The sequence below is a fragment of the Cnephaeus nilssonii genome (assembly GCF_951640355.1).
Source record: "Cnephaeus nilssonii genome assembly, chromosome: 12".
Classification (NCBI taxonomy): domain Eukaryota; kingdom Metazoa; phylum Chordata; class Mammalia; order Chiroptera; family Vespertilionidae; genus Cnephaeus; species Cnephaeus nilssonii.
The window spans coordinates 12690418-12762506 of NC_137083.1; the positions used below are offsets into that span (position 1 = coordinate 12690418).

Here is a 72089-nt window from a genome sequence, read left to right on the forward strand (position 1 = left end):
GAGCCTGGACACAAACAGCCGGAGACACCGGGGCAGGGGTGAGATAGGGACTGGGCAAGCCATCAACATCTTTTAGGGTCTCATCTGCGCCATTTCACATCTTGAATTCAATTGGCTGGGACGTTTCCACCTTGCTCTAGAAAGTTGGGCAAACTGGCCTCTGAACCCCAAATGGTATAGATCACCGAGGAGAAAACAGTCATTTCCACAGACCGCCTGGGACTTCCATCATTCCTTTTGAGAGTCCTGAAAACCTGGATTTATCTACTGTGTCGCTTTTCTCTTTAAGCTGTGCCCTGGTGTTCCATTAATTAACCAGTCTCTTATTAAACCCAATCGCGCTTCACCCTCCTTCTTGTGATCCTGCTGTGAAGTCCTAATGCTGAACTGGGTGCCACCTCCTAGTTTCCATGACAACCAGCTATAATCACCCAGGTAAAAGTTGTGCCTTCACTATAGGCTCCTGGGAGAGAGAAGAAGGGTGATGAGAGAGACAAGCTCTTATTCAAATACAAACACTCTCAACAATAGCTTCACAAGTCACTCTGTGAAGTAAATCGATTCACACAACTACTTCTTTAGTGAGGTTGCCTTCCACACCCCCACCCCGCTCCTGCTTCCTTAAATCTTTCTAAGCAGTGTTTTCTATTTACCTCCTTATATCAACTCGCCTTTTAGAGGTCTGCTTCTGATGAAGAAAAGAGAATTATGATATGCTAGTCCTCTTGACATTCTATTTAATTTAAAGTTAATTTCCCTTCCTAACTTGTTCATATCTTTTTACTATAAGCCTCCTCCTTCCCCCAAGTAAAATACATGCAACACACACACACACACACACACACACACACACACACACACACACACAAAGTGTGTACATATACACCATGAAGCTCATATCCTTTCTTTGACCACATCAAATATTTAGTTCCTAGGGCTGTAGTCAAGTAGCCACACCAAGGCCCTGGCATGTGATTTTACTCTTAACATCCAAGGTGAGGGCTGGTCTGGAATCTGAGGATGATTCTTGCCTTCCCAGATTCCTGCACACAAACTTGCCTTTTGCTATTTTCTGAAGTGCTGCTGCTGAAGCCAAAGACCCCCCACAGTCCTACTGGACTCTGCAACAGGGATCCATAACCACGCACTGCACCACCAACTCATCTCCCCCACTCTCAGCAACACATGTGACCCAGGCCCATTAAAGTGGGGCATTCTGGGAAGGGGACCCCTGCTAGGAAAACACAGCAAACTGCTCAGTCTCACATCCAGATTGCTGCTTCCCTTGGCTGAGTCGTGGTTTGGGGGGAAGTTGTCTGTCAGTTAGTATTCAGCGTCACAGTCTGAGGGTCACATTCTTCAGTCTTTAGCTCCAACCTGTCCCTGGAGAGTGGTAAGTCCACTTCCCAGGTGGCAATGCACAGACACCCCATACTCTCACCCTCTTTATCATCCTCATCTTCAATCTACTCTTTCTCTGGACACTATTTCTGAGTGGCTACACAACAGTGACCAGGAGACGGTTTTAGGGATAGGACAATTGCGAAGTCACAGGCAGGAAGACATCATCTGTGGTCAGTGTCACCTTTGGCCACCACCTACACATTATGAGTCATTATGGGACTTGAATAATCAGATTTCAGAATGCAGTATGAGCAGCTCCTACTTTGTCTTGTTAGAAGTGCTTGCTGGCTCCTGAAACGATGTGATAGGTGCCTTTGTGAAAGTGTGTCTGAGCTGCCTTCCCCATTAGGCACAATAGGCACAGTACCCAGGGCCCACAGTATTCTGGGGGAAAGGCTGTGAAAATACTTTAATTTCTTTTATAGTCAGAAAAATATACAATCCAGCTTGGATTATATTAATCTTTAAACCAATGTAATCATAAATGTTATATTTGGTGGGGGGTTGTTTTTGTTTATTGTTTTGCTTTGTTTTTGAAGAAGGGGCCTTTGTAGGCAAAAGTAGCTAGATCCCATGAAAGTCATTAACTCAGCCGAGTCTGTCACTTCCAGGTATAAGCCCTCTCCAAATAGCAGATCGCACATGGAGATGATGGCTTTAGATGCTAATAACACAGCATGCATGTGACAGTAGTTTATAGAACCAGCAGTCAGACCTGAGTATAAAACTATTTTTCTCTCTAAACTGCGTATAGTGTGTGTGTGTGTGTGTGTGTGTGTGTGTGTGTGTGTGTGTTGCTGAGTCTTCTATAAACCCAATTCCCATATCCTTGCCCTTGGTCAAGTAGCTTTTTTCTCGAAACTTTCTGAAAAATTAAGAATTGTCCCTTATTTCCTGAGACACTCAGGAAACCAAGTTGGTCAGTCCTCATTACGAAACAGCTCATGTTCCCAGCTCCTTGGAAAGGCTGGAAGATGCTTTTGAAAGCTGGCTCTTTCAGCCAAGAACGTTAATCATGCTGATTCTGCTGTCAACTGAGGTTACACCATCTGATCTTCCATTTCCCTTGTCATAATCATTTATGCTCTACCCCTTGACATGAGACATAAGTCCTTTTTATTATATTACACATTAAATACACCAGAACACACCAAAAACTCTGTTATCCAGTAAAATATAATATAAAGTGGGTCCATCTTGATCCCCTCTTACTAGTAAAAGCACCCAGATACTGAAGGGTGTAAAGGCCAGCTTAACCTGAAGGGCAAGTGAGGAGGCATGAATCCCAGAAAGGCTATCATAAAGCTGCAAGAGAGGAAAAAGGAATCCGTTTTTTGCAGAGGGTAAGTTCTGGGAGGTTGGGTCAGTTTAGTAGATGAAAGAAAGGAATACAACAAAAACTGGAAAATTTCCACATGCCAGGCCCTATGCTAGGGTCTTTACCAGGTTATCTTCTTTGAGCCTCATCATCTTCCTGTTATCTTTATTTTGCAGGTGGAGAAACCAGCTTTCAGAGCGCTGAGTGACTTGCCCATCACACAGCTATTCATTAGTAGAAACAGATTTAGATCCAAGTGTGTGTGAGACCAGGACCCATGCCCCTCTCACCATGCCTGGAGTCAGCGAATGCTTTCTGGGTTCGATATCAACTACTCAGTGTCACCGTTACAACACGAAAGCAGCCACAGACAATGTGCAAGCACACAGGCATGGCTGTGTTCCTGTAAAACTTTATGCACAGAGTAGGCATCAGCTGCCCGTGGCCCATGCACTGTAGTGTGCCGACGTCTGCTTTACTCTCTGGGCCTCACCCCTGGCTGCCATGGGAATCACTGGGAAGCCTTCAGAACTCATGATGCACAGGACTAATCCCGTATGCAGTAAATGAGTATCATGTTTAAAGCAACCTTCCCAGGTGATTCCCACAAGCAGCCACCATGGAGAAGCCCATCTCTACAGTCTGTTCACAAATAAAAGCAGTCAAGTTAGACACACACACACACACACACACCCCAAAGAAAATTTACAGGCCATCCTCTCTATCCATCCAAATCCAATTCTTCCTTCAGTCACCAACCCCCTCAATTATGTTTTCTTTGTCTTGATCAGAAAAATTGAACCACCCTTACCTGAACTCCTACAAGACTGTGTTACAGAATTAGTCCAAATGCAAAATATTTTGTATCATTGTCTCAATGGTGATTGAAATTTTCTACAGTTACTTAAAGTTCTCTGTGGGTAAACCTTGTCTCCTCAAACAGCCTGTAAACCAGGTTTTTGTGTTGTGTTGTTTTTGTGCATTTTGTTTTGTTTTGTTTTGCTTTACTCACAACATCTAGCACAGGACTAGTTTCAGCCTTCTTGAGAGGGTCAGGAATGAAAATGTTGGGAATTTAAAAATGGATTTGTATATTGTTTGGTATGATTCAGTAATTTTAAAAAATCTTCTCCATTATTTCCTAATCTTCTCCTTCAAATTCCCCATCTTAGTTAATAACCATCCTTCAATCTTGGGACCTGAGCTTGACCTCTCTCCTTTCTCTTCTACCACACAGAAATCAGATAGCATAAACTGGTAGTTCTGCTGTTAGTATAAGCACAAAATCTGATCATCATTTACCACCTGCACTGCTTCTGTCCTGGTCCAAGTTATCATCTCTCACTTGGATTATTGCCAAATCCTCTTAACTGGTTTCCCTGATTCTGCCCTGGCTCCATGCTCTGCCTTTTCTCAACACAGCATTCAGAGTGATCCTATTTGAGAAGTTTAACTGCTTAAAATGTCCCAATGGCTTAATTTTTTAATCCTCACCAATGATAAATTCATTGAATTTTTAGAGAGAGGGGAAGGGTGGGAGACAGAGAAAAAAACCCAACATTGATGTGAAAGAGAAACATCAATTGGTTGCCTCCTGCTCCTGCCCTGTCTGGGGATCAAACCTGCAACCTAGGTGTGTGCCCTGACTGGGAATTGAACCTGAAACCTTTCTATGTATGGGACAATGCCCCAACCCACTGAGCCACACCGGCCAGGGCTCCAGTGGCTTTTCATTCACTCAAAGTAAAAACCAAAGGCATGCCATTATCTCTCTGCCCTCAGCTTCTAACACTCTCCCCACTGTTCACCCAATTTCAGCTCCTCTGGCCTCCTTGCTAAACCTTGAATAAACCAGGCATGTGCCCATCTCAGGGCCTTTGCACGTGCTGTTTCTTTTTGCCTGAGCTCTAATCCCTTTGACACCTATATAGTCACCTCTCGCTGATGTCAAGTCTTTGCTCAGAGTCACCCAGTGAAATCCTCGCATACGTTGAACCTCCCTGTCTCCTCTGATACACTCTATACCTCTCTCTTGCTTTGTGTTTCTCCACAATGCTTCCCACCTCTGAGTTACTATATAATTTCTTATTTGCTTTGTGTATTGACTATCTCTCCTAACTAGAATGTAATCTCCATGAAGGCAGGATCTTTGCCTTTTTGTTTACCTGTATCTCTAGTACCTAAAACAATGCTTCGAACATAGTGAAGGACATTTGTCACTGAGTAAAGGACAGACTACCATTCTGATAGGCAATTTCCTAAAAGCACATATGTTGGTGTGATGGGAACCTGTGGTTTTGGTCCATGAGGCACCATTCACCTCTCTTAGGGTAACAGACGCCTTCTATTCTCTAAGATACCATGTTATTTGAGTAGAGCAATTTCTTCGCCCACCCCAGCTCCAAGGGTGGGCACATGATTCTGGCCTTGGGCAGTTCTTGGCTATAGTTACTAGAGTTGCTGGCTTAGCACTGAGCATGTCTAACTCAGGCCAATCCAGATACTGCTGTGACCTCTCTGCTGAGAGCTTGGGGAAGGTTATTTTTCCATTGAGTTTGCTATGTTGGCAGAATAAGGGTCTGGGGCTATCTCAGACCATAGGGCAAGAGCCTATTCAAAAGATCCAGAGAGAAATGAACCTTGAGATTATTCTTTGAATGCCAGACTCACATATTCCTAAAACAAAATCTGCCCTGGTGTGTCAGATATGTTACTAAATAAATGCCTGTTATTATTTAAGTTTGCGTTTCTGTTATTTAACACTAAAATAGTACTGAAAAATAAATCTGGTATGAAAAGACTCAATCTTATTGCTAAAAATTTTTTACACTTTTTTAAAAAATATTTTTTTTTATTGATTTCAGAGAAGAAGGGAGAGGAAGAGAGAGAGAGATAGAAACATCAATGATGAGAGAGAATCATTGATTGGCTGCCTCCTGCACACCCCCTACTGTGCAGGCAACCCTGGCATGTGCCCTTGACTGAAATCAAACTCGGGGCCCTTCAGTCCACAGGCCAACGCTCTATCCATTGAGCCAAACCAGCTAGGGCATTTTTAAACTTTTTCAAAGATTGATTTCTTTGAGAAAACTGAAGTAATAAAATGAAGATTGAATACTTACAGAATTTATGAAATGCTAATACACAGCCTGCTTTTATTGTTTGGTGGGAAATGGTGTCTACTTTAAAAAAAATAATTAACTAATGAGCATATTTAGCATTATTAATTTTAAAATTTAGCTTTAAATTAATAAATTAATGCATGATCTAAGTTAGATTCTGGAACACTAAATTATGAGGAAAGATAGGAGGGGCCTCCTGATGCTAGTTTGATTGCAAAATAAACAGCAGAAAGGACTTATACTTTATATATCACTCATCTTAGTATCCCCTTGCTTAGTGCTGGCCACATGGTTGATATTCAGGAAATTTAGTAAATCAAAGAACAATTGAATTATTGAGAAAGTAAATTGTTCTTAGCATTTTATTGGGTCACAGACTTAAATGAAAGCTGTTCCCTCAGAAAAAAATGCTCACCCATGCATTACACACACACACACACACACACACACACACACACACACACACACACTTTGCGTAAAATCTCTAGGTCCTTAAAGTGCTTATAAACATGCAAGGTGTCCATGACTCCTAAGTTAAGAACTGCTTTGAATAGTGCCACTGGCTTATATATGGCCCAGCCAGTATTTCCATCTAGAATTTCAATATTGAAAAGGTGATAAACACGATTGAAAATGGACTATTTAGGCAGGTTGCTGGATTGGCAATTTAGTGGCTAAATAGCTTGGAGTTAGAAGTAGATTGCCTTTGCTGATAAATATATATATATATAAATATATATGACTTCAGGTAATTTAATTAGCCTCATTGAGCTTGCCTCAAATAATAATCCAATCTCCCTCATATGTTTGTGGCAATGACTAAATTAATACTGCATGTAGAGTAATTAGCATAGTTCCTGCTATATAGCAAGCATTTAGTAAATGTTAGCTGCTAATGGTGCTAAAACCATTTACAAAGGTAATATTTTAAACACAGTGAACTCATTTTGTCTACCATAGCTCAAGTGGGAATGTTGCCAGCCAACAGTGAGGTAACTATGGGATCTCTTGTAGCTTCTTTGGGTTTTAGCATTTGTGATATGAAGTTATACTTTCCATACATTGTAAAAAGTTGATTCCTATAGGACACTGCCTACAGGATAGCAATGGCAATTCTTCAACCATCAGGATTTTATACAAGTAAAACCCTTTGGACCAGCCAAAGGTTCTAAGCTAAAAGTCAACCAGTAGCCTGTGAAAGACCCAGACAGGATTGCCTTCTACCCAATCCTAGGCTTCCTCTTTTGTGACTGTCAAGAGACTCGTGTGCTGATAATAAAACTGGTTATATTAATTTTTCAAACCATAGGGACTTTTTCATTTGCTTCGGCAAATATCCCAATAAAAAAGTACTTTTATGGCATTAGAAGAAGTATTTAAAAATTTATGGAAAATGCAATGAGGTAACTTCAACTTCTTCACTGGCCAATTAAGAAGCATCATTAATTATTTGTTCTGCCCTGCCCTTCTTCTCCACCACTGATCCACTCAACAGTATTTATAGAGGATCTGCTATGTGCTGGGCGCTGTTCCAGGTTGGGAGAGTCAAAAAATACCTGCACCCAGAATGAAGAGTGTTATAACAGACTCCTCAATCCTCCCCTTTGCAACCCCATCAGTACCTGAAGATTTTGCCTGTGTCAAGGCTCACCATTAAAGTTGAGTGAAGATGAACCATTCCTCATTCTCTCCATCTTAAGTGGTCTTGCTCTGAATCAAGAGTCTCAATCTCAAATGCCTTCTGTAGCCACAGAGATAGCCTAAAAGTGAAGGAGGCTGGATTAGGAAAACAGGAGATTTCGATCTCTAGAAGCTCCTCTAGCAATATTCAGATCTGCTGTTTAAAACATCGTGCTTGCCAATGCGAACTCGTTTATCAGCCACTAGTTTCTAAACACTGCTCTTAACAAAACCCCAAAGGGAAAGAGATTAAATTAGGTGTCAGAAAAATTTTTCTATCAAGGATCAGAACTTAAATATTTTCAACTTTGTAAGCCATACAGCCTCTGTCACAAATGGTCAATCCTGCCATGTAGCGTGAAAGCAGCCATAGACATGCATAAACCAATGAGCATGGCTGTGTTCCAAAGGGATTTAGCCCATTGGCCACAATTTGCAACCCCTGGGCTAAATTATACCCCACCATCTCCTTTCTCAGAGAAATAAAGGAAGTGGGTCATACTCATCTTCCTATCCTTAACACTAAGCAATGGCAAATGCTTCAGGAAATGTTGGTAGATCCAAGGACTTCAGTAGAAGGTGTGCTTTTTTCACCCTTTTTTTATTGATGTAAAATTGGTATATAACATTATATAAGTTTCAAGTGTTTAACCTGTAATTTGTCATCTGCATACACTACAAAGTGATCATCACCAAAAATATAATTATCATCCATCACCATTAGGTTGACTCTCTTCACCTATTTTGCCCACCCTCCAATCCCCTTCCCTTCTGGTTAACTATCAGTCTGTTTTCTGCATCTACGTTTTGTTTTTTTTTTGTCTTATTTGCTCTTTTGTTTTTATTTTTATTTTTTAGATTCTATATTTGAGTGAAATGATACAGTATTTGTCTCTCTCTGACTTATTTAACTTGGCACAATAATCTCCAGGTCAATCTATGTTGTCCCAAATGACAAGATTTTACTCTTTTGTGTGTGTGTGTGGCTGAGTTACATTCCATTGTGTATATACACCGTGTACTCTTTATCTATTCACCCATTGATGCACACTTAGGTTGTTTCTATATCTTGACTATCCTCTCTAATAAAATGGTAATATGCAAATTAACCATCACTCCGCTACATAAGCCACGCCCACCAGCCAAGCCACACCCACCAGCCAATCAGGGCGAGTATGCAAATTAACCCCAATCCAAGATGGCTACAGCCACAGAGATCAAGGTTTCCCAGGTAACAGAGGAAGCCAAGCTTTCCATAGCCGTTGCAGGCCTAAGCCTCCACTCAAGCTACAAAGTTTCAATTATAGAAGGTAAACAAATTCAAACAAATGGCGGCAGAATGGAGCTTGAGAGAGCAGGCCAGGGTTGCCGGCGGCAACAGGGGAAGCAAAGCTTTCCGCACACCCTGGCCGGGCTCACCCGCTTAAGGCTACAAAGTTTCAATTGTAGAAGGTGAATTAACTGCCACAGAAATGGCTGCCACCCCGGAGGGAACAGCAGGCTTGGCTCCACTCCAGGCTACAAAGTTTCAATTGTAGAAGGAAAATAAATTCCACATACCAGGGCCTCCTCTCGGGTCGCCAGGGTGCGAGGCTGGCCTGCAAACCACCATAGGCCCCTCGCTCAGGTCGCCCCACGCCCCAAGGGAACCCCAACCTAATCCAGGACATCCTTCAGGGCAAACCAGCTGGCCCCCACCCCTGTACCAGGCCTCTATCCTATCTAATAAGAGTAATATGCAGATTGACCATCACTGCAACACACAATATAGCTGCCTCCATGTGGTCAAAGATCCTGCCCCCATGTGGACACAAGATGGCCACTACAAGATGGCCAGCAGGAGAGGGCAGTTGGGAGGCACCCGGCCTGCAAGGGAGGGCAGTTGTGAGGGACCAGGCCTGCAAGGGAGGGCAGTTGGAGGTGATCAACCCTGCAGGGCAGGGCAGTTAGGGGTGACCAGGCTGGCAGAGGAGGGAAGTTGGGGGCAAACAGGCTGGCAGGGAAGCAGTTAAGCATCAACCAGGCTGGCAGCGGAGTGGTTAGGGGGTGATCAGGTTGGCAGGCAGAAGCAGTTAGGGGCAATCAGGAAGGCAGGCAGGCAAGCAGTTGGGAGCCAGCAGTCCTGGATTGTGAGAGGGATGTCCGACTGCCCGTTTAGGCCCGATCCCAGGGATCGGGCCTAAACGGGCAGTCGGACATCCCTCTAGGAGTCCCAGATTGGAAAGGGTACAGGCTGGGCTGAGGGACAACCCCCCGCCGTGCACGAATTTCGTGCACCGGGCTTCTAGTTATAAATAATGCTGCAATGAACATAGGGGTGCATATATATTTTGAATTAATACTTTACATTCTTCAGGGAAATACTCAGAAGTGGGAGAGCTGGGTCCTATAGTAATTCTATTCTTAATTTTTTGAAGAATCTCCACAGTTTTCCATAGTGGCTGCACCAGTTTTTAATACCACCAACAGTGTATGAGTGTTCCCTTTTCTCCACATCCTGTCCAATATTTGTGTTTTTTAAATAATGTGTGTTTTTAAACAACATTGTGTGTTTTTAAATAATGGCCTTTCTAACAGATGTAAGATGATATCTCATTGTGGTTTTGATTTGCATTTCCCTGATGATTAGTGATGCTGCACTCCTTTTCATATGCCTGGTGGCCAACTATATGTCTTCTTTGGAAAAGTGTCTATTTAGAGCCTCTACCTATTTTTAAATTGTGTCTGTTCTTACGTTGTTGAGTTGTGTGAGTTTTTAGTATATTTTGGGTATTAACTCCTTATGAGATGTAGGATTTACAAATATCTTCTCCCCTCACTAGGCTGCATTTCTGTTTTGTTGATGATTTCCTTTGCTGTGCAGAGCTTTTTAGTTTGGTGCAGTCTCATCTGTTTTTGTTTGTTTGTTGTTTTTCCCCATTTTGTTTCCCTTGCCTCTGGAGTCATATAAAAAATACATCATTTAGACCAATGTCAAGGAGTTTACCACCTAAGTTTTCTTCTAGGTTATGGTTTCAGGTCTTACATTCAAGTCTTTAAGCCATTTTGAGTTCATTTTAATGTGTGGTGTAAGATAATGGTCTAGTTTTATTATTTTGCATATGGCAGTACAGTTTTCCCAACACAACTTATTAAAAAGACTGGTCTTCCTCCATTCTATGTTCTTGGCTATTTCATCATAAATTAAATGTCCATATATGTGTGGGTTTATTTCTGGGCTGTCAATCCTGGTTTATTGAGGTGTATCTGTTTTTATGTCAATACCATGCTCTTTTGATTACTATAGCTCTATAGCTTAGTAGTATAATTTGAAATCAGGGAGCATGATACCTCCAGCTTTGTTCTTCTATCTCTAGATTGTTTTAGCTATTTGGAGTATTTTGTGGTTCCATACAAATTTTAGAATTATTTATTCTAGCAGGTGCATTCTTCATGATCAACTGGTGCTCAGAACTCAAACCTCCTCTCCCAGACGAGGGCTGACAATGGAAGTCTATAACCTCTTCTCTCTGAGCGAAGTCCAGGGTTGGACTTGATGAGCCCTGAAGTTCCTTCTAAGCTGGAAAAACATGTAGAGATGACAGAAGGCAGAAAAATAAACTCTCTGGAGTGTATCCTGTATCCTAGCTCTCAGCTGCAAGTTTAAACAGATGAGGAGACGCCGAGTATGTAACTGTTTTGCACAACGTATTGGACCGAGTTCTTCCACTGACTTGGAATGGCCTCAGGCTGGAACATGATTTTGCCTCCTGCTGAAACCATCATCAATCTGCCTTGGCTAAAAAGTGCTACGCCATGCCCTGCGCAAGAGTTTAACCAGCTTAAACTCTGAGCTGCTCTCCAAGTAGAGTGTAAAATGAATCTCTGAGCAAAGTGCCCATCACTGCCTCCCACTTCTGCCAGATAAAGTAAGCAGCTGCTCCACCAACCAGGTGAGTTCCTAAAGCCAGTTATAGCCGCACCGCCGGAGCATGGCTTGTGTAGAGCGTGCAGATTTGCACAGAATAAAGAGAAAATGCCTCGTGTCCTTTCCAGGAAGGAAAAAGAGGGGAGAGGAAAACCAAGTGGAAAAGCCTCACAACCCTCTGATTACTGAAGCCGAGACACCAAAGGGTGGTTCACACCCACTGTCATTGCAAACACAGGCATCTGGGTCTGGTCTAGAAAGACTTTAAAAGCAGAGAAGGCTGCTTAAGTGCTTTCTGCAGTTTATGCTTCCTTTTTGTTTCCCTGCATGTAGCACACATGTAAAAAACATATCTTCTGAACAGAAGCAGCCCAGCCGGTCTGCTCAGCCAAGGCCTGTCTCTTCAACACCCATAGAAGGAATAAGGACAGCCTTGGAGAGCAAAACAAGTGATGGCATTCGAAAATACACAATTTTTTATCCAGCCCATTGTCTGGGTTTTATAGTCGCTGGGTCAGGGGTTAGGTGAGGCTCTTCCTATGTGCAGGTGGGGTGTTCCAGAAGAAATATGGTGGAACACAAATGCTGCAGTCATCCCACTGACCTCAATCAGGCTCCGTACCCACATCCCTGGGTATACGCTACCTCAATTTCCTTGTCTATAAAATGGAAGTAATAAAACAAGCTTGTAGAGTTAATGTGGATTAAGTGGCAATACAATTCAGCATTAGCAGAGCCTGGCATATGGATGGAGTAGGTGCTCAGTCATTGTTGGCCACGGTCCTTTGACTGGAGTTCTATTGGCGAATAAGACGAGTAAGTTTCAAGAGGTTTTTATTGATTTACATCGTACTCTGCTATTTATGGGGACAAGGGTCCTTCAAAGCTTCCTGTTTTAATCTGTGAATACAAAGTTATTTTTTTTTCTTTTTGGTCAACCAATAAGGACAACCAGAAAAAAAACAAATTTATATTCCCTTTCAAATTCCCATAAGCTACCAGGGTCAGAAATGTCATGTTTCAACAAGAGGGCTTGGACATCAGATGACAGTTTGATTAAAAACTTCCACTAGAAAAATTGCCCTATGACTTTGGGTCCCTAACGCACAAGCAGGATAAGCCAGGTGGTGACCTCCTCTAACAAATATAAATGACACAATTGTTTACTTGGCACAATTTTAATTCAGCCTTAAAGCTCTCTACAGTCAATTCGGGTAACTGGCCTCCTCTAATGGAAAATTAAGTGCCTTGAGGCAAAGAAAAAAATTTATTTTGATACTATGAGATCAATAAGTCCTGGAAGCCACTAAATTAAACAGTGGCCCTGACTATATTTAACATGTATTTTTGGATTTCGGTACAAAGTCTATTACCATGGTTTAAATATTTAAAAGAAGTTAATATTAACATGTGAGAAATCACAAGTGTGATTTTATTTTATTCTTCTGTCTGGTTTCAGGACAAAATTTATCTGCTAAATAAATTTTTCTAAATAGGTCAAATTGAATTACAAGTAAGATTTTTTAAATGCTCCACTGATATATTGGTCATTTAATTGTGCCATTTCTACTAAAAGCTCTCGAGTATGAGCACTCATTTAATTCTGTAAATTGCTGAACCTATGTGCTTTCAACATGCAGCCAAAGACCACGTGAGTCCATGTTTTTCACTCAGAGACAGGCATTGTTTTCTCAATAGCATGCACCTGTCACTGGGAATGTAGTCTGTGCAGGGATCTGAAGGCTGCACTACTATTTCACACATTTATATTTGGCTCAGGCCCTGACCCAAAGGGAGCCCTGGATTTCAAATGTTATCCTCTTCCTGTGGTGATGAGTATGTTGAAAGACAAACCAACAATCTCTATCTCTCTTTGAAGGTAAGGATAATGGCAGGTCTGGAAACCTTCTAGAAATTCAGTAATTAAGTTTTCAACCTTACATACTCATGGACGCTACAGTTGTGCACATCTCTTCCAAAGTTTACCAAGTACATCTGACAGGCACACATATGTAGCACTAAGTGCCATACCCTGCAACACACCCCTGGTTTGCTTTTGGCAGGTGAGTACTCTTCCTGTCTACAGGTTGCTGGCCAGGAGAGGAAATGGAAGGGCAATCGCCTTGACATTTTTATTTTGATTTGTTTAAGTAAGAGATGAGAGAGAGAGAGAGAGAGAGAGAGAGAGAGAGAGAGAAACATTGATTTGTTGTTCCACTTATTTATGCATTCATTGGTTGCCCTGACTGGATGGGACCCACCATCTTGGAGTATTGAGACAATGCTTTAACCAACTGAGCTACCCGGCCAGGGCTCCTTGGCATTTTTTAAAATGTTTTTTCTTTTCTCTTTATTGATTTCAGAGAGAGAAAGGGAGAGGGAGAAAGGCATATAAACATCAATGATGAGAAAGAACCATCGATTGGCTGCCTCCTACACGCCCCCACCTGGGGATTGAGCCCAAAACCCAGGCATGTGCCCCCACCAGGAATCAAACCATGAACTCCTGGTTTATGGGTTGACACTCAATCAGTGAGCCGCACTGGCCAGGCTCCTTTGCATTTTTTATATTAGGGGACTCCAAAGGCCAGCTTCCTGTTGACTTCATTTCTTTTGAATTTTATGAGGCACAGGGGCAATGATGAATAGTAACTACAAGGAGCATGTCTAGGCTCCAATAATTCCCCAAGATAGACATGCAATTAAACTGTAGCAAACCTGGATTATACTGGACACTTACCCTGTTGCTGAAATGGGAAGCCCTGAATCCCCCAAGAGAATAGATTATAAAGCAACTGACCTTATTCTGAGGAACTGTTCCCCTCTAAACACCTTAACTTTCTAACCTCAGGTTTTAGAAATCTGTACACTCTTGACTTCTTGGTCTAAATGTGGTGCTACTAAACAGCCATCATATTTATATTTAACTTAAGCAAATTCTACTCTGGAAAATCGGAGTGAGAGCAAGAGCGAGGAAGAGAATAAAAGAAAGAGGAAGGGAGGGAGGGAGCGGGGAGAGATACTAAGAGATAGAGACTGTGTAATCTTTCCATGTAGTCCACTCATTGAGTGTGTGTACCAGGAGCAGGATGAGATGAAAGCCTACTATTCACTCAGTGCTTTTACTTCCTTCTCTAACAGTGAAGGCATCTTGCTATAGAGTATGGTCCTAGTATTTAAAAGATGTGTATTTTTAAAAACCGATGGCCACTACAATTGAATCAACTACTTCATTGATGCTAACTAAAGAGACAGCCATCCGCTCCAATGCTGAAAGAAAAACTGTATTAGTGATCTTAATCAGAGATTGGGCTGGTCTCCCATGTGGTTCTTTCCTAAAGGGGTTTTAAGAATAATTGTGCTTAGAGACAATGTTTGTTTGCTTTAGATCTTCTTTAAAATGGAACTGCTTCTCTACTTTTGTTTTTTCTGTAGCCAGTTTTCTTAAACTGAGGCTGAGAGAATGAATCCACTGCTCACCTTATCCAAAGGATTTATTTATTTGTTTCAGCTTAAAATTGCACACTCCTCATATGTTGCCTCAGGGGCAGAGAAACCACCTACCCCATATTAATAACATTATTATTATTATTATTATTATTATTATTATTATTATTATTGTACAGATCTGACTCTATCTTCAGAAGCATCTCACATGAGAGTTAGAGAAATTCATAACCGATAGAGGAGCTGTTGGCAATTACTGATGAACTCCTGAATGATGTGGCCCTGGCTGGTTTGCCATTTGTATCCATGTCTTTGCTGAAAGTTTAGAGGGCACATTGCTGTAATTTGTGATGACAGTAGTCTGGAAAGAATCGCAAATGCAATGGTGACAGAATGAGGATCCATAAAGATCAGAACAAGCTGAGAAATGGGACAAATCTAACGAGATGGATTTGAACAGTAATAGAAGATCCAAGATAAAAGAAGCACGTAGATAAAACAAGCCAGGACTTACAGTACATTCCAGGGAACTTATTGATAGAAATCTCCAAGTTTGAGATAATTAAATGCAGGTACCTGGTGTGCATGTGTTGCGGGGGGGAGGGGGGAGAGGTTTGAGGGGGATGTATGGTTTAGCAGTAGCAGGTGTGAAAAGACTTGAGAATCTTGGTTGAACATTAGTTCTGGGAGTATGATGTGACTGCCAAAATCCAGTGGGATCTTAGTTTGCAGATACAGAAATAAAAACAATGCTCAATTAGTCCTGGTAGTGGTGGGAGTTGGGGCAGTGAGGAGGTGGAGTGGAAGGAGGGGGTCCAGAATGTCTTCGTTGGTAGGAAATGTTTCTCCCTCATTTGGTGTAGCACATTTTCCCACAGCTCCCAGAGAACAAATGCAAGATAACTTGACATATTTCATTTTTGGAAAATGTCATTATTCTACCCTCACATTTAATTGGTAATCTGAGTAGGGAATTTTAGGTTGGAAATATTCTCCTTTAGAGTCTTGAAGGTATTCCAACCATGACCTTCTGGCTCCTATTACTGCTGCTGAGAAGTCCAGAGGTCTCTGCTCCTGAGCGTCTGGAGGTTCTGCAGTGCATACCAGATTTACCATGGCTTTCCGTCCCTTTCTGAGGTATACACTGCAGATGGCCCCTCTCCTATTCACTTCGTCCTTGTGGGTTGACCACCTTTTAATCGAGCCATGCATTATGGTTTTTGTGGGTTTGGCAAGAAGGACATAGAGGTTAACACTGTCTGTTTAACTAGAAATATTGCATAAAGTTTTAAAAAATATATTTTTATTGATTTCAGAGAGGAAGAGAAAGAGAGAGAGATAAAAATATCAATGATGAGAGAGAACCATTGATCGGCTGCCTCCTGCACACCCCATACTGGGGATAGAGCCTGCAATCTGAGCATGTGTCCTGACCGGAATCGAATGGTGACATCCTAGTTCATAGGTCGGCACTTAACCACTGAGCCACGCCAGCTGGGTACTTGGTGTCTTTTCTTAAGGTTGAAAATTATCAGCCATTATTAGTTAAAAACATTTCTTCTGCGCTCTTTTCTCTTTCTTCTTCTTCAAGTATTCCAATGACATGTATATTAACCTTTTTATATTGTCCCACAGTTCTTAAATATTCTGTTTTTATTATTTTTCATTATTTTTTTCTTTACATTTCACTTTGGAAAGTTTCTGTCAACCTATGTTCAAGCTCCTGGATTCTTTCATCAGCCATATCAAGTCTACTAATGAGCCCATCAAAGACATTCTTCATTTGTGTTATAGTTTTTATGTCAGGCATTTTCTTTTGACTCTTTCTTAGACTTTCTATCATTCTGTGTAAATTACCCATCTGTTCTTGCATGTTGTCTACTTTATCTATTGAGCCCTTAACACATTAACCATAGTTACTTTAAACTTATTGTCTAATAATTACCACATCTATGTCATATCTGAGTCTGGTTCTGATGACTACTTTGTCTCTTTAGTCTGTCTTTTTTCTTGCCTTTGACATGCCTTGTAATTTTTGTTGAATGTAGACATGTTTTATTTAACATGAACTGAGGTAAATGGGCCTTAGGATGAGGATGTATGTTAATCTGGTTAAATATGAGCTATGCTCAATGCTTGCTGTAGTTATAGGTACAAGAGGTTTCAAATTCCTCTGGTTCCTTGCTTTTGTCTCCCCTGAATATTCCTCCTAAGAGAGTTGGTCCATGACTTGCAGCCCTTTCAGCTGCAATCCATCATTGCTATACTGAAACCCTATTGGTATAATAATAGGGTATGGAAATGAGGTAGTATTCTATAACCTTCAGATTCAATCTCCTAGTGGGCTTATGTTTCTGGAATGTGACCTTCACAAGTATTTCTTCCAGTCCCCTAATCCTTTTCCTGGCCTTAGCATTTCCAATATATTTCCTCCAAGGCCTGATCCCTATTACCTATGGTTACTGTTTCCGTGTTTTTGTTTGTTTGTTTGTTTGTTTGTTTTTCCCTTAGGTAAAATAGGAAGACTAGGGAGAGGTGGAATGGGAGGAATGTCCTTCCCCCAGCTGGGATAAGGCTCAGGCAAAGTGTTTCCCCTGGAGGATATTATGGAGAATGCTCTGGGTGTATTTCACAATTAGCTTTTCCTACCATGGACAGATTCACAAGGGGATTTTTCTCTGATCTTCACCTTGAGAACCTGATGAGGTTCTTGAGATAAAGCCCACATAAAGAGTGGGGTCCACAGTTTCTCATTCTCAAGCTAGTTTGCCCTCCGCTTTCAGAAATTTGTCAAAATTAACATTTAAGTGTTCTTACCAGTTTATGTCTCCAGTAGCTTCTGTACCAAATAAGCAGATCTCAACAGTATTCTGCTTTCTCTTCAGATTTTGGGGTGGCAGAAGTAGAAAGACTCCTGGCGAGACAACATGGAGGAGATTCAGTATCAGAAGGGTAACTGGGGGGGAAAACCCTTTAAAATATTTTTATCTTAGGTAGTTCTCTCACTCATACTTCCCAAATCTGTCCATTCCCAAGAAGAGAGTTAATTAACACACTATGCAAATAAAAGAGCAGTTATAACACTAACTAACATCTTCATGGCAACAGTCAGTCCAGTTCTGTGCATGTGTAAATCAAGACATCAGTGTCTCTGCAGCTATGGAACCTCACACTGGAAACTTGTAATTATTTTGCTGTCTAAACAGAACTGAAATGCATAGAAATGGTGGTTTCTGAAAGCCTCTTTATCTAAGAGAGTGTCCAAAAGGCCAATACCACGCTCTCTGGTAGACGAATGATGAATTGCAGCTCCATCCGAAGACTGGATAGAGTAGTGAAGTAACAACCTCTGACATACAGGTAGGCTAGCCTGTATGGCATAAGTGTCAGTCCCTGGGCCAGTATGGTGGTTTCTTCACCTCACCCCCGGCCCCTTTCAATCACAGGAAACTAAATCTATACCTTTTCAAAATGTGGACAGACTGCACTTTGCTGTGCTTTGCTGGTTGACAGGCACGACTTGTTAAAACAGCTCTCCGTGGGCAAAGCAATTGGGTGGTTGTAATTCTTAGGGAAGGGAATTGTGTCGGCAAAGGAATTACTGTGCTGCCATCAACAAAGTGGCCTCTCAGCTGAGCACTCAGCCCCAGAGACCCTCCTGGCTGTCTGGGGGGCCGTTCCCAAGTGGCTGGTTGACTAGACCCAAGAGCCCCCTGTACAGACTGTTAGTACTGTGTTCCACTGCAGCAATTTTGAAATATAGAGACGACTCAAAAGGAAATGCTTTTAGAGCAAAGTTCTTTTGTGTAAAATCAGGCTCAGCACCGAAACTGCCTTGGGAATTTTAGTCTCTTCAGTACTTTGGATCTAAGATCAAGGTACTGGCAGACTCAGTCTAGCAAAAGTCCACTTCCTGGTTCATAGATGCCCCTCTTCTTGCTGTGTCCTCTCAAGACAGAAGGAGCAAGGGAGCTATCTGAGGCCTGTTATATTTTATTTATTTTTTAATTTTATTGAATTTATTGGGGTGACACTTGTTAACAAAATCATACATGTTTCAGGTGCACAATTCTACAACACATCATCTGCACACTGTATTGTGTGTTCACCACCCCAAGCCAAGTCTGCATCCATCACCCTTTCCCCCTGGACCCTCTCCCCTCCCCACACCTCGCTTTCTGGGGCCTATTTCATAAGGGCACGCATCCCATCCAAGAGGGCTCTGCCTTCATGACCTAATTACCTCCCAAAGGCCCCACCAAATAGCTTCACATTGGGGGTTAGGATTTCAAAATGCGAATTTTGGAGGGAAACATTCAGTCTACAGCAGTGCTTGCCTATTACTGAAAGAACATTTATCCAAACATTGGGACATGATAAAGTGAAGATGATTTTAGCTTTATTCAATTTGCTTAGATATAATTTCAGAATTATCTAGAATAAATGAATGACCATGAACTCTCCAGGCAAGGACTAAGTCTTATTTTCCTTTATAACAGCAGCATCCAGCCTGGCCCTGGGTAAAGAGGGCATTCAGGAAATGATTGTTGACCCAGAGAATGGCCTGCAATTTCCAATGATCAAGACTCCGATGGCACATTCCCCAGTGTCCCTGTGGTTGGAGCCAAGTTGTGTATAATATCTTCATTAATAAAACTGGCTGGTTTATTTAAGTGTGCTAGGCAGATTGTGGTCTGATCCAGGTTTAAGCAGATGAGAAAATTCTTATCAGTATGTGAGAGGCTGACTGGGTTGAATCGTGACAAGACTCTGGTTGGTATTCAGAGTTTTGGATGCTTTGCCCTTCGCACTGCTGCGACTGTTAAATTCTGCTGAGATATGCTAGGTGTCCTGAAGAAAGGGAGATTGCACTGGACCAATAGGAATGTTAATGGGTTTTGTCACATAGTTGACTTTCTTAAATCATACTATTAGGTAGAGAACATTATTTAGAAATTGTTAAAATACATAATTTTGGTCCATTGATTTTATATTACCCATACCCAGAGTTTGTATTATGGATTTGTTTTGTTCATGTGCAGGCTCTTTAGACCTTGGGAATGGCAATGAACAAAGTGTTAGAGGTGCACTTGCTGGTATATGAAGGGCTGTGAAATGTAGCTCTGGCTTCGACAGATAAGCCAGTCAATTTAAGTCGTATTACCAGTAAATGAATTCACTTTTTAATACAGCTTTAATTTCAGCCTACTTAGAAAGGGGCTGGGATGATAGAGTGACATTTAAAGTCTTCACAATTTCTTTTTGGGACATGATTTTCCAGATTTGGGTTGGGAGGCAGCACATGATGATCTATTACAGTCAGTGCTTCAGGGTTAAAATAGAATCTCAGTCATTTGCATCAATCCCATACTTTCTCCTTCCCAAGTCAGATTTTACCTAGTGTCCTCTTATATCTAATTTCTCTGAGCTGTTACAAAGCCATTTGTTTTTAAACCTTATTGACTTATGAACCACAAAGAAGAATGTGCAAATAATGTGTATAGCTCAATTAACCCAAAGTGAGTACACTCATTACCCAAGTCAAAACACAGAACTTTGCCAATTATCACATGAGCCTTTCATTCCCCCACCAATCACTTCCCCCTTTCTCCTCCCCAAATATTACCATTATCCTGACTTCTAACAACATAGAACAATTCTGTGTGATTTTTAATATAAATGTATTCATTCAAGTGGCTGTAGGTAATTCATTTAATTGCTCAATAGTATTCACCTATTGGTAGACATTAGGCTTACTTTCAGTTTGGGGGCATTATGAATCCTCCTGCTATGGACAATTCTATACAGGTCTTTTGAGACTATATGTACTTTTCTGTTCGGTATATATTTAGCAGTGGAATTATGGGATTATATAGTATGTTTTCATTCAACATTACTATGTGATGCTAGTTTTCCAAAGTGGTCATAGCCCTTTATATTTTGCTAGTAATGTATAAGAGTTCTCATAGTGCCACATTCTTGCTCAAGCTTGGTCTTGTCCATATTTTTAATTTTAGCTATTTTGTGAGTTTGTTTTACTATTTTGTTATAAATTTAATTTGTATTTTCAGGATTACTAAGATGGTTGAACTCCATATAATATGTTGATTAGCCACTTGCTGAAGTCACATGCCCATTTTTATTGGATTGTTGGCCCAATCCATTGTTTTATAGGACTCTTTATGTTCTGCCCATAAGTTATACGTGTTGCATGTAACTTGTCTCACTCTGTGGCTTTCCTTTTCACTCTCTTAGAATCCTTCCTGGTAAATCTAAGTTCTTATTTTTAATGTTCAGTTTACCAGTATTTCCATTTATTATTGTTGTTGTTTGCATCTTGTTAAAGAAATCTTTGCTTATCCAAAATTAAGAAATATTTTCCAATCTTAGTTTCTAAAAGTTACATTGTTTTACCGTTTTACTTTTAGATCTATGATCTATCTACCTGGAATTGATTTGAGAGTGTGATTTAAGATCAGATTTTGTGAGCCTTATCAGGCTTTGGAAGTCCCACAGCTAAATAGGAGCTTGATTTCTATAACTTATTTTATACCTCCTGAAAGAGATATTTTAGATATATTTAGAGGAATTTTTAAATCATATATGACATTCATGAAAAGAAAAACAGAAGCAACATGTTGGCTAGTCTGTGGGTATCCACCGCTTGACCCTCCAATTCCTTCTCTGTGTGTTGCAATCCTGCTCTAGGCTCTGGGAGGCAGAACTGCATAGTCTTTATGAAAGGACTCCTCGATATTTGGATTCCAGTTAACTCAACAAATGTAGAGCACCAAGAGGGAGATAAGAGAGTGAAGGTCTGTAAGCGTGGAGTATTATTCTCCCAGGTCCCTCTCATCCAGGTCCCTTCCTCTGTCAAAGACCACACACAGCTCCTACCAGTCACCCTTCTCAAGGGTTTACTCCCTCCCCTTGAACTTCAAGCAAAGAGGTGGCAACTGCTCCGTGTTCTTCCGGTCCAGAGGTACTCCACTCTCCTTTGCTGGTTGTCCTAAACACTGACTACACCTTTGTAAATTGCTCCTTTATTAAACTATACTCAATTCTCCAATTTGAATATACTATCTGGTCCCTGCTGGAACCTTGTATGATACAATGATGGTATTCCTAAAACATCTTTACCCACTGAGAATTCAACTCTCCTTCATTACTTTTCAACTCCTAGTCCTCAATATCCATGTTTTCCACCACAATGTCATCTCTGAGTCTAGGCCACTAAGAGAATCAGTGATGCTGCATTTCTTAAACGAGAGCTCCACTAGTTTCTGGGATTTTCTTATAAGCTGCTGATGCCCATTTTGCAAAATTTGATCCACAGACCATGACAATTATATCACAACAGCTTCCTGGCCAATAACAAGCTGCTTCCTTATTTCAAAGATATTAAAATTTTAAACATGTATTTTATAATCCATGAAATACTAATTATAATTGTGATAACTATAAAAATACTAGGCTATTTACATATAACATTATCTCCTTGAATGCTAATGACAATCCTCTATGGCAGATATTATTATCCCCTTTTTACAAGTGGGGGACCTAGAGCCCCACAATGGAAGTACTTTGCTCAGGGTCACACATCTAAGCAGTGGCAGAGCTGGGATTCAAAATCCAGTGTATCTAATGTCAAAGCCCATAGTCTGAACCACTTGCTATGGCTATGCAGCCGCTTAGAGAAGATGAGAGAGCATAGTGCATTGAGGGAATTCCTAATGATCTGGCTGGTCCCTCTGGTTCCTTCCTGAAACTCGCAATGACTCCCACCCCAATTCTAGGTCTTTATTTTATTGGCTTTGCCATCTGCCCCACCAAACAAGCCATCTATAAGAATAAAAACTGATTGGCACTGTTCCCTCCCATCACATGGCAGCTCTCACAGACCTTTCACGCCACGGCTGATATCCCTCACATGGACTCAGGCATGTGGCTGCCTACCAGTATGCCCTCAGTATTTCCAAATTCCATAGAGACAAAGCTTTGTTTCAAGCAGCCTGCAGTGAACCAACTGTCTACCATGAGAATATGGAGCAATCAGGCTGGAGAAAGACACAGCAAGGCTCCAAATATGAATAACCAACATCAGCCACACACATAATGTCTCTGAGCAACACACTGAGGAGGTTCTGCTCCGGGAGCCACAGTGCAGGTTCTGCGGGGGTGGTTAAGTACCACTGAACAGAGTGAGTACATTTCCCCATCACTGATGCTACTCAAGCATCACACTTAAAAACTGTTCTAGTCTTGGCCCTTCTCGGGTCCCCTTCAAGGTCTCCTTGACATCTCTCTCCTCAGGGATGTACCGCAGCACTACTCAGTCAGGGCCATGGATCAGCAGCATCAGCATCTCCTGGGAGTTTGTTAAAATGCATATTCTCTAGCTGACCCCAGATCTGCTTAGTCACAAACTCAAAGGCCTGGCAACCTTTGTTTTAACAAACCTCCGGTGTTCCTTGTGCATCGATATACAGTATTTTTTTTGAATGTGTATAGCCTGTAGGGTTTATCATGGCGTCATTGTACTGGGACTTATTTCATGAATTAAAAAGTAAAAAATATAGTAAGTCCTCACTTAGTATTATTAATGGATTCTGTGAATTTAACCCAAACAACATAATAACAAAACCAATTTTACCATAGGCTAATTGATATAAATAAGATTTACGTTCCTACGGTATCTTATCTAATCTAATAATAGACAAATATGCAAATTGACCGCACCTTCGCTACGCCCAAGCCACGCCCACCAACCAATCAGGACGAATATGCAAATTACCCCAACAAAGATGGCGGCTAATTTGCATATCAAGACAGCGTCAAAGAACCCAAGAGCTGCAGAAGGGAGTAAAGCTTCGGAGAAGCAAGCAAGAGGGGCGGGGGGGAAGGGGGGGAGGAGAAGGGAGGAGCGGAGGCGGGGCCGGGGGCGAAGGGAAAAGCAGGCGGGCTGGCAGAGAAGGTGGGGCGGGCGACAAGGGAGGAGCGGAGGAGGGGTAGAGTGCAGCAGGAAATCCTATTGCAGGATTTTTCCTGCAACGGGAACACTAGTCTTTTATAATACAACAATGTTGAATAAAATATTATTCAAGGATCTGCTGTACTACGTTTATTTTTATACATCAAATGTTACAAGATGTTTAAAATTCATCATTTTTCTCCTCTCCAGTCTTAATCTTCAGAGGTAACCAAGGCTAGTAGTGCAACAGAATCCATTCACACCAATCTATGTTTATTCACAAATACACAAACATATACTCTCCTGTATGGATTCTCACCCCTTTTTCCCCACTTTTGTTGTTGTTGTTGTTACAAAATGAATTTAAATCCCAATACACACACTGCTTTAAAATCTGCCCTTTTCACTTACTAGATCATGGATATCCCTCCAGATCAATACATGTAGTTCTAATTATTTTTCTTTAGGATTTGTAAGATATTCCAAAGCATGAATGCTCCACATCTTATGCAATCATTTTCTATTGATAGACATTCAGTATATTTTCAGTTTTTCACAGAGGCTAAATTAGAGGGCTCCCACTGTGAGAATAATTTCGGCCTTGGATCTAGTCATAGGCTGAAATTGAAGCTGTACAGGCAAATGTATGAGAGTATCCTTGTGCATAAAGAAGGGCCTGTAAAGATGGCCTGAGCTACTCAAGCCACCTCCTCTGTCTTCAAGGGTTCAATAAGCACTTGTTAACTGCCTTTTCTGCACCAGTCATTGTTGGGGATGCAACGGTAGACAAGATCTTGATCCTCATAGATCTCACTCCTGTGGGGTAACACAGAGGTGCAGATGGCGATTATAATGGAGTGTGATATATGTCAACAGAGTTGCCAGGTTCTTGGAGGAGATGCCAAGTAATCAATAACCCACCGAGTAGGAGTGAGTCGGATAAAGGAAGGGGAGTATTCAAAATAGAGAGCAGCATGGTGAGTTTGCAGGAATTTCAAGTAGGGTGAGGGAAGGATAAAGCTAGAGGCACAGGCAGAATCCTAGTCATGAAGCCACTTGAAAGTGTCAACATTTTCCTGAAAAAGTACAAGAAGACATTTTTACAATAACGGAAGCATATCTGTCTCTTATATATAAGAACCTCTCAGTAGAAATTGGAGGAACTGAATTAGGCAGAAAACTGAGGCAGGAAAGAGACTTGGACACGTAAAGTTGAATATTATACCAGATCTGAATAAGACTCATTCAGTAAGCCCAGGCACAGAGCACCCTAATCAAGACCGTGGGTTTAGTTCATACTCTGGGTGAAATCTATGCTGATGTGCCCATTGATTCTCTCTCACTGAAAACTCAAAACATGTAATATAGGAAAAGTACTTCCAACCAATATTTGCTGAATACCAACTGGGTGTTAGATTCCAGGAATATAATGAGGTGCAGGTTTTTATTCCCCATAGTCCATGGGAATATGAATCTCATAAGGACAGACTCCATGTCCTGAGGACCTATGCCACGTGTAAGCCTGTGTTTGGGGAAGATGAAGAAAAAGTGAGAACTGCCTGTCTGTGAGGGAGCTTCATAAATGAGAGAGAGGAGAGCAGATTTTAGCAGCGGCCATGAATGAGAGAAGGTAAGATAGATTTCCAGGAAGTCTCTCGTTAAACCTTTATGCCACCACTATATGGACAGCCACAGTAAATTCTCTGTTATTTCTCTGTTAATTAGATCAGTATTTATTTGCATGGGAAACTGCACTGAGCACAGGCCAGGAAGATGACAGTTATGTTTCAGTTACACATCTCTCGTCTTGTTGAATCCCAGCAGGAAATCTTTTCAGCAGCCTTAAGGCTACGTGCCCTGTCCCAGGGCAGGAAGCCATGCAAGGAGGATAATTACATTTAGACACCAAGGGGTGCTCTGCCCATGTCATCATACTGTCTCCCATCCATGTGATTGCATCACCATGTGAGTGTCTGCCCCCAGCCCCAGAGAGGTCTGTGACATGGCCTTGTTCCCATAACAACCCACAAGACAGTTAGGCCGCCGTGCCCCCCCCAACCCACACACACACACCTCTCTCTACAGAGAAAAGTGGGCCTCGGGGTTCCCTAATTCCATGCTGCACTTCTCAGAGGTTTGAGTGCAACCTCGTAGAGGATCATTCTTTCTTATATTTGGCTAATATGTGCTCACTATAAAGCATGAAATCAATATAGAAAGTAGTAAGTACACCTCCACCTGCCACCTACTCTCAGAGGTAACCAATTTGATGTTTATTTTTCCAGAATTGTTTCTACACACACACAATACATTATTTATAGCAAATAAAAGATTTTACTATACACTCCATAAGGTAATTGCTTTTTTTGAAACGCAATGTATCAAGGATATCTTTCCATGTCAGCACATGTAGAACCACCTTATTCTTTTTAATGGCTAGACATACTATAGATGTACCGAAATTTAATGAATCCTCTGTTAATAAAATGTAACTTATTTTCAACCTTATACACAGGTCTATAGAGATACAGACATAGCACTGTATATAGATACAATCTACTCTGTAGGTTAAGTTCCTGGTAATGGAATAAATGGCCCAACAAGAATGCATTTAAAAACCTTACCCCACACTCTTGCACAAACTGGGTATTTCCAATTACTTTAAGCTGTGTCTTTCTTAGAGGAAGGCCTTTCTCACACAAATGTTACAACAAATTTCCTTATATTTTCTATTACAGAGTTGTTGTTTTTTAATGCTAATGGTTTTCTAATTCAGAGGTCAGCAAATCATTGCCAAATCCAGCCTGCTGCCTGTTTCTGTGAGGTAAGTTTCATTGGAACACAGCTTCATCTATCGTTTGCACATTGTTGATGACCACTTTTGCACTGCAGTGGCAAAGCTGAGTATTTGTGACAGAAATTGTATGTCCTAGAGAGCTGGAAATATTTATATTCTGGCCCGTTTATTGTTTGTTTTTGTGAGACAGAAACCTAACTTTATCTTACCAACTGACATACAGCCATTCAATAAACGGTTCATCTTTCCTTACTGACATGAAATGTCATCTTTGTCATATAACAAATTCCCATACACCCCTGGGTTCCTTCAGGCTCTATTCTACATCACTGACCTTTCCCAGCATAAATACCATACTCCTCCTTTTTTTAGTTCTATACATTTTTTCAATAGTTTTATAGTGTAAGTTGTGTGTTTTTTCATGTTTGGTAGGGAAAGGCCTTACTTGTCCTTTGTCAAAAACATGTTTTGTATTCATTTTTGTTTTCTCTTTCAGATAAATCTCAGAATCTGCTCCTAAAGATCCCAATGGGGTTTATAATCAGTATTTCATTGACTTTAATTTGGGAGAGAACTGAAATCTTTTCAATGTTCTATGGCAGTGACTATTTCCTCATGGCCTCCCCTACATTAAATGTTATCATCTTTTCACCTTTGACAATTGATAGATACTAATGGTGTTTTATTCTAATAATTAATAATAGACCACTGGCCTGTGTGGCTCTGTGGTTGGCGCATCAGCCCACGTATCAAAGGGTCACAGATTTGATTCTTGGTCAAGGGCATGTACGTACCTGGGCAGGTTCGCTCCCTGTCCCCTGGTTGGGGTGTGTGCATTTGCTGCAGGCAACCAGTTGATGTGTCTCTCTCACATGATCTCTCTCTCTCTCTCTCTCTCTCTCTCTCCCTTTCCCCCTCCCTTCCTCCATTCCACTCTCTCTGAAAAGCAATGGAAAAAATATCCTCTTCTGATGATTATCAACAACAAATAGTAGATAAAGTAGGTGTTTTTGTTTATTGTTAATTTTCCTCAGCTTTTTTAAAACCATGTGTTAAGATGAGGCATCGCTCTGTCTTTAATTGATAGATGTGAAAGAGGAATCTGATTACATCGCTGGCAGTGCGATTCCTATGCAGCAGAAACAATTTTAACAATTAGCCAATTGAAAGACACTGATCCCTAAAAATAAGATCTTTAGCAAACATCCTCTCTATTGACTCAACATTGCTGCTCCAAAAGGCTCCATTATTTCCCAAATTAATTTTTAATCAACTACAGGCTGTGTGAACAAGAACAGATAATTCTCCGCCTTCTGCACGCAGGCGAGCAGAGAATAGCCGTATCCGGCTCGCTCCCCCTCATAATAATCAGCCCTGCTTCCGGGCTCCCTTGTGTTCGCCCATCAGCCTCAGCCTGGCTGGAGGGTCTCAGCTGGAGTCCCTGATCAGCCTCTGGGCTAGAGTTTTAGAGGTAGGGGATTCCTTGGGGAGTGCTCTTGTGACTAGACAGAGGGGGAAACGGACCGGCCATCCAGTCGCTGAAAAGGCCTCTACCAGTCCTACCAAGAGCTCTGGAGCTAGGAGGCCCTTCAAAATTGACCCCAATTAGAGCAAGGGGCTGGATATTTCCCTATCTGCACTGAGTCATCATGGGTGGGGATACTCCCAGAGGGGGGACATGACCTTGGGCTGAGAGAGTGAGGCTAGTTCCCACTGAGAGACTCGGCTGAGCAGCAGCATCTGCCCAGATGCCCAGCACCCAGGAATCGAGTGCCTTAAATCTGAAGTGGCATTGGTTGGCCCAGCACAGGCACAACATCCACCACAGGGCGTTCTCGACCTTTCCTCATATTCCCACATTCCTCTGAGCGGGAACTCAAATAACCTTCAAGTGCATTGCTCAGCTTTGGCATTTAACCTTTTACACAAAACTGTCATGCCACACGTAGGTTACATTTCATTTCTTCCAAGCACATCACCAGAATTCACAAGGCAAATATGAGGGAACAATGGCTGCAGAAGTATGTTTTTACCAAAACCTCAAAAATGTATTATTCAAATAAATGAGAGAAAAAAGTATTCACATTTTTAAAAAATAAAACCTTATACAGTTGGTGAACTAGCATTTTGTCATCTCCCTGTACCACTTTTTGACATATAGTATATGCAAAAGTTAGAGTACAAGGACATTTTGCAATAAGTCAATAATGGATCGCAAAATTATTTATATGGTCTTCAATAATAGCATTGATAACTGTGGTTATCATTTGTATGGTGCTTCGGTGTTCACAAAGTACCTTCATATCATCAACTTGCTGAGCCTTATGAGAAGCAGGAATTATTGCAAATCTGAGGCTTAGAGGTGAGGTAATCCATGTGTCAGTCCAGATCCTGCAATAGCCATGGATGCTACCAGTCTGCTCATCTCTAATCTCTCCTCCCTCCACTCCGTCATCCTCTCCTCCCAGCTCCAGGCAACCTCACCCAGTCCAGGTTCCATGCTCATTCTCTGCTGATACACTCTAAGCTCCTCCACTCCCCAACCAAGATCTTCTCTTCTTAGGAAGGACTTGTGCCCTGCTTCATCTTTCTCTACTTGTCTTTAGTAAAACCTGCTCTCAGCCACCCAGTGTGGCTCGGTGGATGAGCGTCAAACTATGAACCAGGAGGCCACGTTCAATTCCTGGTCAGGGCACATGCCTGGGTTGCGGGCTTGATCCCCAGTAGGGGGCGTGCAGGAGGCAGCCGAGCAATGATTCTCTCTCACCAGTGATGTTTTTTTTTTCTCTCTCTCCCTCTCCCTTCCTCTTCGAAATACACACACACACACACACACACACACACACACACACACACACAACACGTATATATGTATTTATTATCTCCAGGTATATATTATCTGCATCTCAACAAATAGGATCATGTTGGGTTGGAATATGGAACAGGCTAATGAGAAAGACATTTTGGAGACAGATGATCCTTCCAACTGCCTGCTCCCATCCTATTTATATTATTTTACTGCTTGATTGATGAGGCATCAATCATGTAGAGCACTGGACTTGGAGTCAAAAGAACTGGAGTTGAGCCCCTGCTCTTAGGCAGGTATTTTGATGGCTTTGACCTCCACACCTCCTAAGTGAAACGATTGGATTGTTTCATTGGCGAGGTGACTGGAGGAACCAATGGCACAAAAATCTCAGTATTATAGCCGTTTTGTCAAAGCTCTGTGGCTAAAGGAACCTGCCGTTGGACATGGTCCAAGGGTGATGCCAAGAGCTCATTGCCCTCTGGGCTTTCCACCACTGGTCGCCAGGGTCCCAGGAGGTTGCCCTGGCACATGTGATGTGCTCAGCAGAACTGAACTCCGCCATCAGCTGATATTGGAGACTAGCTCTTCCCTGTGTGCATAGCTGTCATTACATGTTTTGCTTTGGTTTGTCCTAGACTGTGTGACAGGGATAATATCATTGAAATATCTCCTGACGCATTTATCCTCTTAGCAATTTATTTTTTTAATGCAATCCTTTCTGCCATTAATGATGTTTTATGGCCCTAGAGAAGGGGATGGTAAAATAAATATATAGAGTGATAGGACATAGGGGCGTCAGATAGGAAGGGCAAGTAGAGGTCCTTTTGCCATGTAGATGAGGTTCAGATACAGCGTTCAGACACTGCTGCTCTTTGGGATTAACTCAGTGTGTATGGCGGGAGGAGAGTGAGAATATAGAAAGCCCGGAAAGAATGAAGGGGTTGGTAGGACGTCTTTTTCCAGCACAGTTGTCCAAAAGTAAAAGACAAGTGGTAATATGAAATTTTTAGGGAACAGGACGATAAGAGAAGCCCCATTAGTTGCCTATGCTCTGAGTATAGCAGGGAAGGAATCTAGTTCTCAGGCCACAGAGAAGGCAGCTGAGCATGCTGGCTGGGACTCAAGTGCTAAGGTGAAGGGCAAAGTGTTCTGCAAGCAGAGGGCTCAGAGTAGACTGAGCTTCCAGATGAATGGAATTCACAGCCAGGCCTCCGTGGATCAGCAGCACAGCAACAAGAAAGCCAAGGCTCTGTGAGAGGGGACCCACCACCCTTGGACGCCCGAGAGAAGAGATCACAAGTTTCTCCAGAGTGAGTGAGGAGTCACTGCTGCCCAGACACCAGTGGAAATAAATTTGGGGGCAAGGAAAAGTCCCCAAAGAAGGATGGCACTCGAGACAAGAGTCTTTACTCCAACACCACGCTTCTCTTTGCACTAAGACTGTATCTTGGAAGGAGGAAAGAGAATCTTTGAAGGAGAAAAACAATCCACGTATGGAGTTCAAAATTTAAATTGATTATCTAGCTAAAGCAAGGCAGAGGTGACTGAGTTATGTTTTTAATTGGCAAGATGAACTCACCTCACCATCAATGAGCATGACACATGGCAAAGAAACTCAGTTCCAGTAGGACGGAATAAAGAAATCTCCGCCTGCACCACTTTTTAAAAAACATCTGAAACACAGTCCATGCCACAAATAAATTTCTTTTCTATAGATGAGAAAAGCAGCCCACCTTTAGCATTCTGGCAAATTCCAATCTTACCAAACAATGTTAACAAGGCAGATGACCACTTTTAAGTCCCTATTACAAGAAGTTTCTCTATTGCAACTTCATTGCACTCCTTCAATGTAATTAACCATTCATCCTATTGTAATGAAAAACCAGCAGCCAGGTCTGCTAGGGACTGATACTGGGAACAAGATTTGACAATTGCCAACCAGTTAATGATTTCTAAAGCCATTTTAATGCCCCAGCCTGTGGAATTCTGACATCAGTTTTGTCCGTGTGAAGGAATGGCCAGGGGAGCGGCTGTCTTTCCCACTTACTGCCTCCCTCCACCCATTCACAGCTGAGATGTGGGAAATAAAAGCTACATCAAGGGGAAATGTTCTACAGTTACATACGGGTTTCCACAAGACGTCATTATTCTTTGAAAGATCAGATTCAACAGACGTTTAAAGCAATGACCCCATTCAGATCTTCTGAGTGCAATGGCAGCCAGCTGTGTTGAGGGATCCCAGAATCTGAGACTTGGATACTGTCAATCATCAAGGTGCTGGGTGCTGTGAGTGGCGACAAGTCAGGGTTTGCATCTTCATTGACCTTTTTTGCCCAAGTGAACCTTTAAGTACTCCAGATTTCTAACGGCCACTTTGGTTATGCATCCAAATTAGCTGCTGACATCCCTTTTTGTCAAGTCATCTCTAATGAAGGACCTGACAACATACATACCTATTCTCTTTGTCTTGGTGGAGGGAAGGAACTACAATTTATCGAGCACTTATTATCTGTCTGGTATTTTGCCAAGTATTTTATGCAACAGAAGTGTCTATTCCTTCATTTAATTCTAACAATTAGGCAAGATTGATTTTATTACTCCTTTTTTTAAGAAGCTGAAACTAGGGGAGAGACTGCAATTAGCTTACTCAGGTAGTAAAATATGGAATAAGAATTAGCTTCAACGTACCTATTGTTCCATTACATACTTTTATGTTAGGAGCTGACTTTCTCACTACACTGGGGTTTTCTTAACTAGTTGTGGTGTAAATTCATGTGCATCTTCATTTCTGTCTGATGGCAGCCTTCCTGATACACTAGACTAAATATACTAGTATACATATATATATTTTTTATTTTATTGATTTCAGAGAGGAAGGTAGAAGGAGAGAGAGAGAGAAACATCAATGATGAGAGAAAATCATTGATCAGCTGCCTCCTGCACACCCCACACTGGGGATCGAGCCCCCAACCCGGCAAGTGCCCTGACTGGTAATCGAATCATGACCTCCTGGTTCATAGGTCAATGGTCAACCACTGAGCCATGCCAGCCAGGTTCTAGGCGAAATATATTTTTCAAGTCTCTCACTTATTTACCAAGGGATTACTGCACTTTGCGCACACATAGAACATAGCAATGAGCAGAGAATTAGCATCTGTGAGATCCAGTTCAGTGAAAATCAAGTACAATGAAAACACACTATAGAAATCTATAATAATAAAAGCGTAATATGCAAATCGACCTAACGGCCGAACAGCAGAACGACCGTCCTGACGACCATGCTATGACACCCATTGGCGCTAGGCCAGCCAAGGCAGATGCGATGCAATTGATGGTGGGCCCGGCCATCACCCCATGATTGCCCTGCAGAGGGAGGCCCAGACCACTGGCCAGCGGGGCAATCAATCAGGGGGCTCCACAATCGCCCCAAAGAGGGAGGCCCAGGCTACCCGGCAGCGGCGCTACTGTGGGTGGTTGGGGCCTACCTCTTTGGGGTGATCAATTGTGGGGCTCCCAGACTGTGAGAGGGTGCAGTCTGGGCTGAGGGAACCGCCCCCCCCACCCTGAGTGCACGAATTTCGTGCACTGGGCCTCTAGTACTGAATATATATAATTTTTAAAATGCAAAACAGAGCTCACAACAAAGGGAGAAGTATTACCAGAAATGAGAAGGAAACTAAAAGGCCAGCATCTAAGGAACTGAGTTTATGCTTCCTTCTCTTAAAGACTGTATTGGCAGGAAGTCCAACTATCCTAGGAGCGTTGGTTTCAATGCCCAGATGAAGGCAGTAGACCAGCATTTCAGCTCGTCAACTGGGAAGGGGAACAGAGAGTTCAGTATAAATACAAGACCCTCAAATAGCTGCTCATGGCAAATATAACAAATTATAAAAGGATGGAACAGAAAAAACTATGCCATTGGCTCAGCTGACCTACCTGTGCCAAGGCTCTAGATGGGGGAAAACGTCACCAGAGGAACCTAAAATACCAACTTGAAAATCATGTAGGTTATATTTATTTTAACCCCATAATGCAGGGACTACTAAGATAAGGAATTCACATAAACTGGTTGGTAATTCCCCTGAGTCACCTGGCTGGTGCAAACACAAAACGACTCCCTCTCCATGCCTCTGTCTCTATCATAATCATAATAATTTTTAAAAATATTGTTTTTGATCTGTGATTGGTTGAATCCACAAATGTGAGACCCCAGACTGTATATTTATTGAAAAATTTTGTGTATAAGTGGACCCCAGTTCAAACCCATGATGTTCAAGGGTCAACTGTAGTCTAAACATGCTCGTTACAAGAGCTCACTATTTACATTTTTTAAATAGCTGTATTTTGTTACAAGAAATGCAACTATAACTTAATGACTCAGAAAGGTTTAAGGTAAATAGATGAAAAAAGATAGGTAAATAAGCTAGTGTAGCTGAATTAGTACTAGACACACTAGACTTTTAGGCAAAATCCATACCGGGGATAAGAGAGAGGGGTCATTGCATAAATAATTTAAAAAATCAAGTCTTTTCTGACATCAAAGTCTATCTTAACAGTTCTCTGTGCTGCCTGCCCCTTATTACCATAGTGATCATCCTATATAATGAGCTAATATGTTAATTAGACCGAACAGCAGAATGACCGTCCGGACTAAGCTGGGGCTGCGAGGGCCGAGCCTCTTGCGTGAATTTCGTGCATCGAGCCTCTAGTATATATAATAAAACAGTGGGTTAGAATTCTACTGAAAGAAACACAGTGGCTTAAAATCCCCAAAGATATGACACAAAGAACATGGGCTGTATAGTCCAGGCGTCCTCAAACTACGGCCCGCGGGCCACATGCGGGTGTTTTTGCCATTTTGTTTTTTTACTTCAAAATAAGATATGTGCAGTGTGCATAGGAATTTGTTCATAGTTTTTTTTTAACTATAGTCTGGCCCTCCAACGGTCTGAGGGACAGTGAACTGGTCCCCTGTTTAAAAAGTTTGAGGACCCCTGGTATAGTACATCTGGCCTGGGTTGGAGTTCCAGCTCCACCACTTACCAGGTATGTTGCCTTGTTTCATTTTACCTCTCTGGGCCTCAGTTTCTTCATCTGTAAAATGTGGCAAGCAATACCTGCCTCTCTTAATTAGTATGAGGATTAAAAGAATTAAAAGGCCAGTTTATACTAGCTTCTCAGCCAATGTTAGCTTCCTCATACCCTATTTTTTAAATCACACACAAACAAACCTGCAAAACATAACTTTAAAAGGCAAATAGCTATTTAGGATTTTGAGTTGAAATCCTTTTTTTAATAAAGAATTAATTGTCCATGAAATTAAATATTTAATGCATTCACAGAACCAATGTATTTATAATGTTAGAATAGAAAAGTAACTGGTCTAGAAATTATAAGAAATTCTTAATGTCTTCACAGCTGGTGTTTTTCTATCATGGGAATATTTTTAAACTACCTTTTACAATTATCCAAAGAGAACAGTGACTGTAAGTTTAATTAGGGCAATAGCATGCAGTTGAACATTTATATTCAAGTGTATAAATGCTGATGGTTAGTTGACATGCTCACTTCTAAGTAGTTTGGCACTCGGAGTACACAGCGGGGGTGGGTAGAAGTAGGCTTACAGTTGTAATACAAATAACACAATAATGAATAAATACAAGAATAAACTCGGTGTGTCATGTACTTACAACTGTAGAGCTACCCATCCCTGTATTTTCCCTTAAAACAAGATCATAGTGGTTTGTTTCTCAAGTGGGGTGATCAGCTGTCCTGGTTTGCTTAGGACTAAAGGGTTTTTCAAGATGTAGGACTTTCCATGTTAAACCTGAGAAAGTCCTGGGGCAATCAGAATGATTGGTCATCCTACCAGGTCAACATCCCAAAACTGATTTGCTGGCATCATCACAACTGTTGGAGCCCTTCATGAGAAGCCTGCCCTGCCAAGTGCCCGTGTCTCCTGCTGACTGCTGGGCACAGCACTGGGTCTCTGCCGGTCCCGAGTCCCAGGCGAAAGTTGCCTTGAGGTCTGTGTGAGGGAGAGAAGTATCTCTTCTGTTATACTTTGTCACCTGGACCCCAATGCGGCCTATGCCTAACACATCACTTCTTTCAAAAACATGGTACGTTTGGCTTTGTGTACTTACTTCTCACATTGTTACCCTAAATGAGTGCCTCGTCTTCATGGGGAAGGTATTAGCCAACCATTCCCTCCATGGTCCTACACGCTCATCCCAGCTCCCGGGAGCATCAACTCAATCCATGCTCACTCTGAGATGATAATCAACACACACTCAGACGGGTAGCCAATCACCATTCCCCAGAAAACGACCTCAGAATCCCAGTTGGCACTTGCGTAGGCACCTGTACAGCTTTTTTTTCTAGGAACATAACTTAGTTCATAATGATCTTGAGGTCCACAAAAGAGCAGCCTATGGAACTGTTGCCACTCACCAAGGAACATTTCAAATGCCACTCCCCACTCCCGACACACACCACTGGGAATTGTTTCAGGCCCCCTGTTCTCCCACAGCAATTACTTTGTGCTTCTATTCAAACCTCAGTCATGATCGACCTTGTATTACAGTCACTTAAGCATGTGTCTATCTCCTTATAAATTGTTAGGTCCTTAAGGGCAGAGAAACTCTGTTCTTTGTATCAGTCTTAGAACCTAGCAGACTACCTGTCACAGAGAGATTCTTCGGTTAGTGTTTCAGAAATTGATAGCATCCTTGGGACTCTAGAAACTTATCAGAGAGGAGCTGGCTCCATTTTAACTTTGTCAATAATTCAGTCTGTTAGGAAGAATGGCTATATTAAATATGTTCTGCCAACATTGCTTATTTTACATTAAAATTCACAGACCAGTTAATTTAGTGGGTTGCTATGATTTGAAAAGATTTGGCAGTGAGCGAAAAGATGTAGGAGTCAGAATAAATACAACTCAAATTATTTCAGGCAAACTTTAATTGAAAAAAATCATTTGAATGATACTGTTCTCTCTAGTAGATAATATCCACATAGTGAGGTGTTACTTAGTGAGAAGAAACGGTAAAATGTGATTTTTATGTTCTACTAAAAGGTTTGCATTTTAACTTTAATTTCCCTCATAATACCATAGTATAGCAGTCAAATTAATGAGTCAAGTCAAATTGTAAATAAATACACGGAACAACTCAAGTTGCAAACTTAACTTCTAGGAAAACAGAAAATCCTGAAATTAGGACTAGATTGGGAATTAAAGGAATCTGTGACTTTTAAGTTAATCAGTTTGTTAAAAAGACTCAAATTCTTTATATGTCTAAATATCAAAATAATTTGCCTAAGGACAAAAACACTTTTACGATACATCCCAAATTAGAGTCAATACATTAGTAACATGGGGAATAATGCTAATAGGACATTCCAGTAATGTAGCAATACATTAGCAATATAATCAGTAACAATTTGCAATAACTCCAAAATGATCATTAAACTTAGAGCCAGGGAAAAATTATTAGTGAGCCAAAAGACACTTCAGAAAATTGTGGTACCACAATAGTCAAGGTTGAAGAAAAAAGTTCTTTCTGAACTGCATACTAAAGGTAATTAAAGTGAGTGAAACTTCTGAGATGAAGGAAAGGACACTATCAACCAATAACTTAGAGGGCACCGGGAAGGCATGGTTGAATAAACTCCTGTAATTTTGTAAAAAATGGTACCTGCACCTCCTTGAAAAATCACTACAAATCCTCTGAGGTTGTTCACCAAACACTGCACTTGTTCTGGCTCGTGTGGGATCACTTTCAGTCATCACACTCACCTCCAGACTGAACTGGCTTCCATGGAGCACCTACCATATGGCAGGCAACCAGGCAGGTATCATCCCACACAGTGCCCATAATTGCAAAGAGTTTCAATCCTGCAGCATTAGAATGAGTTCAAATTGATAGCTATTACTTACCACATTAAAAAATGAGCCTGGGTGACACATAAGATTAATTATATGTTATTCCATTCTGATTTTTAAAAGATTCAGTGTGATTTCACACTGTGCTAATTTCATAAAGCTCCTAGTGTGAACCACAATAAAAGAATATTCCACCGAAATATCTTATTTAAAAGGCTGTTTTCCTTTATGATGATAGAAAAGGGTATTTGTTTCATTCTGATGATACTGTAACTGATTCCAATGTTCTGCATGGAGGAGAAGAAACATTTTCTCTTGCCTACACAGTAATAAGTAACCATGTAAGCATATGCGTGTGTACTAGAAAGAGGGAAACAATTAACTGCCATATTTACTTTCCTGTCATCAGAAGGGTCACAGAGTCTGCACGTGGGTGTAGCTTTAGACAGGGGCATCCGTCATCCTTACTTCACTCAGCAGGAAGCACTGGGCCACGTGTGCAAATCCCAAACCAGGACTGATTTCCCCTTCTCTTTGTACCTATCTGCTTTCCTGCCCTGGCCCTTATCTAGACACGAGAAAGAATCTGGAAGATATTCAGGAAGTTCAAATATCGCAGAAGAAATAGTCCCTTCCTTCCTGAATAAGTAAACTGACCTCAGTATATTTATTCTCTGAACTTGTAAATTTGTCCATAAGATCATGTTTAGAACTCCTGGAGAAAACTAGATGGCGGCATAGGTAAACACCTGAACTTGCTGCCTCGCACACCACTTCAAAACTACAACTAAAAGACAAATCGGGTATCATCCAGAACTCGGGAAGGCTGGCTGAGTGGAAATTATACAACTAGAAGGAAAGAGAAAAGCACACTGAGACTCGGAGGAGGGGTGGAGGTGCAGAGTAAAGTGCAGAGGTACAGAGGTGCACGCGTGCGGAAAGGGCTAGCAACTAAGTATGCTGTTGTCTTTTTCGATTGGGAGGGAGACACAAGCTCCCGACTGCTCTGAACTCCAGTTCCGGGCAGGACTCTGGGGACCCAGACTCATACAGGGAGAAACTGGACTGTCTGGCATCGGCGGAACTCGAGGGCAGTTTTCTCTCAGAGGTGCTTGCAGCGATCATTGTTCCTGCACGGTGCCGCGGGACACAGAGACACAGGACCTCTTCCAGGCAGGGCTGAAGGTCAGCCATTGCTGTTTGCTTCACCCTGGTGATTCCTTAAGACCCTGCCCCACCCAAGCTGTGCGCAGAGGCTTTTGCATATGAATGGCCTGGCCCTCTGCAATCTGAAACCTAACATACTTCAGCTGGGTCAAAGAGCCCCAGAGCCTCCAAAAGAAGACCCAAGGCTCCACAGCAGCTTGCACTGCTTCACAGCTGGGCCTCATCTGGGCACCTCCAAACCCCAAACAAAGAGAAGGAATCTGCAGATCTCTCTGTAGCTCCTGCTGGGTGGCCTCTCTCCTTGGAGATCCAAGAGCCAATGTTCCCAGTGGTAAGAGAGAGACCATCCAGACTACAACTCTTCAGATCCATAAGAGACACACTCAGGGGGCAGACTCAGTGAGTGCCAAAGCCCCACTGAAGCAAGTCTTGCCCCATAAGGGTGTCTCCAGCACAGAAGTTCTCCCATCATAGACACAACTGATCCTCACAGCCAATTGGCCTTGAGGTCAATTCCTCCCAGTGATACCAACAACAATCAAGGCTTACCTACAACAAGACTGTGCACACAGCCCACAAAGGGGTGCACCAAGAGTGTCCACCTCAGGTAACTGGGGAGGCGCAGCCACTGGGCCCTATAGGACACCTAGCACACAAAGCCACGCTATCAACAGAGGAAAGCATCCAAAATATGGAGACAAAGAAACAGGTCACAGATGAAAGAAATGGAGGAAAGCAAACGACTGGATATAGAGTTCAAAACCACGGTTATAAGATTACTCAAGAATCTTCTAGAAACCGCCAATAAATTTAGTGAGACCCTCAAGGATATGAAAAAGAACCAACTAGAAATTAAGCATACACTGACTGAAATAAAGAATAATATACAGAGATCTAACAGCAGACTAGAGGATCACAAGAATCAAGTCAAAGATTTGAAATACAAAGAAGCAAAAAACATCCAACTGGAAAAGCAAAAAGAAAAAAGAATCCAAAAATATGAAGATATTGTAAGAAGCCTCTGGGACAACTTCAAGCATACCAACATCTGAATTATGGGGGTGCCAGAAGAAGAGAGCAAGATATTGAAAACCTATTGGAAGAAATAATGACAGAAAACTTCCCCTACCTGGTGAAAGAAATAGACTTACAAGTCCAGGAAGTGCAGAGAACCCCAAACAAAAGGAATCCAAAGAGGACCACACCAAGACACATCATAATTAAAATGCCAAGAGCAAAAGACAAAGAGAGAATATTAAAAGCAGCAAGAGAAAAACAGTTAGTTACCTACAAGTGAGTACCCATATGACTGTCAGCTGATTTCTCAACAGAAACCATGCAGGCCAGACAGGAGTGGCAAGAAATATTCAAAGTGATGAATAGCAAGAACCTACAACCAAGATTACTCTACCCAGCAAAACTATCATTTAGAATTGAAAGTCAGATAAAGAGCTTAATAGATAAGAAAAAGCTAAAGGAATCCATCACCGTATTATATGAAATGCTGAAGGGTATTCTTTAAGAAAAGGAAGAAGAAGAAAAAAGTAAAGACAAAAACTATGAATAACAAAGTGACAACAAATACGTATCTATCAACAAGTGAATCTAAAAATCAAGTGAATAAAAAGTCTGATGAACAGAATAAACTGGTGAATATAATAAGGTCAGGGGCATAGAAAGGGAGTGGACTGACAAATCTCGGAGGAAAGGGGTGTGGGGGTGTGGGAAGAGACTGGACAAAAATCGTACACCTATGGATGAGGACAGTGGGGGTGGGGGGGTAAGGGCAGAGGGTGGGGTGGGAACCAGGTGGAGGGGAGTTATGGGGGAAAAAAAGAGGAACAACTGTAATAATCTGAAAAATAAAGATTAGGAAAAAAAATAGCAGCTCCCACTAAGAGGGGTTAACTCCTTGCTTTGTAGACACCAAGCTAGTGATACAGGGCATCACTGTTGCATAGTGATAGAAGATGCTGTGGGTCTTCTCTCCAGGGTATCCTGACCCCAACTTTCCTCAGGATGCTGGAGATGGATAGATAGTGCCAGGTCTGAGCTGAAAGAATTCTCAGGACCTCATGTAAATAGTTAAATTCACAATAAACGTGATCTAAATTTAAAAAAAAAAAAAAGGATCATGTTTAAGAGATCTCAGTCTGGGAAGTCTAGTCCTGATTTAGCTGAATGAAGAATACTATTCGGGGAGCTGGGTGGGGGGGTCCTGGTTTGTCCGTGGAGCCACGTCCACAAGAAGAGCAGGAGGTACTGGGGGGAAGGGGGAGGTAAGAATGGCTGGGAGAAAAGAATTGGGCTGCCTAGAGCAGCGGTCGCCAGCCAGTGGTCCGTGAGGTCCAAAAGGTTGGTGACTGCTGGCCTAGAGGACTTGCTTTCATACCAAATGGGGTTTTCCCTTTAGAACAGTAGCCCAGTGGTCCAGGCCTAGCATATGGTCAAATTCAAATAACTTACAAAACACTCGAAATATGTATTGCTCTCTCTTAACTGCATATCCTCTACCTCCTATCTCTCATTCTTCATCTGGCAATAGGTGCTCCTCCCTCATTCTCCCAGCCTGGGTTGGGAGCCCCTTCCTGGCTCCTGGAGCACCTCATGCCCACTTCTTGTGAGGTAGGGAGGAGATAGTTCTGACCCCACGACAGGGAATGACAGCTGTGAGCATGCTGAGTGTGAAGGGCCCAAGCTGCAGCCTTGGCCCATAGAGGCTCTGTCCTCTTTCCCTGTCTCCCTCAGGATGCCAGGCCAGCGGCTGTTCTGTTTATTGAGGCCCCATTGCACTGTGGGTAGGGACACTGTGTCAGAAGGCAACCTGCATTCACGAGTGCCCCTTCTTTTCTTCCATTTGCTGCCTCATGTGACGGGCTGGCTCTTCTTCTCCATGTGGCTGTTTGGGTAAGTAAATTTGGCAAGGTCCCCCACCGAACTCACTAATTCCTGTCACTCACCACTAGAATGCTGAGATTTTATATGGGGGACGGAGATATTCCAGAGTCTTGGGCCTCAGCCAGGTGCCCTGACTCAGCTTAGGGCAGCCCTGAATCTGAATCATCAGATACTTGCCCATCTGGAATTTTGTTCTCTATTTGGCAACTGATTCTCAAATCTACAGCTCCTTTGTCAGAAAACTGCAAAGGGAAGCATGATGAGTAGGACGGAAGAACCTAGCTATATCCAAACCTCTAACACTCTCATCTTAGCACTTCTAAGAATGCACTGTAATTATCCGTCTCCCTCATTAGACAGTAAATTGCCTGAGATACTATTATTGATCTTTATATCCACAGCGCTTAGAACAATGCCCAATATATATAAGGTGCTCAAAAAATGTTAAGTGAATGAATGCACAGATGGATGAGTTTGGCCATTCTTGGACCTACTTCATCAATCCAACCCCTGGCTACGCTGCCCCTGGTCCTGTCACTTCCTACACAAGTTGCAGCTGTCCTACCCCTGAGTTTAGCCCAGCTGGTCTCCTTACATGGAGTCCTCATTCCAGCTCAACGTTCACATTCTCCATTAAGCCCTTTCCAGCTGGTTCTGCCCACACTCGTTCCCCTTTCTAAATGCTTCTTGCAGTTTAGTACTTTGTTATTCTCTAATTTGTTTTAAGTGTACCAGAGTTATATTCTTAACTGGATTATATGTGACCTGGTCTTGACTTACTTCTTCTGTGAGACAGCATCAGGCAGGGTAGAGTTTGTAACTAGAGGAGCCTGGACCCCTAACCTGAGTGAGGTAGAAAGTCACGTAGTTTCCCTGGGCCTCAGTTTCCTTATCTGTGAAAATCGGTGGAATAATTATCTACTTGAATGTGTCATGGCATTGTAAAGATCAACATAAAAATGTAACAGCATCTGCAAAAAAGTTATGAACAATTTATACTTAAGGCAGAATAGAGTCTGGATGAGAGGAGAGCTTAATAATGCTTATAGAGTTATTTTTGTATATAAAAGGCTAATATACTAAGTGTCCATCTGATCGGTCGCTATGACGCACACTGACCACCAGGGGACAGACACTCAACACAGGAGCTGCAGCGCTGCAGTGACTTGGCAGCCATGGTTCTCGGGTGATGCACCCCAAAACCAGAGAGAAGGGAGCCCGATTCCTCGCAGGGCCGCACTATTTCACCTTTGGCTGTGGGTTATGATGTTGCTGGGCACTGTCGCCCCAAATCTGATTTACTGCACATTTGCATTTGTGTTCCAAACCCTGTACAACAGCAGCTTTCCAGAGTGCCTTGGGGACCCCTCGGGGGATGTCGAAGAGCCAGTTTCGACCCGATCCCCGGAGGCCAGGCCAAGGGACCCCATCTGCCGGAGGGACCCCACTCACTCCACAGACATCCTTTGAGCCACTGTGCCACCCCAGGTGCAACCGGCCAGGGAGGGACCATGGGAGGTTGGCTCCAGGACATGTCCGGCCCATCTCGCCCATTCCCACCCCGTTGGCCACCTTCTAATTTCCTTTCAATGTGCACAAATCCGTGCACCAGGTCACTAGGCTCATTAATGAAGGTGGAGTTGTTCTCACTGTCACTGAAGTGAGGATTATTATTTGCAATGATAGGCGGGTGATCTGGTGCCTTTACACCTATTCCAGAGAGGATCAGCAGGCTGAAAATGTTTGAGAACTTCTACTAGGGATCCTGTTGGAATGCAGTGTTGCCACTTGAGCCTGCTTCCTGGTTTATAAACAGTGATCTTCTCACTGTGTCCTATGTGATAGTAAGGACAAGGGAACACTCTGGAGTCCCTTTCTGTATGGGTATTAATCCTATTCATGTGTGCTCATGTTCTAATCACCCCCAAAGAGCCCACCTCAAAATACCATCACACTGAGGATTAGGATCTCAACATATGGATGTGGAGGGACACAACATTCCATCTATAGCAAGGGATTTGTAACCCAGCACAGGGATCATCAAAAACATCATCCTTACCCACATCCCTTCTATTGCTTACTTATAACAATATCTTAACTTGAATTTTAACCCCAGTATAGACATGTGGAAAGTTGGGCAGGATTTACTACTCTCATTCCACAAGTGAGAACTCAGAAGTTGAGAGAAGATGAAGGTCAGAGAACCTGGAAGCCATTGATCGATCAGCACCACAGAGCTCACCTGGTGTGAAGGGTTAGTCCTCTTTCTCGCTTGATGAGGTGAAGAGGGAAGAGTTATAAGTACAATGTTGACTGTTCAATGTTTAGCCTTTTAGGCATTTAGATGTGGTGGGAAATTCCCATTTTCTTTGATTTAAAAATTACATGTAAGAATCTAATAACATTGATTTAAAACTAAGCTCATACAAATAGGTACATGAAGGAAGGGATTTAATAACCTTTAGCTAAATTGATTAACATACCCCATGTTGTGTGAAAACATAACCATCTGACTCAAGTGTATTTCTGCTTATGACTCAAATTCCAAGAGTAGTAGCCTAAGGAACTATGTATACCTGAGCTGTCTAACATGGTAACTGCTAGAAACATCTGGCTAAAAGTTCAATAAGGTTTAAAACTCAGCTCCTTATTTCATGAGCTACATTCAAGTGCTCAAAAGCCACAGGTGGCTAGTGGCTACCACATTAAACAGGGGAGACAGAAGACGTTTTTCAGAAAATGCTATTAGACAGCAATCCTGTCTGTGAACAGCATAGGCCAATGAGGTTAACAAGGAGCCCATGTGCATGGCAGGAGGCGTTCATCAAATTGCTCCAAACTAGCATTCCACTGTCCAATGTTTCCAAATACTTCTGTTACACACACACAGCTAAGTCTTGGCCATCATAAATCATCATATCTTTATATTTTCCATAGCCACTGCTTTAATATTGGTGAAACAAGCCTTGAATTTGCTACTTGGGGAGACTGATTTCATGAATAACTTAATGCTCACTGTCGCAACATCAGATCTTTCATTGAGGAGCACACACTTTTGAATGCATGTTACTTTATTGAAACGCACATATATACGACAACAGAGGAGAGCTCTGCAGAGTGGAGCACAGGGGCTGCTTGCATTGGGAGGACAGGCAGACTCTAGCTTTACAGAATGAAATTGGGGTTGGAAAATAGGCAAAGCCCGGAGAGCAAGTTTCCTCTCCCATCACCACATAGAGCGGTCTTCCAGCCTGTCAACAGAAGAAGCAGAGCGTGTAAGAGAAGCTCCCCAGCTGCCTGGGGGGCTGGCAAGAGCGAGACATTCTGTTCTGAACTGAAAGATGGTCAGAAACTGTGGAAAGGGCTCCCACTGGCATTCCGTGTGGGATATCAGAGCGGGAGACAGTGGTGCAATGTGCACAGACCCAACTCAGTAGATTTCACTCGTGGTCATGGGAGTCTTGGGCAAATCTCAGAGGGACTATTTAAAAGGCTCTGTGTTTATCAAAGAACCCTGCAGTATTTCTGAAGATCAAAACTAGGAACTGTAACAAGAAAGTTATTGTTGCTCAACTCTGAATATGCTTCCTTTGTTTCCCCTCAAGGCTTTTTATGTAGGCAGATGCTATGTATTTGGACTATAAAGAACCCTTTTTAATAAAATAGCATTCACAGGCAACATCAAGGCTGTCAGGTTTTGTTTCCTTATAACTGCACTTGATTGTGGCTGTCAATCACGATGCAATTAACTTTATTTCATGCCCTAACCGTGCAACTTCAGGCCACAAAACAAAGTAGGTCTGGATGGTTCTTTTTCTTATCCTAAGTAGATAGAGTATAGCTTACCCTAAGCTTTTTACCGTAGCAAACATCATACGCATGTCCATGAAACATGAAAAAGCATTTATTGATTAGTATGTAAAAGCAATCCTTACGAATTTTCCATATGTTTCCCTTGCATTTGTTATTGAAATCTGGCTGGTACCTCCACGGACATGAGCACTGGAGCTTTATTCCAGTCCAAATGGTTGTTTCCCTCAGAGAAAACAAACCTGACAACTCTAGAATTGCACCTTCACTCTGGCTGGCCATTGCACAAGGGAACGGAGGAAGGGTTGGAGGGCAGGTCATCTGCTTTAACCTCCAAGGGGAACCCCAATGAAGAGTGACTCGCCAGTTACACTCACTGAGCAAGTGTTCTAGTGACCTCTTCTGGGGAACTTGGTTCTTGCCGTTGTCGAGCTCTGGGTTTAAGGCAGACAAGCTACCACAGAAATGGATGAACCATATGCCATGTAATCTAACTGGAGGTAGAGGCAAGAAGCAGCGAATGAAAACCAAGGAGGACCAGGCTTCCTTTTAGCATAACTCCTTGTCCAGGGGGTCCTGGCCCAATGTTTGACCCTTAGATATTGATGGGCATCTCTTCCCAAAACAGTCCACCCTCCAAGAAAGTCCCAAGGCTACAAGCCCCTAAGAATAATACATTGTTCAATATTCATTCATTGAATTCAATAAATTACTATGTGACATCAGTTGAACTAAAATATGTTAAAAAGTAAATGAGCTCCCTGTAATTTATCTACAGTTTCATGTAAAACCAAAAAGATTGGAATAAAACTCATGAGGGACATATTCTCAGATATCCAGACACTCCACATAGTATATAAAAAACAAAGATTACCCCAGCCAAAATTGGATGATTGGTCATTTCAATGTAGAGATGGGGACTCATTCATGCTCCCCAATTCTAACCCAATAGAAATTATTCATAGAGTAATTTCTGCAGTAAAAGTCACTTATATTTAAAGTTTTTCAAGGAGCACCAAATAATTTGCAGTAGAAAATATTACCCCACAGTTTAAAGATTTACAAATGACTGCATGAAAAGAAAGATCCTTCCCACCTTATTCCCCATCCCCCTTTCTCTCCAAATCCTACCTGGTCTGGAAGACTCAGTTCCAAAGCTTCCTCCCCAAGCAGCCCTCTCTGATTTCCCTCCCCCAAAGTCCCCACACTAGCCTTTCCATACCTAGTTCGAGGAATATTCTCTGTGCTTTCACTCATCAAGAGGTCTGAAATCAGTGTCTCAGGGCTGGATCGTTTCCCATATCTAACAAAACAAAACAAAAAAAGAAAAAATTCTTTAAAGCAAGTTTTGAATATTCATAAAAATATTTAGAAAAAAAGAAGATGGTCTCCCATTTGGGTTATCAAATCTAAAACTGGCATTCAGTTAATTATCTGCTAACAGTAATTTAGGTGCACACAGCACACATTATTATCAAAAACATCATGCCCTGGCGGGTGGCTCAGTTGGTTGGAGCATCATCCCATACACAAAAGGTGCAGGTTTGTTTGATTCCTGGTCAGGGCACATACCCTAGTTTCAGGTTCAGTCCCCAGTTGGGGCTCATGTGGGAGGCAACTGATGGATGTTTCTCTCTCACATCCATGTTTTCCCCTCTCTCTCTCTCCCTCCCTCTCTCTAAAATCGATTAAAAAATAAAAAACATCATAAATATGACTTCAAATTAAATATGTATATAATTTTTTACGTACTTAAATAACAGCAGATTATTTAAACCCAACCAAAATTCCAAATTCTTGTCTTTTTATACCACAAATAATACATGTGTACATATATTTATAACTAGGTGATAGGAAATAAAAGTACATCAAAGTATTATTTTAACGTTTCCGTAATTAGTTAATTGGCTATAGCTCGAATGATATACAGTTTAAATCTTAAAGAGACCAGATGGTATTTAAGAAACATCTCTAACAACAAAATTGGTGACTAAAGTTCTAGACCCACCTGTGTCTTTTAATCTTAGGTTTTTCATTTGTAAAAACAAAATCATAACATACTTAAATGAGACTCTTAGTGAAAATGCATTGTGTCACAATGCTTTGAAAGTGACAAAGTGATACACAAATGTAAGTGGCTGCCGCTGAAATCCACACTTTCTTACAGACAGCAACGGAACCTGGGTTCTATATTTTCCTTATTTGTTTGGGGTACCACAAGCTAAAAATAGCCTTCTCTCATGCTGTGATTTTTTTGTTTTGTTTTGTTTCAAGTAGTCATATAGTTTTTATTTTATTGTTTGAAGTATTACAAGTAGCAGTACATATGTCTCCTTTTATTCCCCATTGACATCCCACCCCCTCCCCGCACACGCCCTCACTCCCCACAGCCCCCCCCACCAGTGTCTTGCGTCTATTGGTTATGCTTATATGTCATGCTGTGATTTTAATCTGCCCTGTAAGAATAAAGGAATCCTACTGGTCCATAGAAATGTTTCTGGTCTTTTTCTCCTGTTGCAGGATATGAATAGGACAATATCTGAATGCAAGGCTATGCTTTCCTGCCAGGATGGCATACATTACTTACTCCAGGTGAGTGAGTAAATGGATCCATTCCTCCGTCCCTTGCTCTCTCTCGCTCTAAAGAGTCTAACAAGTCTACAGTACTAAATTGCATTTTTTTAAAGAGGCTGTTTGCCCCTTTTTCAAAAAGGGCACTGGACACCAACAGCCACTTTTTTTTCCACAAATGGGAGATTAGCCTGGCTGGACTGATTAGCTAAGAGATAAAACTGAGGAACAGAGCTGTCGGAAGGCATACTCTGCCTGCCTATCAAGCACAATTAAATCTAAATTTGGGGGAAATCTTCCTATTATTGCTCCTTTTCTGAGACTCAAGGGAAGAAAAAAACAAGCAGACTCCCCTGTCCCCATCATTTGTGAGGTTTCCTCAAAGATTTCCTGGAGCTGTCTTATCAGACTCTAGGCTGCTGCTTATACTTATGTATTCTGTCCATCAGTTGATTTTACTAATCTTAAAACTCCTGGGCAACCTTCACTCATTTATCTTCATCATGCTCCAGTGAATGAAAGAACTGGCCAGTATTTTCTCCAATTTATCAGGTAAAGAAACTACATCTATAATAGCAGGATTTGCACAGGACAGCACCGTTCACTGTTCTTCCTTCTCTAATTTATTCTGGATTACCCTTTTTCTCTACAATGCTTTAACTTTATGAAGTCTAAGACCTACCCTTACCCCCAGGTTCTGACTTAACTGGTCAGGGGTGCAGCCTAACAGCATATTGTTTAAATTTCTCAGAGGATTCCAAGGTGTCACCAGGGTGGACTGCGTTTCTCAACCGCAGCTCTATGGACATTTGGGGCTGGCTAATTCTCAGTTGTAGGGGGCTGTCCTAGGCAGAGGAGGGTGTTCAGCTGCATCCCTGGCCCCTACTCACTAGGTGCCAGTAGCACCACCCCTCATTGTGGTAACAAGAAACGTCTCCAGACGTTGCCAAATATCATGGGAGCAAAAAGCCAGCCTGAGGCGATCTAACAAGATGTGGATCTACCATGCTCTAGAAAAAAATAATGCAGCTTTTGGAAGCATTGAACCAGGGTATACAGCTTAAAAACATGGACTGTGTGAAAAAAGGGAGGAAAGAGAGCATTTATGACAGTCAAACATATATTCACAAATGACACCATAATCTTCAAAAATACCAACATGTGTATCTGAGTGGGGCGTGTGGTGGGGAGGCAATACACATACAGGATGTAGATTATTGGTGCAGATTATATACCTCCGATAGTTTCTAAGGAGGAATTATATGAAGATGAGACAAAAACTCTGCTCTAGGGCCAACTCATTTCCACTGAATCTGAATCTCTTCCCATGAAACTCAAGTCCCTTCTTCCCCTTACTTTTTTCTCATCAAAGATGTTGCAAGTCATATTGACTGCTGATGGTGGTGACAACATCAAGGAAAATGAGTAGGAGGGCTCCAATTTCATCACCCCTAAAAAGATTCCATGGAATGTTCTTAGTAAAATGGAGATAATTATACTCACTCCAAAGCTCTGAGGTAAAGACTGAACAAAGTAACGCCTAGGAAAACATTTTGAAATGCTAAAGCTTTATACCGTATAATGATAAAGCTTTATAGCAACAGTCTTTTCAAAACTAAGTTCTCCTGGGTGTTATAAATGACAAACTAAAGAACTAACAAAGGTTTTCTTGGAAAAGAACAATATCTTTTTTATTTGTACAACTTCTTTTCTCTGGTCTATAAGATAGCATAAGCAAGAACTAAAAGCAATTAACTTTCTGAGAAGTCTATTAGGATATAAAACACTGTTGCTTTTCACTAATTAACATTATCAGTCTTCAAGGACCATAAACCAATACTACTTAATTCTGGCACTCTCATGTATTTCTGATTCTATGTAAATTGGGATCTTTTAGAAAACTTCTCAGGATGAAACAGCTTTTGATGAAACATAAAAAAGAAACTTTAAGAAATAGAAATTCTCTCCACTTTGCATCCATTCCAACTATTCCCTGACTTGTAAAAAGCAAAAATATGATAAAAACACTTTATAAAACATAATTTATATATATTAAATAGCATTAATGCTTTTAAAGCATTCATTGTTTTTTAGCTTATTAAGGTCATTTGATCTTGAGACTTAAAATAATAAAATATTGAATGATTTAGAATAAGATGAACCAATTTTAGAAACATTTTAAATCCTAGATTATTTGTAAAATTGTTTGGATTTGATTTTTTGCTTAATAGTTGACATTGAGAGTGAAAATGTGGAATTTCATTTTCGCTTCCTAGGGGTTCAGAATGAGGTTTACAATCTCTGGAATCTTCATAGAGTGACTAGAACAATAAGCTTCTATCTAATAAAGCACCAAGCAGACACTATCTTTTCAGAACTCACCTGCTATAAAATGGCCAAACTTCTGCATTTTAGATCAACAGTTTTCTGCTAAATCTCTATTTATTTGGACCAGAATTTTCAAGTAAAGGTCTGAGACACCGTACAGAAGAGAAGAAAATAGCTCTATTTGTCTTTTCCTAAACACTGTCATTCCGTTTGCTCTGGGCAGATTGGAAAGTCTGGCAATGTCTTTATCAACCAGCTCTTTCCTCCTTGGGTTGTGTTGTTATTTTTCCTGGACCACCCTGCCCTCTGGCTTCCCTGCAGCCATTCTCCGGGGGCACTGCCCACCCTTTCACCTGGTACTTTTCCTTCCTGGTTCCAAAACAGTACCCCCACTGTCCTAAGAACAAAAAAGGCAAGGGGATGATGGGTAGGAGGGGATGCCAGCCACACAGTGCTGAGAACCTGATTCTGGGGATGGGGACTTTTGACTAATTGCAGAGGGACAGTACTCAGTGCCCTCACAAACATTCCCTGATTGCTGACAGTTCTGTTTGGGTCCTGCCCTGGGATACAACCAAGAAGCAATGGTCCCTGTCCTCTCTGAAACCCCAGAACCCCCGGGTAAGCAGGATAGGAGGCTCCTGGAGGAGGTCCCTCGTGGCCCACCCACCTCTGCCTGGTGATGAGGTTGATGTAGTGTCGCAGCGCAGCGTAGTATCTGGCCAGCTCCTCCGCAGACGCGTTCTCCCCGGGCTTCTGGGGCTTCTCGGGGTACGCCTCCGTCAGCACGCCCAGGCACACGAGCAGGGACAGGGCGAGCGTCAAGCGGGACAGCCCCAGTGGCTTGCTCCCCAGCATCTGAGGGCATCAAAGGCACAGGGAAAGGGGTCGGGGGTTAAGAGGACACATGTCACACACAACCCCCTCGCTTCCCGGCGCCTGTTTCCCTGCTAACACCCAGGACCCCCGAAACGAGCTAGACCCGGTGATACAGAGGTGAGCAGAGTGTGGCAAGCACCGCCCGGCTTAGGGTACAATCTGCGCGCCCCCCTCCATTCCACTTGGAAACTCCGTGCGACTTCGGTCCAAGTCACAGGCGGAGAGTCGTGTAGTGGGAGGCACCGGTCCAGACACTGTACACACAGAAGTTCCCCTGCTGGGTAAAGGGACTTCACTTTCCTATCCTCCTTCCCCAACCCCGTCCGGGAGGAAAGTTTCTTCGGAGACTTCTGGTCTGCCGGCTGTAGGCGCCCGAGAGACGGCCGAGACCACTCAAGTGGCCATTTGGGGGAGAGGGGAGAGGGGAGAGAAGTGCGCCCGGGCCAGTCGGTCTCAGGTCGGATCCCAGATGGGACGTGCTGCGCGTCCAGGACACAGGATTCTTCCCTCAGGGGCGCTGCCTGGGAACCCTCCCTGCAGGCTGAGACCCCCAGGAGACCGCCAGCGGGGGCTTAGGGGGGTCGAGTTCTCCCTCCACTTCCTCCAAAAGGCGACCCAGAGGACCGACCACCCAGCCGGGAGGGTCTGGGAGAAGAGCGGCTATAGGACCAGAGGGGACCAGGAGGGCAGGTGGGATCTAGCGGCCAGAGCGGCTGGAGCGTGTAGGGGCAGGAGAGCACCCCGCTAGACCAGCAGGGACTGGGGAGTGGGGCGCGGCCCTCCCAGCGCCCCGGGCTCCGCAGAGGGTGGGGCAGGGTCCCGCACCGAACCCCTGGGCTCCCGTCAAGGCCCGAGGGCACTCACGGTGACGGCGGGCGGGCGGGCGGGCGGGCGTGGCGGGGCAGCGAGCACTCTGCTGTCCGGAGCGCCTCTCCCTGGTGTGAGAGCCGGTGATGGGGTGTCAGGAGCAGGTTGTAGCAGGGCTTTTATGGAGCTCCCGCAGCGACAGGAGGGGCCTCGGGCAATCACGCTCCAGTGACTCCCACCCTCCACTTCCCGCCTGGAGGCGGCAGCGGGGGAGGGGTTGGGACCGCTGCAGCTAGCGTGTCTGCGGGGAGCCACCCACATTACACCCCAACTCTCCAGGCCGGGCCCTGCCCGCGGTAGGGGGCCGGCACCACGTGAGGGAGCGAGGTGGGCACTCCCACGCGTCGGACGGCGCCAAAGCCTAGTCCCTGCCCTCCAGCGGCGCCCAAACCCCTCTTCCCCTCGCGCCCGGCTAGTCCTGCCGGAGACAGGGGCAGCCCAGCTCATCTTTGTGGCCTGTCACCAGGATCACCAACTCGCTTGGCACCAGGGTAGGGGGTTCCTGAATTCTCTCCTCAGTGGAGCATCTCCACGACCCAAGCGGTAAGCGCACCCGCACAACTCCGGTGTGGGGTCGGGGCAGACAACGTGGTGCGCACATTCTCCTGCGCCCAAGCCCCCAGCAAGAGGGTCCCAAAGGCACCCTCTCCTCTCAGGCTTCCGCCCCTCTCTCTCCCCGCTTGTCTTGCAGGGATATAAGCCCTTCCCAAGAACTCGCCCAAGGGCGGGACCTGAGTGTGGAGACGGAAAACTCCGAGTGAGGCAGCACATGGTAAACTCACTTCCTCAGTTTGCTGGAAAAGAGCCAGGTTTCAAGGGTTGACAGACCCCTTAAGGCTCAATCAAAAGAAACATTTTGTTCCCAAGCGACAGGTAGTTAAAGGGACAGCGATCTGCCATGGCCAGGTGGCTCCCTTGGTCGGTTCAGCAAAATGTTGCAGGTTCCAACCCCCTCCTCCCCACCGCAGCTGGAGGTAACTGATCAATCTTTCTCTCTCTCCCTCCCCCCCTCCTTTCCTTCCTCTCTCTAAACATATCCTCCGGTGAGGATTAAAAAGAAAGAAAAAAAATAACAGCAATTTCTCTTTTATCAGCTAGCCAATAATCTCAAATATGTTCAATTAATGTTGATGAAGAATGTGTGTTCTGGTGGAAATAAAACGGGTAAAAAAACCCCACTTATTTGTGCATCATTTAAACCTGTTTAATGAATATAAAAGAAACAGAAACCACTTTTACAGGTTCAGTACTTTATGTAGTGGACTACCTCTTTAAATTCCCTTAATGCTCCTGGAAGGCTGAATCTTTCTTTTAAAAAAATGGCACATTAGGATATTAAAGCATTAAGTTACGTGTTATTTTAACATTAAAATGGCAAGTGAGTCTGTTAAACAGACTGTTTTGTGACTTTTTTACTGAATGACTTAAATATCAATGACTGTGTAGCAAGCAATCCTGTTGTGTTAGAAATTTTGAAGACCAACATCCCTTTCACTTAGCTGAACGCATCTTTTCCATACTACATATACATGTGCCAGAAACACGAATATCAGGGCTCTTGGCGTTGTTCAGGATGCTTCAAGAGTTTTGGTGAAGTTAGAGCAGAACACCTTTTAATGTAAGAGCCCTTTCTTGATAAGGGAAAGAGCAAAGTCCACTTTTCAATAAAATAATCTTATTTCATCATCAGTTGAAACCCAGACTTGGGAGTATAAACCACCCCTCTATTCTTTCAATATAATTTCTGTTAAAAGTGTTTTTGTAAAAAATGAATTGTTAACTAATATGTAACCTGTGAAAGACTTCCAAAAACTAACTTCAAAGGAAGCTGATTCCAGCAACCAACAATCTGGGTCCAGGAGATCTGCTGACCTTCAACAATAAAAACCAGACCTTTACTTGATCAGCTTTGCGATAATCATCAGAACAGACTGCGCTAACTTACACATAGAGAACTTTCAACCCCCTACCAATTTCTTTGTTCTGCTTTCCCTCTCCCTCCTAATAAAAACCCTGCCTGCCCTGAGATGTTAAGATGGTCTTTAGGACAGGAGTCCACCATCTCCTCAAGCTGCCGACACTTGAATAAACCCTCTTTCCTTACATTAGCACCTCTCTCTTTCAAGTATTAGCTTTCAAAAGGGGCAGGCCGTCAAACCTGAGTTCAGTATCAGAAGGAATCACTGAATTACTTCTAAGGAGAAATTACTTTTCTAAGGAGATGTACTACTCCTGAGTGGGAAAGAATGTGTAATTTGATTAATTTAGCTTAAGATAATACCACTGGTACCCAAAAAAGGAGAGCTTATTCTCAGAGTTCTGCAATTGAGCATAAAAAATGGAGCCATGTGCCCTACATGTATCCTTCCATCCTTATCCCCTTTCTCTAGTCCCAACTGCATCCCCTGGCCTTGGGCTCTGAATAGTCTGTCTCTTCTTTCAGGACTTTGCTCCCTTAATTGTCTCTTCTCTTTCCTATAATTCTCTATGCATATAAAAATATATACTTATAGCTTATAAATTTGCTGGAGTTTGCTTCACAAAAGAAACAAAGCAAAACCAAATCTCCACCCCCAACAAACAAAGCCTCAGTCACTGTATCCAGGATCTCCTTCTAGCTGCTGAGCCACTTCTCTCCTTTGTTTCAAAACTGTTTATTTAAATGCATATTTATTTTTAACAGCTTTATGGAGATATAATCGAGATATATTAATCTACTACTGTTTAAGCTATTCCACTGGATATATTCTCACCAATATACTCCAATGAAATCATCAACACAGTCAAGGTAATGAATACGTACATACATCACCACCAAGTTTCCTCCTGCCCCTTTGTAATTCCTTCTTTCTGCCTCTCCCTGCCTCCCTCCCCCATTGATCTGCTTTCTGTCATTAGAGAGTTGTCTGCATTTTCTAGAACTTTATATAAATACAATTTCATAGTATGTACTTATTTGTCTGCCTTCAGCATCATTATTTTCAGATCTACTCAAGTTATTACCCATATCAATAGCTCATTTCTTTTTATTGCTGGGTAGTATTCCATGATATAGATATATATTAAATGTGGTTTTTAAAAATCTATTCAACTACCCATGGACTTTGGGTTGTTTCCAGTTTGGACTATTACAAATAAAGCTCCTATGAACACTGGTTTACAAGTCTGTATAGACATATGCTTTTATTTCTCTTGGAAAAAATACTTAAGGGCAGAATGGCTGGGTCATATGGTAAGTGATGCACTCCATAGTTTATTGATGATCTGTTCATTTTTTATTGTTTTGCTTCTTTTCTGTGTGTGTCTTATTGGATAGTTTCTATTGCTATGTCTTTGAATTAACTATTTCTTCTTCAATGTCTAAGCAATACAAAGCCCATGTAGCTTTTATCTCTAGAATTTCAATTTTGTTCTTTTTTTTTATATCTTCCATGTCTCAACATGCCTGATCTTTAGCTTCTTGAATATACATTGATAATAACTTGTCTACTACTTCCATCATCTATATCATTTCTGTGATACTTTGGATTGATTTTTCACTTCATTTTGGCTTATACTTTCCTTCTTTGTCTGCCTGGTAATTTTCAATAGGGTGCTAGGCATTGTAAATTTTACCTTGTTGTTTGCTGGATGTTTTTGTACTTATAAACTATTTGTGAGTGGTTCTTTTGGGACACGGTTAAAAACCTGGAAACAGTTTGATGCCATCAAGTCTTCCATTTAAGTTTTTTAGGAGGGACCAGAGCTGGCTTACTCTAGGTTTAGTTTTCCCAACTTCTGAGGAATATAATATAGTGTATCATATATAGTCCAAAATATTTTCAAAATCCTTAAACTACAAGGCTAACATATTTTGGACCCTACTTACCCTTAGGGCCTACTTAACCTAACTTTCTCCTTTACTCCCTATATTCCTATTCATTGGCATGCTTTCTGCTCCTGAAATATGACGATTATCTTTCCCTACTTGGGCCTTCATTGTGCTTTCCTCTCTCTGAGATATTATTCTCTATCCTAACTCTTTTCCTGGCCAGTACCTGTCCTTCTAGTTTCATCTTGAAATGTCACTTCTTCATGGAGGATTTTTCTGGTCCTCCCGAGTGGATTAGGTTCCCTATTATAAATTTTCACAAAACCCTGAACTTCTCCTAAATTGCACTTAGCTACACTTGAATTTTGCATGTATTAGCTAGTTATTTCATTCTATTAGTTTAACACCTGTAAATTTTTCTAACCATTTTATCCATAAGAGATTATGTATTTTTTATTTATATCAGCATAAAATCTGGTGAACATGGATGTACCTGAGGAAGTGATTTATATATCCCATGTAAGAAGTCTGGATTTAAACAAATCAGGGCTTGTACAGCCCCTCAAAAATGCCATCAGGGGACTGGGCTCTTTCTCTCCCTGCACCATCATCCTGAGGATGACTGACACACCTCAAGCATCAAGTTCAAATTTCAGTTATAAAGAAAGGGGAAGGAAAAGAGGCAGAACCATCTAACTTGAGCTTATGTCTTATTCACCAGACCCCAAAGAGTCTCTCCTAGCTGCAAGTGAGTCTGGGAAGATTAAGTTTTAGCTTTCTTGCTTCTATGGTACAGGAAGGGTATGCAAATGGATCTCAAGTGAACTAGTTTACAGTGTGTACCTATTAGGTTTGTGCTTTCTAGAATCTGGTCCTACTCATTCCAGGTCGGGTCTTCATCCTTCATCACTGGGAGACCACAGCCACCACTTCCCCTTCTGCTACTAAGATAGGGCAATAAAGGGCAAAATAAAATAAAAATAAAAAAACATTTTTGTGGTTTGCTTGGAATTTTTTCTAAGTGATAGAAAGAGCACAATAATCAGTTGTCAGAAAATCCTGAATTTTAATCTGTATTATTTATCCTAAAATGTCTCATCTCAGGCAAACCACTTTAGCTCCCTGAGTCCTAGTGTCCCACTTACAAAACGGAGGCATTTGGGCTTCAATATTCTGTTCTTCCCTCTTGCCTATGATCTCAAATCTATATAGATAAAAGCCTAAGCGACCAGAACGACTGGTCGTTATGATGCACACTGACCACCAGGGGGGAGATGCTCAATGCAGGAGCTGCCCCCTGGTGGTCAGTACGCTCCCACAGCCAACCTCCCCTGGCCGACCAATCTCCCACGGTCCCTCCCCCTAGCCAGCAGGCCCCGCTCACCCAAATGGGGCTGGCCCCCGGGCTGGGATGGGGAACCGAGGGTAGGTGGTGGCAGACGTGGCCCCTTTCCCTGGGGGGCTGAGGGCCTGCTCCCTCCTCGGGGCCGGTGGCCAACCTCCTGTGCCCTGTCCCTCCTCCCAGCTAGCAGGCCCCGATAGGCCCACTGCCCACCTGATGTGGTGGTAGCACAGCAGTGAGGGAAGGAGGAGGGTGGAAGGCAGGGAACCGCACGGTGGCGTCCGGCGTCTGTTCCTTCCACGCCCGGCCCAGCGACCGTTGCCTCCTCTCTGGCCCGGCCCTGATCGGCCTGGCCCCAATCGGCCCTGATTGCTGGCCAGGCCTAGGGACCCCACCCATGCACTTAATTCATGCACCGGGCCTCTAGTCTTTATTATAAAGCCAACTCTCACCCATGCTACCATGAGAACTCGAAGAGGCTGGGCCCAGAGAGGAGGCCTCACCATCATGCCCATCATCTTCATTTCCATCTCTCTCCACGTTATCTCATAGGACCTCCCAGCATTTGAACAGGGAGAACTGAGGGGTGTAATAGGAAATCGGAATCTGTAGTAAACTACATTTCTCATAGCCCCTATGTGACTTTTGCCTTAAAGGTATGAACTAGTCTAATTTTTGTTATTAGAACCTCAATTCCCCCCTTCAGATAGTTGTGGCTTCGCTGGGATCATAAGCCACTGATATGATGTCACCTTCCATCTTTTCATTGCTTTTTGGCCCAGGATGGCCTGTGAAGCTACTTTAGACCCCATTCTTGATATAACAAGCCCTTTCCAGGCCCATGCCTGTATGATGTTCAAGCTCTCTCTTCTAGCGATCCACATGAGAAGAGGAGTGCACAAGGCATATTACTGAGGGACTGACCAGAGAATGTGTCTTTAATGGTGAGCACTGAAAGGACAGAATAAGACCTCTGATAACAGCTCAACTGCTGAGACCACAGAAGGGAAATAAGAATAAAAAACATAGATAATAACATCAGCAAAAAAGGGACACCAGACCAGGAAGGAGCCTGATCAGTACTGTGGGGATAATGTTACCAGAATCTAAGACTATGGAGAAGAGATCTTTAGAATATGTGTGCCTGAGTCAATCCCAACAAATGGTCATGCTGCTCAGATTAGCTTATTTCTGGAACCACATTACTTGAATCATTTACCTGCCAGAAATCTGGTTGTAGAAGTGATCATTCCTGGTATCATTCTCATCCTTGTGCATTATTGCCATCCTGACTACAGGAGGGATACTGTGATTAGTGCTTTCACCAACGTAGGAATATTTAGGGAAAACTCAGTGCTGCCCAGAGGGACTCTGGTGTCAGTGATCAAGTGAAAACAGTGATGTCCAAAGCAAGATCAGAGGAGGAAGGCACTGAAAATAAAAGTAGTAATCTTTAAAAGTAGTAATTTTTATGAAATTTAAAAGTAGTAATCTTTATTGAAGTACAAATATAAGGGATAGGGCAGGAATTGAGAGAGGCTTAATGTAAACTAAAGTGACTGACTGCCCTTACTGGCTACATATTTGTGAAAATAGGACTAAGTATACCTACATATTCATATATAAAGTATATAATTTTGCCCCTGAGACGGTCTCCAAGGATATGAGATTTGAACTTGACTTTTAATAGGAGGGAAGGTTTGGGACAGATGGGGCTGATGTGGGTTAACTCACAAGTGTGGAAAAGTACCTGTTTTGAGCAAATGTAGCAATTTAGAAAAGGGCAAGGGTTCAGATGGGAATAATGGAAAATTAAGCTCAAACAGAGATTGAGAAAGACCAGCGATAAAGGAAATGACTATCAGGCTAAGTGATTAGACTTCACACTGTCAGAAAGGAGATGTGATATGATTAAACAATGCTTCAGAAAGATTAACCAGGCATCCACGTAACAGATGCCTAGAGAAGGAGAGTAACTGCATTTATGATGCCCAGTGGACAGGTATGGAGTAAGAGAGGCCTAGGTTCAGGTGGTGGCAGAGGGTACGTTAAGAAGGTATGAATGAAGAGTCATTTAGAAGAAGAAAAAACAAACAGACAAATGAAATATATCTTTAGGTTGGGAAATTGTGCAACAATGATATATACAGGAGGATTAAGAAACTAGATAGTGAGCTTAGATCAGAGTAGTTGTCTCTGAGGATATTTTAATATTTTTGTAGAGACTTAAATAAAGCAGGTGTCCATGTGAATTACTCTGATAAAAGCCTTCCAGGCAGAGAGCAGGAAGTGCAAAGGCCCTGAGGCAGCTGTATTCTTCCTGCAATGGGAATGACACAGCAAGTGTAAGCAGAGAATGAAGAGGAGGAGAGTGGGAATGAGGCTGAGGGACAGCAGGGGCTGAAAGGTGCAGGGCTTTGCAGGCAATGGTGAGTACTTCACATTGTGTTCCAAATCAGGTAAACATTGAAAAGTTTTGGGAAGGGGACTGACAGGATATGATTTACATTTTAAAAAATCATTCTGACCACTTTATGTGAGCTGACAATGTGGAATAAGAGTAGAAGCAGGAGACCACTTAGGAGGTTATTAAATCATCCAGGTGGAAGTTGCTGGTGGTGGCTTGGACTAGTGGTGATGGTGATGAGAAGCAGTAGGATTTGCAATGCATTTTGAAGATAGAATGAACAGGAAAGACGTGGTGGTGGACTGTATGAAGTATGTGGTGGAGTAAAGAAGGAGAAAAATCAAGAAGGTACTGCCCGGCCAGCATGGCTCAGTGGTTGAGCATCAAGCCATGGAGATCACAGTTCCATTCCCTGTTGGGGCATATGCCTGGGTTGCGGGCTCAATCCCCAGTGTGGGGCATACAGGAGGCAGCTGATCAATGATTCTCTCTCATCATTGCTGTTTCTATCTCTCTCTCTCCCTTTCCCTTTCTCTCTGAAATCAATAAAATATATATATATATATATATATATATATATATATATTTTTTTTTTTTTTTTAAAAAGAAGGTATCTCTGAGAGGCTTTCTGCTCTTCAGTGTCTTAAAACCTATCTTGGGGTAGGGATTATCCTTGACTCTTTGATTCTTTTATTTCCTACATTCCAATCATCTAATCCATCAATAAGTATACTAGACTATGTCCCCAAACATATCCTGTTCTCACCACACACACACTGGTCCATCCAACGTCATTTCCTTCTTGGACAATTGCACAGGTCTCTTAGCTAGCCTCCCTCCCTGCTCTGCTCTTCTTGCCTGTACACCTGACAGAATCTACAGATTGAATTGGCCTCTGCTAAAACCCCTTTAAAGATTCTTGGAATAAGAAGTAGTTAGAATAAAATCCAAAATTCTAAGCCAGGCTTATAAAATCTTACCTAATCTGACCACTGAGGCTTTGCTTCCTTTATCTCATTACTTCTCCCCTTGCCTGCTGCTCTCCCAGTTACTTTCAGTTTCTCAGGGGCACTCCACAGTCCCTCTGACTGGTAAGCTTTCTCGTATCTTCTAGGCCAGTGGTCGGCAAACTCATTAGTCAACAGAGCCAAATATCAACAGTACAACGATTGAAATTTCCTTTGAGAGCCGAAAACCGACTTCTGCGCGTGGGCCACGAAGTTTCAATCGCACTGTACATGCGCGCCCGCACATGGTATTTTGTGGAAGAGCCACACTCAAGAGGCCAAAGAGCCGCATGTGGCTCGCGAGCCGCAGTTTGCAGACCACTGTTCCAGGCTCATCTCTCCATACTATTCAGCTCTCAGCTTAAATGCTATCTCCTCAGTCAGCTTTCCTTGTCGTCCTAATCACTGGTGACTTATTTGATCAATAGCCTGCAGTGGAAGTGACACTGTAGAACTTCTAAAGCTGTGTTCCTTGCAACTTCTCTCTGGGCCTCCTAGAACACCCCCACTTGGAGCCCTGAGCTGACACTAGAGGTGTGACTACCCCGACACTGCCATGCTGGAGGGGCCGTGTGAGGGCACTCCTGCCAACAACCCCAGCTTTCCAGCCATCTCACCCAGGCACCAAACATCTAGACATCTACTGAATACCACCCAGATAGCCCCCCATGGGGAAGATTTACCCAACTGAACCCTCCCCAAATTTCCCACCCATAAGACTGTAAGATAATAAAATTGTTGTTGCTTTATTATGCTCCTAAGTTTTGATGGAGTTTGTTATACAGCAAGAGAACACTATTGTAGATTCTAATTATCTGCATAACATCCTATATAATAAAGAGCTAATATGCTAATTAGACCGGATGGCAGAACGACCTTCCAGAACAACCTTCCTGAATGACCAGTGGGCGGGGCCATGAGGCAGTGGGGCTGTGAGGCAGCTGGGCCATAAGGGCCGAGTCCCTTGCATGAATTTCATGCATTGGGCCTTTAGTTTATTATGATCTGATATTTTTCTTATTTATTTAGCTACTCTATATGCCATCTATCTATCTGTCTATTTACTATCTATTTTAACTCCACTAGAATGTCGGCTTCATGAGAACAGGGACCATATCTGTCTTCTTGTTTAGTGCTATATCTTTGGCACCTAAATGAGCACCTGTACAGAGAGGTGTTCCATAAACATTGTCGAACAAATGAATCTCTGCATTTCTGCATATGCATATCTTAAGAGCAGCAAGGGTGAACTGAGTTCAAGACAGATACAAATGCAGAGAGGAAAATCTGGGTAAATATCTCAAAATATTATCCTCGATGTTTATAAAGCTGGCAAAAAGCAGAGCCTGAGTTTAAACCCAGATAGTTTGATTTTCCATCTGCAACCATAATACTATGCTCTAAGAAACAAAAGAGAAGCAACAGTCAGTATTTCCAAGTTTGGTAGAAGAGGAAAGAAGGGAGGGAGAGAAGGTAAGAGGAAAGGAGTTACACAGGAGCTCTCCCTCACCCCACTTTTTTTTTTTTTTTAATCATCACCAGAGGATATTTTTCCATTTATTTTTTTTCTTTTTTAGATAGAGTGGAAGAGAGAGGGAAAGACAAAGAAAACTATCTATGTGAGAGAAACACATCCATTGGTTGCCTCGTGCACTCACCCTGACCAGGGCCTGGGCCGGGGAGGAGCCTGCAACCGAGGTAGGTTTCCTTGACCAGAATTGAACCCGGGACCCTTCGGTCCACAAGCCAATGCTCTATCCACGGAGCCAAACCGGCTAGGGCCATTTTTTCATTTCTAATTTATAATTTCTAGGACAGACAATTGCTATGGATTTAAAAATAACCATCTGATTAAATTATTATGATCTTATTTCTAAATTATTTTATTAACTTTAATGTATTTTGACTTTCTGATAGTTTTCTTAGTGAATAACTATATTTATGATGAAAATGTAATTTATGGATCCTCATATAATGTTTACTGATCATTTCTGTTTCTTGTCTTACTGTATTAGTTCAAACTTCCAGAAATAATACTGAATGACAGTAGTGATAGCAAAGGTATCTATTCTAATCTTGATTTGGAATTCTCTCATTTAATATGGCATTTGCTGCCAGTTTGTGGTAAATGGTCTTCATCAATATTAAGAACTGTAGTTTTCTTTTATTCTTTTTTACTTTTTAAAAAAAACTAAGAATGGCTTTTCAAATTAATCAAGTATCTTCTTAATATTTATTAATCATGCAGTTCTTCAATTTGATAATATAATGAACTATATCAATTGATTTCTTAATATGGTACTACTAGAGGCCCAGTGCATGATTTAATCATGCACCTGGTGCACCAGCTGGCTGGCTGTCCGCTGGTGCCCCAGGCCTTCCGAAAGCCTCCGGCGTGGCGGAGGCTTTCGAAAGGCCTTGTGCCGGAGCAGACAGACAGCCAGCTCCCCCGCTTTGGCTTTTGATCGCGGGGGACCTGGCCGGCTGTCTGTCCGCCGGTGCCCCAGGCCTTCCGAAAGCCTCCGGCGCAGCCATGGCACAGACGCTGAGCTCGCAGCGCCACTGGCTCCGCGAGCTCAGCGTCCTGCTGGCCCAATCAGCTACCCCGGCCACCCTGAGTCCCGCCCCCTGCGCCTCCTGCTGGCCCAATCGTGGGCGTAGCGGAGTGATGGTAATTTACATATTACCATTTTATTATGTAGGATCTTTACATTCTAGAATAAATTCTATCTTGTCATGACTATTATTCTTTGATATGATATTCTATTTCGAAATCCTGCATTTCTATTTGTAAGTGAAATAGTTCCCTATTTACATTCTGACTTTATAAGACAATATTAAGATTATGCTAGAGTCCCTGTGGTCTGGAATGGTTCAAATAAATATTGAAATGATTTATTCTTTAAAGATTAGATAGTGTTCAGCTGTAAAACTACCTGGTTTGTTTCTTTTAAATAAAGGATCTTTAACTATTGTTCTAGTCTTTAGTGATCTGTTTGATATTGTTTCCTTAATTGTAGTAAATTTTTGAACTAAGAAATTTTTAAATTTATTGCCTTGCACTTAAACGTATTATTAATTTTTATAATCTCTTTAGAATCCATGATCCAGTCTGCTTCCTCCTTCTCACTTAATATACTTTCATACCTTCGGCTGGAAGTTGAAATTTTATAATGTTTTGGGGAAGACTTTTAAGGTATTTACGAATATATAAAGTACTTAGCAATCCCACTTAGGGAAATTTAACAGGAATAAATAAGAGCACGAGAATTTAGGCACAAGAATGCTTAGTGCAACATCATTTGTGTTGGCAGAAGAGTGGAAAGTGAATATCTAATAAAGAGAATTGGGGGACTAAATTATGGTACATAATATATAGAGTGTAAGATATTAGACAGGTATTTTTTAAAGTAAGGTGGAGCTATAACTAAAAAATATCCATGAAATACTGATAAACAAAGGAAACATGTTGCAGCATAGTCTAATTTGGAGGCAAAACTCACTCTATGCCTGTATTTTTGTTTGATCAGGAAGGAAGAATTTTATGACACTGTTAACTCTAAGGAGAGGAAATGGATCTAAATCACCTTTGATTTTAGTATGCAGCACGTAAGTATTCCTTCTTTATTCATCAAAAAGTCAAAACATGAGGAAAAATAAGAATAAAAGAAGTACAGCCAAACTAAAAAAAAAAAAAGGAATTTAATTTAAATGGTTTTTTTGTTAATAGGTAATCTATAAGACAAAAGACAGACAATCCCAGCCGGGAGCTGCTCGACTTGTGAACAAGGAGGTTATGGTTTTATTTCTGGTCAGGGCACATGCCCCAGTTGCAAGCTCAAACCCCAGTGGGGGGCATGCAGAAAACAGCCAATCAATGATTCTCTCTCATCATTGATGTTTCTATCTCTCTTTCCCTCTCTCTTCCTCTCTGAAACCAATAAAAATACATTTTTTTAAGACAAGCAATTTAGAGAGAGAGTTAACCAGTTTCTTAACAAGGGCCTGGGCTTCTCCCATGAGCTATATCATGAAGACCTCGGGCATCACATATCCTGTCTGCTATATTGAGTCCCAGGTCTTCATTTAGGACTGTCACAGAGGTATGGATGGAGCCACTCACAGTCTTCACCCACTGCATCAAAGAGAAAAGCACCTGACTCCTTAGTCAATGGGGAGAGAAAGTTCACCTTGTAGCACCATAGACTGCCCAGTAACTAAAGTGTGTATTCATCCTTTCACACAAAATGTACATACATATGGAAATCTTATGAGATTGGGGACAAAACAACTCTGGGGAAAGTACCTAAAATCATTATATTTTAGTGATTTAAAAATAAATTAACAGAGCTTTTCAAAGATACAGGCACTAAAGCTAAATAGAAAAGAAAGCTGAAATGAGAAAAAGGTTCATCCTTAACCACAGCAGAAGGACTTTCTGCCCAAACTAATTTCCGTTTTCCAGGTAAGTGGGTTTGCATTCTGACTCCACTAATGCAATAGTTCTATGTATGAGTAATTTCAGAATTCCACTCAGCAATTCTAACTCCACTGATAAAGCCTCATGGATGAAATGTTTACCTTTATCAAAAAATGCCTTTCCATCTGAAAGTAAATTGTTACAAACATAAAAAAAATATTACTACTAAGGATACCATAAACAAACCAGGGCTCTAGTCATGGCCATGAGAGCTTTTAGTAACCACATATTACATAGCTGAAGTATAATTTTCTGATGGCACAATAGCCCCTAGCCGTGTTTTTGTTTGTTTGTTATTTTTACAGCATGAGGCATTATCCAGAAAGTACACTGCCTTCAAGCCCAATGTTATAGGAACAGGAAGGCTATTAATTTCCCTCTTTCTCCAAATACATTTTTCATTTCTCTTGCTGGGGTTTCAATAGAAGTGAGAGGAGGTGACTCTCCCCATATTTAATCTCATGGCTGTAAGGGCTGCTGTTTGGGGCGCCCATTTATTACTACTTCCTGCTTAAATATCCTCAATAATTTAGATACTTGGGGGTGAACATGAGGGATGGAGAATATCAAATATTCTCCTCAAGCAAAAATAATTCAAGTTTCATTGAGGTCCTGAGTACTCTCCATAATTTATCTATATTTTTCTAATCAGATGAGTGTGGGATTGGTTGTGTTACTTACCTTCCCTTTCTTTAACTCTTAAGAGAATATCCTTAGTCAATTAAGTTTTAGCTTCTGTCAAAAAAATTATTTCTCTATCTTCACTATCCATGGGCACACTCTTTCCTCACCCCTTCCTCCTCCGCCCTCCCTGAGGTTGTGGTTGATGACATTATTGGAATATGCACACTGCTGAATGTAAACAGCCCTCCTGCCTTCTGTGAACTGGATGGAAACCTCTATGCCAGATGTGGCAAGTGTCTGGTGGATACTTCAGGCTACACTTTCTATCTACTGAAGCTGGCACATGAGACTTATTGTTCTAGATATAAAATATCTTTTATTTTGTATTTTAAACGATCTTTAATATAAACACAGTTCATCTAAACTAGCACAATGCCAACCACTTATCAGACAATAAATATTTGTTAGCTAAATAGTCTTACTCATGAATCTGACTCAACATACATGCTTAGGGTGATATAGATGAGAAAAATGTGACAGGGTGATAAGGATTTATAGTCAAGAAAACATGAAGGTGCTCCAATCAGTGGGCAATTTATCAACAGCTCAATCACTTTCCTATTGGGTAGAGACCTATTTTATCCAGAAATTGGTCCCTGTAGATCCAACTAAGGCAATTGAAAGAAATGAACATTCAAGATATCTCCCAACAGATTTTAGCATCAGTTCTATGACATGAACTTATCTAAGCATCTAGAAAATAAGCCAAACACCAAAATAACTGCTCACCTCTAGAAGTGGGTAAAAATACATTATGGATATGTAAAAGAGAGCAGTAATATTCATCATTTTTGTTATGAGTATATTTTGTAGACTGATTGAATCTTGCACTTATTTACATGGATGTTCACAAATAATAACAGCAGCAAATGTTTAAAGATTCAAGCACCTTATATAATTCATTATGTAAAATTAATATTATTTTAACTGACACAATCTAAGCAGAATGTGTTAGAACAAAATTCAAATATTTTCTTTTAACTAAAAATGTTGAAGGTGGGCGACAGGTGGTAGGGGAGGCTGGGGGGAAGGTCAATGGGGAAAAAAAGGAGATATATGTACTAATATATGTAATATTTTAAATAATAAAAATATTTTTAAAAAGAATATTTAAACAAAAAAAATAAAATAAAATAAAAATGTTGAAGGTGTGGAGGTGGAGGAGAGTATAGGGGGGATAAATGGTGATGGGCGGAGACTAACCTGGGGGTGGTGAACACACAATACAATGTACAGAAGATGTGTTGTAGACTTGTGCACCCAAAACCTACAGAGTTTTGTTAACCAGTATCACCCCCAATAAATTCAATGAAAAGGAAAAAACAAGTTAAAATGTTGGAGGTATGGAATGAAAATGGCTGTAAGCAACTTGAGTCAAATTTCCAAAATGCCCATGGAATTGTGCCAACTCTCAGAGCCTTGATTCCTAAATCAAAAGATTTGCACTCATGAGCTTCCACTGTACACTGTCTGAGCTTTCCTCTTAATATCCTTTATAATTAAGTAAGACCTTCTCACACTCCCAGATGTGCCAGATGACTGAGGATTATAGGGACTCATGCTTTCCCATCTTTCTACCCTTAAAGCATGGAGATTGCTGCCTTCTTTGTTTTTTAACTTTTTTATTTTGAAATAATGGCAGTCATAAAAAATAGCAAAAATATGACAAAGAATGCCTAACTACCCTTCACCCAGAGTCTTCTCTCTATATATCTATACTAATAAAAGGGTAATATGCTAATTAGACCGGGAGACCTTCCGGATGTCCTTCCAGACAAAGCTATGGTGGTGGGGCTGAGGCAAAGGCCAGGAGAGGAGGGCAGTTGGGGGCAAGCAGGCTGGTGGGGGGGCAGCTGGGGGCAATCAGGCCAGCAGGGCGGGGGGGGCAGTTGGGGCAAGGCTGGCAGGGGGGGCAGTTGGGGGCAATCAGGCCGGCAGGAGGGGGTAGTTGGGGGTGAGCAGGCCAGCAAGCGGGGAGCAGTTGGGGGGATCAGGCCATCAGGGGGGCAGGTGGAGGCGAGTGAGCAGGCCGGCGGGGGGGGGGGGGGGCAGTTGGGGGCGAGCAGGCCGGCATGCAGAGTGGTTAGGGACGATCAGGCAGGCAGGCAGGTTAGCGGTTAGGAGCCAGTGGGCCCGGATTGTGAGAGGGATGTCCGACTGCCAGTCTGTGGGATCAGGCCTAAACCGGCAGTTGTGTGGGATCGGGCCTAAACCGCAGTTGGACATCCCCCGAGGGGTCCCAGATTGGAGAGGGTGCAGGGAGGGCTGAGGGACGTCACCCCCCTCCCCCCCCCCCGTGCACTAATTTCGTGTACCGGGCCAATAGTATATATACAAGGTATATGCACATATACATGTGTGTGTATGCATGTATATTATATAAATGTATATATTTTAATGATCATTTGAAACGAAGTTATAGACAATGCTTTCCCTTTACTCCTAAAAACTCAAGCTATATATTTTTTAAATATAGTTTTTATTGTTCATAGTATTACAGATATCCCCCATTCTCCCCCCCCCCCCACCCCGCCGTACCACCCTCCTCTTAGCCCCTACCCCACCCCTAGGTTCAAGCTATATTTTTCTAAAAACAAGAACATTCTTTTATATAACCACAGTACAAATTACCAAAATCAGGAAATTCTCACTGATACTATTCTACTCTCTAATCTACAATACTTACATAAATTTATCATTTTCCCCACTAATTTCCTTTATACGAAAAAGTCCAGTCCATGTCTCCTTAGATTTAGTTAAACTTTCACAAATAGTTCTGATGTATATTGATCAGCTATTTTGTATAATGTCCCTTAAATTTGAGTTTGCCTAATGTTTTCTCATAATTAGATGTCATGCACTTTTGACAGGAATACTGCAGAAATAATGTCATAGCCTTCTCAGTGCATCATATTGGGAGGACATGATTTGTATTTGTTCCATTACTGATGGTGTTACCTTCGATTACTTAGTTTAGGTGTCTGCTAGGTTTTCCACTACAATGTTGCTGTTTTTTCCCTTGGAAGTAGTCAATAATTTGTGGGAAGGTACTTTGAGACTATTTAAATATCCTTTTTCTCATCAAATTTTCATCTTTAGATGATTCTTTTCAGCTTCTTTTCAAGTTTCTTCTTGCATCAGAAAAACTAATAATATCCCTCTTTTCCTTATATAAAACATTTTGTAATGGTTTGGGCAGTTCTACGGAAATGCAATTTTTGCTGTAATAACTTTATTCATCAGAATTCTGTGAGAATTTGGTAGAAAAAAAATTAAACTTTCTATTCCTCCCTTGCTTTATGCATAGAATTATAGCAGATAATTCTAATACAATTAAACTAGTCCCATTATTCAGCAAAACTGTTTAAAGACCTGTTGGTTAAAATATACTAACAGTAATTACTTAAAAAGACATGAAGTTGACAAATCTTAAAATGGGCTTCCAGGGAAGAGGTGAAAGTGAGAAAGTTAGGGATGACATGCTATTGTTGTTGTTATTTAAATTCACCATAAAATAAAATAAAAAGACAGACCTGAAAGATCTGAGCATATTCAAATCAAGATACACATTTTCTCCAAAGCAAGTGAGGGAATGAAATTAAGTACTGATGACTACTTTCCACACTCTTTTTCCTTGAAGTTGCTAGAGTAACTGTTTCTTCGTTTTGCAAATGTTTATTTGAATTATAAGGCTTTCTGTTTCATTCTGCATAATCTCTCCATCTCTCTGGATGTTCCTTCTCTGCCTTCAACTCAGGGAATGTAAAATTCACTCATGGGTGGCAAACAGAGAAGAGTCATACAAAAAGTGATGAAACTCCTACTGGGCAGAAAATATGAAATTATTCAGCCAGACCAGAAATACATTAATGCAGCTCTCTTGAGATCACCTAAAACTATTTGTAGCTGTATTTTCTCTGAAGTTCCCAGTAGGGTGTGGTTTTAAGAGTCTTCAGCAATTGAGAATATATCACATCACCTCCACGACTTCAACGGAAACTCTTTAATAATGTGGTCCATTCCTGTAAAGCGCCCTTGGTCAGCACAAAGCACCATATGCCGGAAGAGCGTTAGACTTCAACCTGGGTTGTACATTGTAACCACCTGGCTCCCATAGAATCCCATCTGGGAGTCTAATATTATAGGTCAGGGGAAGAGGGTGGTGGTGACTTGGTATTCGGGGTTTTTAAATGCTCCTCCACAGGATTCTAATGGGCAGCCAAGGCAGGGAACTGCTGTAGAAAATTTTCACTTTCCCCTTTAGGCCTAGGAAAGAAAATTCTAGTCTCCTTATTTATGCAGGTTTCTGTGACTCCCTATACTTTCAAGATCCCCCTACTAATGTATTTACACACACGAGTGGAAAGGAAAACAATTTCTCTAAGCTGTTTTGTACACATGGTTGCTTAAAAACTTCAGAGACTCGTGAGCTAAAAATATCTGGCTTAAGTTTCACCTTAGAGAACAATGACTTAGCCCTAGTTCATCGTCCCTATCCAGATTCCACTGGGCATGTCACGGCCTTTGTTTCCCCTTCACATGTGTTCCATCACTACCATGCTTTCTGATCTGGCAGCGGATTGAGCTGGTCCTGGGATGCTTACAACGTTACCATTTACTGAGTGCCACCTAGCTGCCTTCCAGTTATACTTTATACATAACTTCTAAAAACACAGTTTAAATAGAAAACCACCTGACTTTAAATATGGAGCTAGGACCGAGCTAGGGTTAGGACCCAGGTCTGGGAGGCTCCAAAATCATTACTATCGCTACTGATTAAGACATCTCAGGGGACATTTCCCCCTGTTGAGTAGTCCAAGCCATTCATCCCATTACTTCCCTTGGTAATTATCACTGGTGTAGAGGTGACCATCTGTTCTAGAAAGAATAAGTTATATTCCATGGGTGGAGAGTAGGTTAACCCTCTCTCTCCTGCTGAGCCTGGATAAGGAAGCGGGGAGCCTCAATTTCCACTGGCTGTTATTTTATGACATAAGGTGAAAGAGCCTTAGTTTGAAGCCAATGCTGAGAACAACAGCCACCTCTGGGACCAATATGATCCATGAGCAAATAGGTGGGACAGGATGACTAGAGAGGCTGGAGTTGGTATTTCCCTTCCCCAGGCCATTTGGGCTTTGATTACATCCCAGCAAGTTAGGCTCTGGTTAACTAAGAAGAGAGAGCTCTGGTGTATTCCCTCCCCCTTCCAGAACCACGAGGGGATTTTTCTCCAATATTTACTGTGGGAACCTGGTCAAGCTTTTCAAGGTAAATCTCACAATACTGTTGGTGCCTCTCAATGACTAGGTCCCCTGGAGTTTTAACTCTTCCACTTGTAAGCACTGAGCCTTCAGTAATTTGTCAATTTCAGCAGTTTTCTGTTTTTAGGGGTGGTTTCTGCTCCTGAGTCTGCTCCAGGGAGCCCTGACTCCCTGTTTTGTCTGTCTGTCTCTGCAGTCTACTCTTGGGGAATGTGGTTTGCCCTGTATTCTCCCCTTTCTTATGGATCCAGAAGAGTTGTTAATTTTTCAGTCTGTTCAGCTTTTTACTAGTTACTAGGATGAAATAGAGACTTCCCAACTTATATGCAGAACTGGAAGTCCTGGCTGGAGCCTCTAAAAGTTCAGTCCAGGGGTCCTCAAACTTTTTAAACAGGGGGCCAATTCACTGTCCCTCAGACCGTTGGAGGGCCGGACTATAGTTTTAAAAAAACTATGAACAAATTCCTATGCACACTGCACATATCTTATTTTGACGTAAAAAAACAAAACAGCAAAAACACCCACATGTGGCCTGCGGGCCACAGTTTGAGGACACCTGGTTCAGTCCATGCCACCAATTCAAGTCACACCTCTAAGGACATTCCTATGGCCCACCTTATTTACACTCCAGTCCATTTGGTGGGACCTAGCATTAGCAAGTGGACTCCAATGAACTGAGGTAGCTGATCTCATTGCCCCATTTATTTTCCAGAGTTCATAAGGGAAAAGCATAAGGGAATGAGCCAGGATTATGCTTCCAAACCCTGAAGCTGCAGACCGTTGCTCTTGACTCTCCCTCGTCAATGGTACAAAGATACTTTTATCATTCTCTCTACCCACCCCCATATGTTTCAATAATTGCATTTGCTAGGAAGACATTCTGCAGCCATTCTATCTTTATAGTCATGGTCAAGTTTCTCTTTATTAATTCATGTAGAAATCAATATAAACAATGCTCATCACTCAGATGGCTGTGTGAGGCTTTAGTCCATACATCAGACCCTTAGAGTCCACATTTTGTCACAATGATTCAGGCTGAGTGCTTCCAGCTCCTCAATTACACTTTGTTTTTATCCCCTTCGGTAGTGAAGATGGGCCACAAGGAATCCCCCTAAAGACAGGAATCACCATATTTTTCCTTCACTATTACAACTCTATGACTTGATCTTCAATGATTATGGAGTAGAGCTTTGGGACTTGTTTCTGAATGTTTCAATGAGCAAATTAAAGTAAA

At 42.1% G+C, this 72089-nt stretch overlaps 1 protein-coding gene across 2 annotated transcripts; it reads right to left on the reverse strand.

Moving 5' to 3' along the window:
- Nucleotides 1-7529: 7529 nt before the first annotated feature.
- Nucleotides 7530-51979, reverse strand: NPY (neuropeptide Y). Of its 2 annotated transcripts, XM_079785450.1 has the most exons (5): nt 51861-51979; nt 50788-50975; nt 46441-46521; nt 17696-17792; nt 7530-7604 (listed from the first exon to the last, which is right to left on the reverse strand). In XM_079785450.1, exons 2-4 carry the CDS (start codon nt 50973-50975, stop codon nt 17738-17740), a joined length of 324 nt encoding a protein of 107 aa, XP_079641576.1. In that variant the 5' UTR covers nt 51861-51979; the 3' UTR covers nt 7530-7604; nt 17696-17737. The 2 variants fall into 2 exon arrangements, with proteins under 2 accessions (XP_079641576.1, XP_079641575.1); XM_079785449.1 differs by lacking the exons at nt 7530-7604; nt 17696-17792; nt 51861-51979 and adding an exon at nt 44405-44659 and having other exon boundaries at nt 50788-50990.
- Between the last annotated feature and the right edge of the window lie 20110 nt (nt 51980-72089).

What these genes read in the sequence shown, in the direction of transcription:
- NPY (XM_079785450.1), bottom strand. Translation starts at nt 50,975, where the DNA reads ATGCTGGGGAGCAAGCCACTGGGGCTGTCCCGCTTGACGCTCGCCCTG. An exon ending in AACCTCATCACCAGGCAGAG is followed by an intron (nt 46,522 to 50,787) that starts GTGGGTGGGCCA and finishes TTGTTTTGTTAG; the next exon opens with ATATGGGAAACGATCCAGCC. An exon ending in GAGAATATTCCTCGAACTAG is followed by an intron (nt 17,793 to 46,440) that starts GTATGGAAAGGC and finishes TTGTCTCGCCAG; the next exon opens with GAGTCTTTCTACTTCTGCCA.